The sequence below is a fragment of the Lycium barbarum genome, chromosome 8 (assembly GCF_019175385.1).
Source record: "Lycium barbarum isolate Lr01 chromosome 8, ASM1917538v2, whole genome shotgun sequence".
Lineage (NCBI taxonomy): Eukaryota > Viridiplantae > Streptophyta > Magnoliopsida > Solanales > Solanaceae > Lycium > Lycium barbarum.
In genome coordinates, this window is record NC_083344.1 from 13,953,890 (window position 1) to 14,025,978 (window position 72,089).

The window sequence follows — 72,089 nt, forward strand, 5'->3', positions numbered from 1 at the left end:
ACCAACCGTTATTTATGTTCGTACCATGTGAGAGGATTTTATTAAAGAGTAGTTACATTACTAGTCATATTAAATTTTTCTTTTTATTGACCTAACGTTGGATTAATTAATGTTGTATTTTTTAGAAAAGCCTTCCAGTAGGGTATTAATTTTGTTATGAACTATGATTTACTCATTTGGTAAGATTGTATAAGAATTGGAAAGTTTTGATAGTTTTCACAACTTGTGGGGTTTTTATGTCTATAAGAAAAAATATAACTTAAGAAATTCAAATTGCATGTCCAAACGTGATTTCATCTCATGGTTCCAAATCATCCCCAAAAAGCTCCCTAGATAAAGGAGAAAATAGAGTGTTAGGTAGGGAGTGATCCTATTTCTCTAGGTAAATAACTAAATATTCAATCAAGTGCAACATTTAGCTTATTGGAGAATGAGGCCAGTAAATAATATTGAATTAATTCTAGAAAATATGCAGATAAAAATATCTCATGAATTAACGTGCACCATATTTTGAACAGTAAGTCATCTGCTGCCGCAAAAAGTATTCCCTCTAAAACAAATGGGTAGCTTTTGGATTTTTTGCATATTCGGGCTTCAATCTTTTTTGTTTCCCTCATTGACTATTGATTCGAAGGAATTATTATTCAACCCAAAACGACTTCGAATCGACCTTCAAACTCTTAAAATCCATTCTCTTAATGTTGGGAACCAGATGAGGTGCTTCTAGCATGAAAAACTTGCACCCAACGATTTTTTTTTTTTTTGGCCTTAACTAAACTATTCTATAAGCTTAATATCAATATCAAAATTTAGACTGTATACGGGTAAAACCGAGGATAATGATATCCTCGATTCCCCGACATGGGAATTAAGTTCGGTTCGATTGACCTCGGGTTGTTGAGTTCGGTTGGGGTCGGACACTGAGGTACGATGAGAAGGCAGTTGATCACCATAATGGGAAGGCCGAAATATCCGCCACCAGCCGGATATTCCAGCACCGATCTCGCCTATCAGATAACAGAAGATTGTATGCCTTATTTAGATTTGTATTAGGTTTAGGACTCCTCTACTATATAAAGAGAAGACCCCCTTTAGTTTGAGCAGTTTTTCACATACGCACAAGTCCATAAGCAATATAACTGTTAGCAAAGTGTTCATTCATCTTTCTAAGTGTTTCACCACTGTTCATTGTTCATTACCCAGCCATTGTGGCTCGATCTCGGTTCCCAGCGCCCGAGGCCACCGTTACATCAACTTTATACTGAGCCAACATCCCGTCGTAACTCGAGATTCGACCCAGGGCTTCATTATATTTAGCCTGCAGATCAGCAATATCCAGGCTAAGGTTGTCACGCTCTGACTTGGCCAAACCAAGTTTTGGCCGAAGTTCGTTGGCCTGCTCCGCCATCACATGAAGCTGATCCTTGAGAGATTCCCGCTCGGCGGCAACACCATTCATTTTTTTCTTAAAGACCTCGATCTCGGGCTTGATCTCGTTAAGCTCTGACCGAAGTTGATCAATTTGGGTCACATAATCCTGGGCCTGAGAAGGATTAGCGTTAGCATCAGCTATTAACAACTTATTATGAACTTTAAAAGCCCTTACCTTCTCGGCTAACCGGTCATGCTCCTGTTTGACCGTGATGGCCTCATTCCGAGCCTCTGCCAGATCCGATTGAAGAGTGGAGGGGTCAGGAAAGCTCAAGATATAATCCAGGTTCCGCTCATAGAGCTTCCTGAGCGCATCCGCCATCTGAGTCTTCTTCTCAAGCTGCTCCTTCAGAAGGTCCACCCCCAACCTAAATCGGTGGAAGCTTTCGTGATGAAGCACGGAGGCCTAGGACAAAGAAGGAGCAGTTGTTAGAGTGATACAAGAAGATAAAGTTAAGTATTAAAACAAAAGGAAGAAAATATACCCGGTTTAAAGCCTGTTGAGCCTCGTTGAAGAGGTAGGATTCACTGACCTCCCTTATATTCTCCCGATCCTTTTCGGTCACTAGAGGGTACAAGTAACTAGCCACCCCGACCGGCCCAGATAACATGTTCATATTAGCCGGCACCATAAACGAAACCAGCCTTTTTCGATTCGGGTCTACGCTGGGGGCCTGAAAAGTTTTCTCCAATCGGGGGCCTGAATTAACCCCGCAACGATTGGCTACGGGAATGGATAAATGTTCGAAGCCCAAACAACCCACGGTCGGGGCATCATATTTCTCGGGTGGATGACCAGTTACCTCCCCTGGCGCAACAGATCCCTCGACCATTTTGCCTTTGGCCCTAGAGCTTTAGGATGGAACGACCATCTTTCGAGGCGGCAAGTCCTGTATGCAAATAATGGTCTCAGCCGAAGCCACAACTTGTATTGGAAGGACGGAACCTATACCATATAAAGGTGGAATGTAAGTTACATTCGAGCCCAAAGCAGAAGGCACCGCCCTCGATCTGGCTGCTGCGGTTATATCTCTCTCAGAACCTTGAGTGGATGGGGGCTTGGTGGCAGCACCTTTAAGCACCCCGACTCTCGACTCGACGGTTTCCAGACCCGCTGGTCTTGGGGCATCATCCTTCGAGCCTTCTGGCTCTTGATTTGAACTTTCCACCAAAGGCGGAATAATTTCTGTAGAGCTTCTCAGCTCTTGGCTGATGTTTTCCTTGGAAGGCCGGTGCCTGACCAACACTTGGCCCTCGTCATCAGAATGATTCTTATGCAGGTCAAGGGCATTGAAATCTAGAACCCGGGCCCGGGCATCTTCTTTAGAGGCCTTTTTGGTGGTAAGCCTCGATTTTGTTTCTGATCTTTGAAGGAGCACCGGAAGATTCGGAGGACCGCCTTTTCCTCTTCTCAACCTTATCTTTCTCGGCAGCCTCATCCCCGGTTCGCAGTTGGGTAGGGGGTTTAGGAGGATGTCTCTGGCCAGGAGCCTCGATGTCGGCTTCATCGTCTGAGGCCTCTTCGTCATCCTGCCCCGGTTCTTGGTGGCCTTTGAAAGGCCTGCCAAAGAAAGAAGGACAAAATAAGTATACAAATCGTAGCGTAATGCGGAAGAAAGTAGAACAACACCTCGATCAGGGATTCATCGTGATTCTTGACCTTCCATCTGGCTCTGGATAACACACGCCAATTACGCTCGGCGTAGGTAAGTTGAGAATAGATTTTCCCAATCCATTCCTCTATATTAGCAACCGTGTTGAGGGTTCGAGAAATGGCAACAAACACATAAACAAAGTTAAGAATTAGTATAACTAAAACATCAGGAATACCACCGGGCTGTTTGAAAACGGAGGCCACTTACGAGTTGGGTTCCATTTCTCGGGGAATGGCATCTTGTCAGCAGGAACCAGATCCTCGGTCCTGATCCGTAAAAACCTTCCTTGCCAGCCTCGGTCCCTATCCTTTTCAAGGCTAGAGAAGGGAGATTTTCTTGCTCGTTTGGTAAGCTTGATCATGCCACCTCGAAATACCCCGGGACTATACAACCGGAGGAGGTAGTTGACCGTGAAATGCTTGTTCACGTTTGTTGCAAAATAACGGAGAAGTACAACGATCCTCTAAAATGAGGGGTGGATCTGACCGAGGCAGATCTCGTATCTCGTGCAAAAATCCACAATCACCGGGTCGAGTGGACTAAAAGTAAAGGGGTATATATAAACACTCAGATACCCCTCCACATGGGTCGTTATGGCTTCAGAATGACCGAGAAAAACGACCTCCTTATCTTTCCAACCGCAGTCCTCTTTAACCCGCTCTAGTTTATTTGGAGGAATCGTGCATAGGTAGTGTCATGACCCAGCTAGAGGGCCATGACGGGTACCCGGAGCTAGCCCACCGAACACCACCTTTCAGACTTATCATCAAACTCAACCTGAACATATACCATTCTCAATACAAGCTTATCATGAAATGATCTTCGAATATCTCTAAAACAAATATAGGTACATAAGCCCACGAGACTACAAAATGACAAACTGAATATATACACCAAGAGATCGCATAACATCAACTACCCACACATATGTATCTACGAGCCTCTAACTGGAGTACTGAAATCATAAGGACGGGATAGGACCCCGCCGTGCCCCAAATATGTACACAAAAGAATGTACCAATAAGCGGCAACTCCGGAGTAGTGCTCCTGTATGTCTGCTGATAAAGCTCCTAAGCGTCTCTGCCGTCTCCCTGTTTACCTGCGGGCATGAACGCAGCGTCCATAAAAGAAAGGACGTCAGTACGAACAATGTACCGAGTATGTAAGGCATGTATAACAGCATAAGCAAGAAATAAGAGAACATAAAATGAAGGGATAACCTGTAACCGATTGCCTCTTAAGGCGGAGTCATGCATGCTAACGTTTAGTTTAAAACAACATCATGAACTTATGCATATACATAAACTGCTTATCATCATCAGCCCGCGTTCGGGCCTCCCGCGTCCAGGGTAACCATCTCATGCCGCCCACTAGTGGTGACTGCCCGCCCAACTAGGCACGGTGTTATCCATAAGCAGCCCACTTACGCCCAGCGTAGTGGTGTCTGCCCGGCCAACAAGGCACGGTGTAATCATACATATACATAACAAAAAGCATGCATGAGAGCTCAAGTAAAAGCTGTTGACACCCAATTTTGTCCCACTTTTCCTCTAAATAATTTCTTTACGCTTCCTAGTCATTAATAATCAATTTTTACTTATTAGTGTAATTATTTCCATTTCTAATACAACTACTATATTGGTAATACTATTATTATTACTCTTATTATTAACATTAGTACTATTATAATCATATGTTGCTATCATTCTTACGTATTATTAGTAATAATAATAATAGTCATTACGCTAATTACTAAAATTATAATTGGTATCATTAGTATTATTATTTAGGTAGTATGTTTATATGTATATTTTCTAGTTATAATGTTCACATTTTATTTAGCTATCTTATTTTCTTTTTTTCTTTTCTTTTTTTCCATTTTATGTTGTGTTTTCGTATTGTGTTCATTGTATGCTCTCTAGTTTTCATTTTGTACGGCACCGTTCGAAGTACTTCCGCCGTCACATATTGTAGGGCTGCGCACAATTTGGATATATCCGAGAATTCGAATCCATTGTTGTAAGGAGATGGTCAGAACTCAGATACTCAGATTAACTTAAATTTTAAAAGTTCACATATGTTTGACATTTTCAATAGTTTTTTGTGATCATTGCTTTGCTGCCTCAAAAGTTTTTGTTGTTCTTTAATTTTTCATTGGTTACCAAAATGCTACCTAATTGATTCGACGTGGGTACCAATTACCAAAAACCGGATATTAGGAATCGCAAAATTAGATGAAAAGAATGTACCAACTTTTTATGTGTTTATAACATATTTAAAATTATTAAGATAAGGAAGTTAAAGAAAATGTTGTTGTAGGAAAAAGGCCACATTTCAGCCAATTCTATCCAACACCATTTTCAACCAACAACTAGCCTCTAGCCCAATTCCCTTAACTAAGCGGGCAATTCACAGAATTGCCCTTCTTTTGGGGCGGTCTTTAAATTTTGTCCCTCATATTTGAAATCTTTAAATTTTGCCCTTCGGCTAAAACCCATGTGTTTCAGGTTCGAACCCCCACTCAGTCAAAAAATTTTAAAAAATTCGCATGACAGAGTTTAAATTTCGCTATGCCCCCACAAGCATATACTTGTTAAGGAATTATCAAAGTTATGTCGGACTCGGCATACTTATGCCTTATGGGCAAACTTGGCATAAGTATGCCGGGTCAGGCATAACTTTGGTAATTCCTTCACAAGTTTATGCCAGGTCCGACATACTTATGGGCAAACTTTTAATGGACAAACTTTTAGTTAAGCCTTAACTAAAAGTCTTTTCCTAGTTATGCCTTATGGGGCATACTTTTAGTTATGCCATAACTAAAAGTATGCCCCATAAGGCATAACTTTTCCTTAAGACATAGACTTTGACTTATAAGACAAATTTTTAGTTATGCCTTAAGGAAAAGTTTCGCCTTATGGGGCATACTTTTAGTTGTGCCTTAACTAAAAGTCTGCCCCATAAAGCATAACTAGGAAAAGACTTTTAGTTAAGGCTTAACTAAAAGTTTACTCATAAGTATGCCGGACCCGGCATAAACTTGTTAAGGATTTGCCAAGTTATGCTGGACCCGGCATACTTATGCCCAGTCTGCCCATAAGGCATGAGTATGCCGGGTCCGGCATAACTTTGGTAATTCCTTAATAAGTGTATGCCGGGTCCGGCATACACGCGACCCAAATCTTGCCTTGTAATTTCTTTTTTAATTTATGCTTGAGCGAGGGTTCGAACCCAGAATCTCATGATTTCTGCGTGAACGCTCAGGGTTGCAACGCGAAGGGAAAAAATTAAAGACCAGTAATATGAGGGGCATAATTTAAAGATCACAAATATGAGAGACAAAATTTAAAGACCACCCCAAAAGAAGGGCAATCCGCGCAAAAAAATGTAACTAAGCCCAAATCTGTCTAAGCCCTTTTATCAAAATTAACCCCAGCAGCCCACATCAAATATTTAAACACAAAACTAGGGTTCTCATCTTATGATACTCCAAAAACAGCCGCCCTCTACCCTTTTCCTCTTTGGTGAAACTTCACCATCTCCATTTCTCACCAACAGTCTCTGCCTCCCCAATTCTAGTAAAGTCTTATCCCTATTTTTGATGCTTTTCTCCAACATTCATCTCTGGCACAAATTTGGTCAAACGAAAAAGCCAAAAAACTTTTAAAGAAATCTGCATTTTCAGAGATTTGACTCTCTTTTCAAACGGCTCTTTTGGAGTCAAAATCTCAGTCCGTGACCTCTTTGTGTGTTAAATTTCAAATCTAAAAACCCTAATGTTAGCCTATAAATATTTCTCTATCCCTTCAGCCAAAAGAAAAGAGTTTTAGAAACAAAAAAAAATCTCTCAACTCTTGTCTATCTACTTTAGTTATTTATAAGTTTTAATTCTCATTTTATTGGGGGAGTAGTAGTGGATCTAAGACCTCAAAGCCTCGTTCATGGCTCCCGTGGAAGGTAATAATCCGAAACCATTATTTTACTTCTTCTCTTGTTAATAACGTGTGTTTGTTTAGAAAATCATGTCATAAATCCGTTCATTTTTTTTATTTTTTTTACAACCTGAGTACAAAATCTGCTGCATTTGTTAGGCTATTTTTTACGCTATGTTTACTTACGAAATCTTAGGATTTAATTTCGTGTTCTTAATATGGTAGAAATTAGTATGTTCAAGTCCATCTCCTTTCACATTAAATATGGATGCATATTTTATTTTTATTTTTTTCTGTTTTGTTTGGAGATTTTTTTTTTAAAAAATATCATCTCTATAAATACGTATCAGTACCATACTTAATTTATAAATAATGTTGTTGGTTAATATGTGCACGTTAGCTAGATGATATCTGAGTCTTGTATTTTTTGTTTCTATGAATTTTGTTGAGATGTTGTATGATATTAGGAATTTATTTTAATATAGATATCTATTTGAGGTCCAGCTTTGTTTTTTTTTTTTTTTTACTTAAGGTTTATTGTTAAGAAGTATTATTTATTCCAATAAATGTCAAGTCTAGATCTACGTAAAATATGGCTAGCATGTATAAGTTTGTTATGTTCTGTAGCTTTGAATGTCAAGTTAAATGCTAAATGTGGCCTAATGGATATTTGAGATGCTTCTTTGTTGACCCTTGACTTTATTCAAACATAAAATATGATCCCATGCTTAAAGTTTACCGTAAAGCTTATTTTAAAATTTGTCATTGTAGACATTATGGTTTAGAGACCAGGTGTACTTGGTAGATGCAAATTTTATTAGAAATCAAGACTTTCAATTTTTTTTTTTTTTACATCTTAAAATCATATCCATGTGTGAAACCTTTAAGAGTGGTATGTGTTACATAAATGTTTAAATGGTCATAATGTTTGCTGTATCTCACGTTTATATTCACTGTTAATGTATGCGTGTAATAGTTGAGAATTAATATTAGTCCAGATTTGCCTTAGTTTACAAATTCCTTATGTTTGAGAATTTATTTATTTATCTAATTCTTTATTTTCCTTCTCGTCTTTGTTTACATGTACACATTTGGAGCAACATGGAGTCTTGATACAAGGCTCTTCATACCAACATAGAGTCATCATATCTCTACCTTCTTTAACCCCATGCGACAACAAGAAAACAAACGAATTTGCTTGGGGATGGCCATGGCGTCTGTCTTCGTTTTCATTGTATCATTTGCCCTATCTAAATCTTTATGTATAAATGTTGATGTGTGTGTTTTGGGGTTTATTTCAAGTTTGGGTTCATGGTTAGGAGTGAAGTTTTATTTAATCACATAGAGTGCTTCCTTTATTTTATAATACAAAAGGTACCTTTTTTTTGGCATAAAAGAGCGTATATATTTCATGACTTAAGAAACCCATTTAGTCCAATTAGAAGTTCTCACCAAAGTTTCCTTTGAACTAATATGCCATCTGGTCGCCTTTTAACTAAACAACATTTTTTTTTTTTAAAGTTTCGGTCCAACTCTTTCTTCAGTTTAGATCCATTATTTTACTTATAAAACTTTGTGTTGCTTGTAAGTTTTTTTTTTTTGAATTCAGCTAAATGTTTAGCTATTTCCCTAAAACTCATAACAATGTACCTTTTGTTTTAATTAATTAAGTTTGGCCGGTTAACCGTTTTAATACGGATCTTAAAGGATGCTTAACACCTTCCTTTTAGATTAATTGAACCCTTATCCAGAATCTTAGGTTTAGTAGATTTTAAACGGAGTTAATATTTAGTAATTGATAGGTGTCCTAATTCACCTCTAAATTAATTAGGTGGCGACTCCTTAAATGAGTTAATTAATTCAGGAATCACCAATATGTTGTACTCTAATTTAACCCGGTTAAAATGGGGTATAACAAAAGCTATAAATCTATCGGAGTGACGTAAGGTCAGTATCCTCCGATTATATTATGGAACAACCATCATCACTATGTCTCACCTTGAAAGAACTAGTGTCATGAGGTGAGATGGCCAACAATGAATAACATCAAGGAAATTATGAAGTAAGATCATTAATCTCAAAATAGCATCAGTTCATAAGCTTTGGAACCTCTAAAAGTAAAATCATCATCATCATTATCATGGAACACATCTTATCTCTTTCTCATAAGGAGCTCTTAAGAATCTTTAACTTTCATCTTTTGGGATGTAAGAAGGTCATGGAAATATAGAGAGGAAATCGTCCTATATAAGTCATGCTTTTGAAAGAAAGGGACTAGCCTTACATACCTTTTACATCTCCTTAACGACTAAACGTTCTCCTTCCAAGTTCGCAACTCTACATTCAAGAGAATTCGTACTTAATTAGATCATTTAAAACATGCTTAAGTCTAAACTAAAGCGACTAAGAGCTAACGAAAATTGGGCAGCATTTCCTTTGTTTCAACAACTTTCTCCATATACTAAACAACTCCCAAACATCAATAGCAACACCCATAATATCATAATCAATAAACTTCTTCAAGTTAAACATTGTTCAACCCTCAAAACTCCTTTTCGAAGTCATTCATAACCATAATTACAACACAACACCATATTCATTTACATATAATACTTCCTCAACACCCTTAGTATCATTCATAATGATATTATACTCATAGCATATTAAGAATCATGACTCAAGTTGACTTACTACTCGAAATATCACTATTTCCATATTTGAGCTCATATTCTATTTTCTTCTCTCATCCAAGTCATTCAACCACTCAAATACTTTGATAACATGGAATGGATGTAAACTCACCTTTCATCATATAGAAATGAACATTGGATGAAGATACTTCACTTGAGAAAACCCCAACTTCAATACCAAAGGAATTCTTGACTTCTACAAACCATAGTGAGCCTCTTTGCACTTGATTCTTGGTGTTTAATCTTTGATTTCCTTTGGATTTGTGTTAATATGATAGGGGGAATATTCTAGAGCCTTCAAGAGTTTGGGAGAAGTGAGGAATTGAAAATTTGGAACAAGGGTCGTGCATATATGGAAAGAGAAAAAAATGACCTAACCCGATTATGCGGCCAATTATACGGGCCGTATAAATTATATGGTCCTTATAATTGGACCGTATAATCCTACCAGGGGTCACTCTCCTCTGGAAGTATTCTACGGACCATTATACGGCCCGCACAAATGGTCGTACAATATGAATTTTCCCGAAACTTGCTCTAGCCGCTTCATTCAACCTCCAATCCTTACAAAACATTCTTGGCACTTATTTAACACTTCATTAACCATTTAAGAAGTCCTATAGCTTCTCCTCAAGACATTACTAAACAATTGTTACCTCGATAATCGCTAAACCTTCACAAACACAACTTATGCTTCACTTCCTTCACAAATTTAATTTCTTCGATTCGTAATCCTTCAAAATCTTGTAATATACACCTTTCAGCTACCAAATACCCTCCTTAAGGCCATATGGACTTCATGTTCACCTTAAGCTTGTGTTAGCCTATTCACAACACAACAACACGAAATGTCCAAGGTGTAACATGTAGTATGATATTTCAGCGTCCTGATCCCCTTGCTAGGAAGGTTTCTCGACCTTGAAATCCCTGGTCGTTACGTAGTCGGATGGGACAAAATCCGACAACGTCAGCTTCGCTTTTGAAGCCGAGGAAGTCTCGCCAGTTTTGGTTTTAGAAAACTTGGTCATTATGCTGAGAATAGCAAGGTATGAAGGTTGGTATGAAGGTTTGAAGGTCTGTTAAAGATTTGATGCTGCAGGTATGAATGCATGAAGGTATGCGTATTCAAATGCACGATGGTAAAGTTTTGAGGGTGAAAAATCTGAAAGTAAAAAAATGAAAGGGGAAATTTAGCTTTTATAAAGAGAAGCCGAAACAGTTGACATTCCGTAACCGACCTCTCACCCAACCGGGTCATGACGCGTGGCTGGTGTCAGAGCGACGTGACGGATGGGACTCTAATCTTATCCATTCATATGAAGCGTATAAGGGAGGGAACCAGACCTAACTCTTCGAGCTATCTATGCACACGTGTACGGATGATGTCATAATCAAAGCCGCCCTCGATTCCCGGTTAAGCTATTAGAACTCTTTTGTGGGCCTAAGGCCCCATAGTTGAGATTTCAACATAGCTAAGGAGGAGCACTAACGTTCATACAACCGAGATCGGGTGTGGTCGACTAGGCCCAACATTGATCATAATAAATAATGGTCCAAACAGACGAAGATTATCGGGACGGAACGAGTTGCAACTGAACGTGAGGGACGTTCTGATTTTTTCACACATTACTTCAAAATTTACAAGTCAAAATAACCATGGATCAGACAATTGCAAAGGCGTAAACGTGGGAAAATGTTCAAACGGAAGATAGAAGTCGTATGCATGCAATGAAGCCCGAAACAAGACCGGTCAACAGAATTCTATTAATTTGCTTTATATAACGAGTTCCCGATTTTCTCGGATACATCAGTCCAACAGAAGAAAAAAGTCCTAACCTATGACCCTAAACTAAGAACAAAAGGGGATCCCAAGCCGGCATAGTGGGCCAAAGGTTGAGAACTTCAGCTTATACCTTAAGGCGCTAAAACAGTACGAAACGTCGACTAAACAATCTCGGGACTGTCCTTGGGAGCATCCGAACTAGGGATATTTGGGTTCGGCATGTCATTTTCATCAAGAACTACAGTCGAGGGTGGTCCACCACGAGGTAGCTCTCGCCGAGTCTCCATGATATGGCGCATTCTGACCCGAGAACCAATCCCTGAAGGGGTGGCCGACATGCTTGTAGTGACTCGTCGACTGGGCGTTCTCACTGACACAGACGACGTCTTTCTTTCCTGAACGGCATCCTCGACGCCCTCTTCGACAATGGTTTTTCCTTTTGAAGATCTTTTTGTCGGGAGTCTTGAAAATCGAAGAATCAGGGTTAGAATTCGATACGGAAAAATATAAAGTCCTACAAACAAACTGAAAATTACCGTGGTTTTTGCCCTTCCACACTTCGAGTGCCATTCTCCTCCAAGAACGGCCTGAGTTTTAAAAGTACGACTACCCATTCAAAGAGAGTAATGACAAGCTTAGGGCCGATAAGATTCGGGATAGGGTTCCATATCTCCGGGAAATCTACGGATAAAGGGCGGTGAAGTTGGGCCGTGCGTATCATCACGAACCAATGCAGCCATCCCCAGTCATAATCATCTTCCGGGTCTATGAGGCCTCGAGTTTCTCGAGGAAGCAGATGAACTATCCCCCCTCGGATTACCCGGGGTACGTATAAGTGTAACAAATGATCGAGGGTTAAAGGAACCCCAGCTAGGTTGGCCAATATTTCGAAGCAGTACACAACCCTCCAAATTTGTAGGGCGATTTTGCCAATACAAACGCGATATCGGTGACAGAGATCCTCGATCACTTGAGGAAAGGGAAGAGAAAACCCGATGGCGAAAGGATAGGTATAGATCATTGAATAGCCAGCCATGTGATGATTGATCCTCATCCCTCTTTCAACAGGGCGGACATTGACATCCGCACCAAGGTTGCAATCCCCTCTAATCACGGGGATGGTAGTCTCGTCGATGAAGGATTCAAATTTGTCCACAGGGTCGAGGTAGAAAGATACTTTGCAGTCATTCTCGTATTTGAAGCCGACTGGAAGGATATCCGTAGTAAGGAATTCTAGTTCCTTTACAGAACCGGTGGTCCCCGTCGCGGACAAGGACGGTGAATGTAGTGGAGACGCAGAATGATCCTCACATTGAGTTAACAGTGGTAGAGAAGCCATGGCAAAGATTAACACGTGATGTCGAGCGGAGGAAGATAATGTTTTAAGGAAAAGGATTCAGAACTGAAAAGATACGAAAATTGGCAGAAGCAAGCAAAAGATTTTCAAGAGAAAATAAGGTTTAGAGTTTAGAGTTAAAGTGCATGGAAAGAAGGAGACTTATGGGCTTTATATAAGAGGAGGATGCAAAAGTTTTTGAGGGATTCAAGGATTCTGACGATGGCTGGATTCCCAAGAATGATTAGGCGGCTGAAATAATGATGGAATGGATTCCCAAAAATGATTAGGCGGCTGAAATAATGATGAAGTTGACATTGGGCAGAATGCAAGGATTTGATGGGAACGAATTTTCCTGGGCAGATAAGCATAGCCTACTCGGTTCTATCCGGATCCATTTCCCGCAGTCAATATTTCCCCTCGGAAAGTGGGGGGACTATCTGTATACTGGTAAAATCGAGGACAATGATATCCTCTGTTTCCCGACATGGGAATTCAGTTCGGTTCGGTTGGCCCTGGGTTGTTGAATTCGGTTGGGGTCAGACACCGAGGTACGATGAGAAGGCAGTTGATAACCATAATGGGAAGGCCGAAATATCCGCCACCAGCCGGATATTCCGGCACCGATCTCGCCTATCAGATAATAGAAGATTGTATGCCTTATTTAGATTTGTATTAGGGTTAGGACTCCTCTACTATATAAAGAGGAGGCCACTCTTTAGTTTGAGCAGTTTTTCACATACGCACAAGTCCATAAGCAATATAACTGTTAGCAAAGTGTTCATTCATCTTTCTAAGTGTTTCACCACTGTTCATTGTTAATTACCCAGCCATTGTGGCTCGATCTCGGTTCCCAGCACCCGAGGCCGATCGTTACCCACTGTGGTCAGATCTTTTACATTTGTGTTTATTTCATTGTTTATCACTTAATACTCAATCGTGTTAAATCAAACCGGATATCCTTAGCACCGCGTACAAATTTAATTGTTCCATTTTTAGGGTAAACATAGACATTATTAATTTTGAGTTGAAGTGTCGACTCTAAAGTATATATCTAATTTTGTGTATACGTATTTTTCACATCTATATCGAGTTCAAGTGGGAAGCCGCTGATTTTGTTGAACCAGCGGAATGTTATGTATTTGCCATTATAAAAGCCTATGATATTTTTTCTTTAGTTTTTGTTGTTAGCATTTATATACAACTTGTTCGCTAAGTACACAACAGAAACTATTGTGAGCTTTTGTAAATATACTGCAGAATATATGACTATTTGCATCGAAGGACTCAGTGACACCTCACATAAAAGATGATGGCCTTTAGATTTAAGTTCTCTTCCCGTCTTAATTTATGTGACGTTTTTTTTTTTAGTCAGTTTTAAATAAATTAGTACCTTTTTATATTTAATAATAATTTAATTTTAAAATATTCATGATATTTTTTTTAAATTCTGTGACCAATCAAACACGCGTCACATGGCTTGAGACGGAGGAAATATCTAGTGAGCGATATTGTTTGCCTGCCCTTTACTAGTGGGCCTTTAGCAATAAACCAGTACCTAAATGACAGAAAGTTGTTGTTTGGAAAATTTTGTTCTCGAAATTACATCTTATCCTAAGTTCAATACATGGTCCAATAAGGGAAAAATTTATTGGTCGAAGTGTGTGCACCAAGTAATTTGAAATGAAACATCCATTGTGTATACAAATTTTTATTACTCCCTTCTGTTCATAATAAGTAGTACACTTAATCTTTTTATTTTGGTTCAAAATAAATGTTTACTTACAGAATCAAAATTAAGAAGGAATTGATTATTTTCTTACAATTTACAGTTATTTAGACAAGGAAGTTTTTATATAATCAAAAAACTATATTAATTAAGTATTACTAGTATTTAATTAAGGCTAGTTTAATCAAAATACCTATTTTTTTTAGAAAGTTAGTATTTTCTTAAAGAGTGTGTTAAAGGCTAAGTAAACACTTATTTTGAACCAGAAGGACTACTACTTAATCATGGTTAAATAATACTTCTAATTAATGACAGATATGAGATTTTTAAGTCATAGATGCTAAACTATCTTAGCTTTAATCTGGAATGGTTCCTTCCTGAAATTAGCTCCTCAAATCTCACAATATATTTGCATGTTATGACTAGTTTCCTATATAAAATATGATGCTTGGGTGAAAAAATTATGGGTTCTTCCTGAGTAGCCAGTAGCCTTCATGTTGTTCCGCTTGTATATATCTTCACTGACTCACTGTATCTTGTGCTCCATCCTAATTTGATAATTTTTTTTAGTCAGCATAAAAAAGAATGATATTTTTAATAATAATTTAATTTTAAATTTCTCATTTTATTCTTAAATAGTGTAGATGAGTAAAATGCAAGTCAGTTCTGTGAAAAAAATAGTCATACGAATATATATGACTTGTTTTAGACTTAAAATTTCTAAAGTTTTTCTTTTATTTTTAAATTTCGTGCTCATCCAAACACATAAATTCAGACGGAGAGACTACTCCCTCCGTTTTATAATAAGTGGAATTCTTACTTTTCATTTTGCTTCAAAATAAGTGGTGTTTCACATAATCAAGAAATCATTAATTTTTTCCTTTCATTTTTACCCTTATTTGAATAAATTGAATTTTACATAATCAAGAAACCGCTGAAGAGCTATATCTTTTTCAAATAATTTAATTAATGATAAGTTAGTAAAAATACTTTTACTTTTTAGATGTGAGTAATTTTCTTAAAGAGTGTGTTCAAATTAAAAATATCAGAAACGGAAATAGTAACTTTTGTCGTTAAATTACTTTGTTTGTGATAAGCATTTCCCATCTAACGACCTTTTCTAAGTGCTCTTCCCAATATCCATGCAGTTTGTGGATAAGTGTTTAATGTTCTCAATATTGGTGCCACTTGAAGACCCTTTTTGAATCAAGAAATCAAACATGTTGTTGTAGTATTATACCCAAAAGCTTTATCATCCTTACAGCTACTTAATTCTCCTTTGCATTCTTCACGACTTCACCTAATCGTACTTTAAGCCTAATTATGTGAATTGAGTTACTTTTGGTGTTGACAAAGCTTCTCTTCCCTACTTGTCTTTGCTTTTCCTTGCATTATTTATCCTTTTCTAGCACTGACAGGTAATGACTCCACCAGCCCCAAAAGGAAAAAAAGTTACAGAGAAAATGTTTATATTCATACTGCACCTACCTCAAATTTCTCATTTATTTTTGTGGATAAATATCTACATCTCTACATTTTCTATGACCTCTCCAAGTGACATAATAAAAATTACTTATTTGGTTCAACTTCTTAATTTCCAAATTAATTCTTTCCGTTTGGCAAATCAGATTCCACTATATATGGACTAGTATTTTGACCTTATTATGTACGATACGTATATGTTTTAATTATCTTTTGTATATGCATACACAATTTGAGTAAAAAATATTGTGTGCAAACTTATAGTAGTATCTTTTAGCGTCAGCTAAAGTGGAGGTCCCCACACAAATTCTTCAAGTAATAAAAGTTTGATTTTTTGAATCCTTTGCTTTTAAAACATTCCCACTTGCGAGAATTTTCAAAAATCTCAAGCATCCACGTAGCGTTGGTCTCTTTTATTAAATGTTATCCTTTTCTCTCGTTTTGCTTCTTGTGGAACTTTTTTGTATAGCTGAGTATCCTACTCAAGAGAATACATTTTTACTCATATTTAATAATGATCATTGTCAGTGTAGTGTAGCTGTTAGACCAACTACGTTGTATGTGGCGGAGTATTAGCTAGTGAAGAACTCTAGTTCATATTCAGAAGACAAAAGTGGCAAGAATGAGGATGTTGCTATAGATGTGTGGTCATACTAGGAGAGATAAGATTAAAAATGACGATATTCGGGACAAGGTGGAAATGACTATGGTAGAAGACAAGACACGGTAAGCGAGACTGAAATGGTTGGGGCATGTGAAGAGGAGAGGCATCGATGCCCTTGTGCGGAGGTGTGAGTGGTTGGCTATGAATGGCTTCAGGATAGGTAGAGGTAGGCCGAAGAAATATTGGGGACGAGGTGATTAGGTAGGACATGACGCAGTTCCAGCTTACCGAGGATGTAACCGTAGACAAGAGATTGCAGAGGACACGGGGATTAGGGTACGATGTTGGTAGGTAATCAAGAGCTATGTCTCTTTCCCTTTCATATTAGTAGGTAGTAGAGAGTTATCTCGCTTTTCCTTCCATATTAGTAGTTATTGTATTACTTTTGTAGTTTTTTGTCCTTTGATTTCCGTTATGTTGTTTGTTGTAGTTACTGTTTCTTTTTCAGAATGCTTTTCCATGTCTACTATATATAATATTTTATTTTGACTTCTTCACTTCTGTTATTTTTTTTCTTTCAAATTTGAACAATCACGAATTTGAATTTCAGTGACTTTGTTAAGCACTATATGTTGAATTAATTTTTTTAAGATATAATTTGACATGAAAGGAAGACAAGGCACTTAAAAGTGGTGATATAAATATTTTCTTCACAAGATAATTCCTTGTTAATTAAGTAATTTAAACATTCCTCCCTAACCTTTTGGGCCTTGAATTAAATTTTTTTAAGATATAATTTGACATGAAAGGAAGACAAGCCACTTAAAAGTGGTGATATAAATCTTTTCTTCACAAGATAATTCCTTGTTAATTAAGTAATTTAAACATTGCTCCCTAATCTTTTGGGCCGCCTTACTCTCTCTCTCTCTCTCTCTCTTTTTTTAATAATTTAAATTTCTCAAAATCTATTTCATAGTTTATAGGACCCCACTCACCAATCATCATTCACCAACACAAATTGTATCTGATGAAATCGCCTTTTGCAGCCAAATCTACAGTAGGTCCATTTTTAAACATACAAAATCAAGTTGTGAGTGATGACTCACCACCTATTTTTAGAAATTCTAACAGTGACGGTTTAGGTGCTGCTTGGTCAGTTGGTTGTACTTCGAGTATGATAAGCAGCCAAATACGTTTTTAAATTATTCGAAATGGTACATATATGTCCTTTGTTAATAATTTAGCTATATATGCCTTTACCGTAGTTGATCCAAATATCCCTTAATTTAATTGAAGCATATCTTCTCAATTTTGTTTACTCTAAGAGTATATTTGACCCTTTTCTTTTGCTTATTAAGCAACTAATTAGGTCAATTGAGGCTCCAGTTAAGTTAAATTAAGAACATATTTATACCAACTGTTGAATGGTAAAGGCATATATAAGCTAAACTGTTAACAAGAGATATCTGCTGAATTTTAAATACTCAGAAGGCACATTCAAAGCTTTTCCATATTTTCTACTAGTAAGAATATCAGATAATTCTATCCAATAAAACTTAAGACAAACAAGGAAAAAATATTTAACATTTTTTTCTCACTAAATGGCAGTATTCTCTTATAGTTTTACCTCAATTTCATTGAATGATACACCATACACCCTAATGCCACGCGATTTTGGAACTAATGTCACCGTTGCAGCAAAGGTGGTGGTACCAACTAGTATTCCCCAAATCATATACAAAACTGGCCATGTCAGTTCCATCACTATCACTCTCTAGTCTCTTCCCTTTGACCTCCGTTAATAGTAAATTAGCTCAATATTAACCCGGCCACTAATCGTAATTTAAATACAGGATTATTATTTTTCTTTATATGTTTCTAAAGGTTGTGCCTGTAAAGTTCATTTTATACAGGATGTAAATTGATACATTTTGTTTCAATAATTAGGAGCACCTTCTTTACCTTCTGCATCTTTGCATGACATAGATTGTGTCTTCATCTCGTTCTCTTGTTCTGAATAGAGAATTTAATACTCTGTTTTTATTTTGTTATTTTTAAATCTGTTCCATGTAAATCAACTCAAAAATTATAAATTGAATCAAGTAATTTATGTTTCATTTAAGTTATGTACAATGGTAGTATTTAAAACTCTTTATATCACTAGTACTCCACTAATCGGTTCTAACAGATTATTATTTTAATTTTCAATTTATTGTAGCAGGTATGTTCTGAGGAGTTACATATATATTATGGTTGATCAACTTAACCTGATGCTTACGCTGCACAAAATTTCTAATATATTATTTATTTATAGAGGAGTTCAATATACACTTTTCATAGTTGCATTTAATATTCTCTTCTCTCCAGTCTCCCCCATCCCCTGTAGTGGTGTAAGTTTTATTAAATTCAAATTCGTACAATAATTTTAGATTATATTAAATTCAAGATATATTAGTCCAACTAAATTGTGGGTTAATGTAACTGGATTAATTGTTTAAGTCCAATAAATATGGATTTAATTAAAAAAGTCCAAATGCATTGGGCAAGCCCATTTAATTGGGCTATAAATGACGAGCCCATTTTGTTAAGCCCAAGATGATGTCTTTTTCAAGAGGCCCAGCTTGGTGCCACGTGTCAAATGACGTGGTACGCCAAGTCAAACGAAGGAGCCAATAGGATCATGCCACGTGTCAAAATGATGCAACATGCCTAGTCAAATCAAAGGCCAATGAAGATGCGTCACGTGTACAAGTGACATGTTCCGACCAATCAAATATCACCATGTCAAATGAAATCTAATTGGCCGAAAGGAGTTCGTCCTTATCACAACTCCTCCATCCTACAACTATAAATAGGGGCCTCATAATTCAGAAAAGGGACCAGAGATTAAAACAAGAAGCCAGAGGGAGCACGTGGATAAAACACTACAAATTTTCTACAAGCTACAAGCATTTCTCTACAAGTTTCAAATATCCGAAGATCAGGGACGAAGGCGAATCAAATATCAAGGCGTTCAAGATCAAATTCACTTGTTCGTGGCAGCCATCACAGTGTTCGTTACGAATCAATTCAAATCAAAGTCAAATCTAGCATAAATTCAAGATCAAGCTCAAAAGCCCTTTAATTCAAGTACAAGTCAACATCAAATCCATCAAATTCAAGATCAAGCTCAAAAGCCCTTGAATTTATTGTTGAAAAGACGAATCAGAGGAATCATAGAGATTGTAACACTCATATTCTGAAATCAAATACAACGATTGTTGCGATATTTTCCTGTCTTGATTATTATTTTCTCGACGCGAATTTTATTGTTTACAAATTCTGGCACGCCCAGTGGGACGATCTCTACCTCTCATCTCAACTTTTCGATCATCAAAGTTTTATAACATCGAAATGGCCTCAAAGAAGATCAGCTCCAAATCAATTTCCTCTAAGGTTGCTGACTCCAAGTTCTCTGCTGATGTGGAAAGCATCCTCGACATTACCTTCGGTAGCATAGGACCACTTACGAGGAACAAAGCAAGCATCCTGGGACAACAAGCACTCCAAGTGTCGTCCGCATCAACTCCTGTTTGTGGATCTTCATCCCTAAAAGGAGTACGATCCTCTACCAATGCATCGGAGAAAGAAAGCGACATTTTTGAAAAGATTAAGAAGACTCTAGCTCTACTTGATCTCTCTGGATCCAAGAACTCCGCCATGAAGGAAGATGATGATACTTCAAGTGACGGAGCCTCTCCACTCACACCACATAAAGTAGGCCAGTCAAAGATCAACTTATGCGATAATCCATGCTATTCTCCAACATCCCCAACAATCAGCAAGCAATGTTAACTAACGCTTCATCAATGGAGGAGACACTAGCAAACTTGGCAAAGGTGATTGATGGCTTGGCCAAGCATGTACAAAATCAAGACATTCGGATTGAGAAGTTGATGGACAAGATGGATGGATTGATGGAAGGAGAATCTAGCCACGCACCTGGGAAGGGTCCAGAAGTACAGGAGACTGAACCTCGTGCAAAACAAGTACCGCCTACCAAGGAAATTTCAGTTTCTTCTGAAGGGATGATTTCGCTCGACCGTCTAAAGGAGTTCATCTAAGGGACTATCAAGGACAAGTACGAAGTTTCTACCAAATCTTCTTTTACTTACGGAAAGCCATACACTACAAGAATTGATAGCTTCAAGATGCCCGCCGGTTATCAACCTCCCAAATTTCAACAATTTGAAGGCAAGGGAAATCCATAGCAACATGTTGCACATTTTTTTGAAACATGTAACAACTCTGGGACTTATGGAGACTATCTTGTCAAGCAGTTCGTCCGATCCCTCAAGGGGAATGCCTTTGACTGGTATACTGATCTTGAGCCTAATTCTATCGATAGTTGGGAGCAACTAGAGCAGGAGTTCCTCAATCACTTTTATAGCACAAGGCGTACCGTGAGCATGGTCGAACTTACAAGCACTCGCTAGAGAAAGGGCGAACCAGTTATCGATTTCATCAATCGATGGAGAAATGCAAGTCTAAACTGCAAAGATAGGCTCAGCGAAGCTTCTGCGATAGAGATGTGTATCCAAGGAACGCATTGGGGGCTTCACTACATCTTGCAAGGAATTAAGCCAAGGTATTTTGAATAACTAGCTACTCGTGCTCATGACATGGAGTTGAGCATGTCTTCTATTGGGAATGAAGTAATGTCTGTCTACGACCCTCGCAAAGGAAAGGATAAGCAGGAACCCAAGAAATGGAGCAAGTCCGTTCCCAAAAGTGAAAACAAAGAATCCATGAACGTCAATGTCTCGCTTGTAAAGTTTACTACGAAGGTGAGAAAGAAGCAGAGTATGAAAGCAACTTTCTTCCAAGACAACAAAAGCCGAAAGTCGACTTTGAAGGAGATGCAAGAAAGAGGATACCCCTTCCTGGATTCTGATGTCCCTGAAATTTTTGATAAACTACTTGAGCTGAAACTCATTGAGTTACCAGAGATGAAGCTGGAAGAACAAACGACCCAAACTATTGCAAGTACCATCAACTTGTGGGTCACCCTTTTGAGAAGTGCTTTGTCTTCAAGGACAAAGTTCTGCAGTTGGCTAATGAGAACAAGATTCTGCTTGACGATGAGAAAGAGAGTTCAAATCAAGTCTCTATCACCTTTGGTTCTCTCGATACGGTCCAGATACGTGATGTGGCGTGATTTTACGCCACAATCGATGCTTTTCGGCTATAAGTTTTACTTGTTTTTAAGCAAGTCTATGTTATTTTACGTGGTTTTTATTATGTTTCAGGTAATACGAGGTCCCTAGAGCCTAAGTGTGGAAAACAAGCGAAAAAGAGGAAAAAAGTTTATCACTGGAAACTAATGGAGATTCTGGAAATTTTGGTGGAAAATTACTCTGCGCGTTCGCGCAGGTAATCCACGCGTTCGCGCCCACGCGCGGGAGTGACTCTACGCGTTCGCGCTAGTAGGTCACGCGTTCGCGCTGAAGAACGAGAAGGGGTGCTGACGTCATCCACGCGTTCGCGCTAGTAGGTGGCGCGTTCGCGTTGAAGGTTTTTCGGCCCAGTCCGAACAGAACTTGGATTTTGATGATTTTTGCTATTCCAGTTCTTTTAAAAAGCCAACTGGGAGCATTGTAAAATTATCTTTGGCATAAAACACAAGTTTGGAGGCTAGGGTTCCTACGTAAATATTCTTTCTTTGATTTAATCCTTGTTTATGGGAATTTCTTGGTGACTATTAAGATTGATACTCTTGTTGTGCTTATTTATTTATCGACAATCTTTATATTCAAGTAAGTTCTTGTTATTTTAATTATTCTTGTTCTTCAACGTTTCTCAAGGGAGTAGCTAACCCTAGGACTCACCCATTTATTTTGTTTGAAACTCGGAAGAGGAAAAACGAAAAACGGGATTGGGATAGAATAATTAACATGAATTTGGGGCGTTAACCCTCATCTAATGGAAATTGACCTAGGAATAGGCGATACTACTTGTAGCCATATTCGGGTGTTCTTAATGCTCCTAATTGCTTAAGGGATCCTCAATTTGGTAGTCTAGTTAATCTTCGGGAGAAGTTAATTTAGAGTCATTATCCGAGGCTAAATAACATAAACTTGCTATTATTTATAATTTGTGAAATATATTGGATCGTTACTTGAGAAGTAGTTTCCTTTATTCCATTCTTGTTGTCATTGATCAATTTACTTGCTTTCTAGATTAGAATTTATATTTCCGTGTTTTATCAAAACCCTATCAAAAAAATCACCATTGATGCGTTCGGTCTAGCTATTGTTAGTGATAATTCCTAATCTGCTTAAATCGCCTACATATTGTTCTCTGTGGGATTCGACCCCAACCTTGTTGGGTTACTATATTTGACAACGTCCGCGTTATGCCATTAATAGGTGTAATTTGAGCGTATCAAATTTTGGCGCCGTTGCCGGGGAGCAATTGGCGTATTTTGGCTAATCTAGGAAATAAGCTAACTTGCTTTGAACCAAACCTGTGAATATTTGTATAGTTGTTTTCTGTGTTTTATTTTATTTTTTTAAAAAAATGGCATCTTTCCATGAAAACTTGTTTAGTAGTGATTTTTATTGTGAGCATGGCCAAATTGGTGAGTTCAAGCTCATTATAGAGTGCCTGCTAGGCGAGGGTAACAAAAATAAAAAATCCTTGGAAGAATACTTGGAAACTAGTCTCCAACTTGGTTTGATGACAGACGAAGAAAATCCTCCATGGGCGAATCATTATGAACACCCCAATGCTCAAGATGAAATGGTAAATCATGAAGATGAGTTTATTGGGAATGCCAAAGAAAAAAATAAATTGGAGTCGACCATTGTTCTGAAAAATATGGTTGGTGTTGACTCCAATCTGGGGGAAAAAGAGGATGTCAAAATTCAAGAAGTTCAAGAGCCTTATATTTTGCAATTTGAAAATTCAAGAAGGCACCATGACATTCCTCACTTGAAAGCCAAGAAGTGTAAGATGAAAAATATTATGCTTGGTTTGTTCATCTACTTACCACCCCCCGCTGCTCGTGGTCACAAACTTGAATCCAAGTTGGGTGCCCAATTCATAAGCTCCAAATGGCGAGAAAAGCGGTAAAGTTGGTAATCGCCGTGCCGCGATGTTAAATCAAGCGCTTGGTAGGAGGCAACCCATCATTTATACATTTTTAGAATAGTTATTTTATTATTTTTGCTTATATTAAAAAAAAGAGCTGGAAAAAGGGAGTTTCATATACCTCTGCGCGAACGCGTGTCATTTGACGCGAACGCGCTGAACAAAAGAAAAAGAAAAAAATTTTGGTCAGCGCGAACGCGTTATACTACCATAACCCCCATTTCCCTCTCTTTTCTCTCACTTTTCTCTCAAACCCAACTTTAAATCTTAAAAAATTCTTCAACTTGCAACCACAAGGTATGTGATTCTCTCATTCTCTTGTTCATAGGGTTGTTTTTATCATCTTTTCATGTTAAAAATTGTGAAAGAAAATTTTGACTCTCACTAGTTGAAGCATAAAAATTTGATGAAATTGTTGAATTTCCGGTCATGTAAATTGTTGTTAGTTTTTGAGTGATGTGAGTTGAGAGTTGGGTGTTGATGTGTGAAAAATATAGGGCAAAATACATGCTTAAAATCATTAAATCGAAGCCCCAAAAATCATGCCCATAACCTGTTTGTGAAAATGCCTGGTGAAAATCTGAACCGACTCAGAGCGATCGCGCTGATACCCTGCGCGAACGCGCAGAAATAAAGCAGTGAAACAGCGTGAACGCGCTACATTATTGCGTGAACGCGCTACATTATTGCGCGAACGCGCTGAAGGAAACTAGGTAGTTCAGAAACAGAATGCTCGCACAGAGCTGCTCGAAACTTCTGTGACCGATTCCTTTGGCCTAATTGCCTCATTATACATTGTTTTAGGTATTCATATGTGTGCTCGACATGTGTGTTCATTTTTGTAGGTACTTACGCTTAAAAAATGGCTAAAACATCCAATGTTGCCCAAGTGCCCTTGATTGAATACTACGATACTACCACCTTTCAGTCAGCAAAATGTTCGAAGCTCTATGATAGACTGCTGGGAAAGAGCTTCATCGAAGAGAGGGGCATTGTAACAGAAAATTTGGAAGAAAAGATGCCCGAGTTCTATGAAAGGCTGATAACAAGCAGATGGATACGCTTTGCGGATGAACCAATCAAGGCAAATTATACCCTTGTGCGGGAATTCTACGCAAATGCTGCAGAGGCAGACATTACAGATCGGGCGATTGTCAAAGTCAGAGGCGTAGATGTCCTGTGCAATGCTTCTCAAATCAATGCCTACTACAATCTGCAGGATGGTGATAATAGTGAGATGGCGCAGAGGTACGAACAAATGCGGCAACAATGGTTTGTGACCCACCTTCACGGTGAGGAGCAACCAAAGTGGTTGGCGACAATGCAAAGAAAGATTGACTCCACAGAGTTCACTGCTGAGGCCAAAAGTTGGCTAGATATTGTGACATCCAGGGTGCTGCCTTCCAAACATGATTCAGAGGTGCCCCTTGATAGGGCTAAACTAATTTATGCTGTGATGGAAGGGTTGCCTGTTGACGTGGGGAGGCTAATTATGCGAGAAATACGGGAGGTGGTGCTTGAAAGGACTAAGAGTCTATTATTCCCGTCATTGATCACTTATTTGTGCTCCACTGATGGGGTGCCCACGAGGCCAGGTGACAAAGAAAAGGGGCCCGGTGGACCGATTCATCCATTGAAGAAAAGAGGGCCCGATAATGCGCAGAAGAAAAGGAAGATTGGCGTAGCAGCCCCTTCATTTGGGCAGTTCACCTCTACTGCATCGGTCTCGACTGATGGGGCGCCTGCTCCTACTCCAGTTATACCAATCTTGCCACCACTGCAAGAGGCCGCCAGGACTTTTCAGTATATCTCCACCCAGGTCCATGGGGTGGACACTCGGATTCAACAGCTAGTGGCTAGTCTGCCTTTGGGCCCATCTGGAGAGGGCACATCTACAGCTCCTTCTGGATCTGGTGGTCCATCATTAGCAGGTGTAGTGGAGGAGCTAAAGCATATAAAGGAAAAATAGGGTAAGATGGAGAGGAGGCAGAAAAAGGCAAGAGAGCACGCCAAAAAGCAAAACAAGTTTTTGAACAAGATGATGAGTATTCTGAAGAGTGTATGCAGATCACAAAATGAGGAGGATCAAAATGAGGAATATTTTGTCCTGCCAGAGCCCAGTAGCTCCAGCTCCGAGGGTGAGCAGAGATGACTATAGCACTCAGTGCTAGCAGGTATGCCTAAGATTTTTTGTATGCTTATGTGATGCAGTGAGTACACTGCAAAAGTTTTAGTTGGGGGTGGCATTCTGGTATTGTTGTATTGTACATATGTGTTTAGGACCCCCCTTGGCTTTTCTTTGCCAGAGTTCTTTTCCTGAGGGGTTTTATATTTTTTGTTGAAACTGACATGTTTAGGATGTTACTTAGGTTGAATAGAATAGTTGTGACTTATTTGGTGTTACTCTGTAACTGATGGCATGTTGTTGTGGTTGTTGAAAATTTTGGACCCCTCGAAAATTTGAAAAAATGCATATTTAGAACAGTTATTGGTTGACATGATTGATTCTTTATATGACATTGTAATTGTTGGGGTATTGTGTGTGATAAATGACTACTTAGGAGGTCACAAGTGTACAAATAATTATCCTTATGCCAATGTGTGTGTGAGTTGTTAGCTTAATTTTTGTTTAAGCATGTATAATCTAGAACTTGCCAGGTTGGTCTTGTTTGATATCCGAAAGTAGTTTGGTTGTGAAATGATCTTAGGCTTTCTTTGTGTAAATAGTCACTGTGCCTAAATAAGCCTTACCAAAAGCTGAAAATATCACTAGTTTCCCTTTTTGACCTTTTTCTTGGCTAGCCGAATGAAACCTCACCCGTTGTGAAATTTATCCATCTTCGCACCCGTTCCCTCCTTGATGCTACTAGATAGACGAGGCAAAGCGCCTAAGTTGGAGGTGAATTAAATATGAAGTAGATGTTGAGAACAAATGTTGGGAATGGTGGAGTTTGCTATTAGAGAGTCGATGTGGTAGTTGCATATATATAAAAAAAAAAAAAAAATGGAAAATTGAAACATAAAAAGAATTGCTAGTTGGATAGGAATAAAACCACATCGAGGTCGAAAACGCGAAAGAATAAAAAGGGGTTGGAACGAAAAGAGGCGGATCAAGGTAAAGAGATGTTGTAGTGTCAAGGAGGAGGAGTCACTAATACCCCAAAAGTATCCTACCCGTCCCTAAGCCTACATTACAAGCTGAAACAAGTCCTAATGTGATCACAACCGAACGAGCCTAGGATGAGAACATAGAAAATAAGGGCAAGCCTATGGTATTTGCATGTGTAGATATGAATTCTTTGTGAGTGTGAGTGTTTTTCTCTTCTCTTTCATCTTCGTCCCATTCTTGTTGTATATATGTGTGTTGGGACATTCTTTGGTCTATGTGAGGGTATAAGGATGAGGATTGAGCAAAATAAAGTGACCGCCGAAAGTAGCGTTTGTGTGCATCATAATATGCTCGATAACGTAATGTCATGTATTGAAGCTTCATTGTTAGTCATAACTTTCTTGAGTTGTGTATATCGCTTTGAAATAGAAAATTGGGGTGGTCGTTGGAAGAAAAACATGCATGCCGGTAGTTTAGAGTCAAAACCAATGTAGACATTGTTATTCTATGATATTTAGGTGTTAGATTGAGTCGTTGTTTTGTATGGCTTGCTTGAGGACAAGCAAATACTTTAAGTTGGGGGTGTTGATGTGGCGTGATTTTACGCCACAATCGATGCTTTCGGCTATAAGTTTTACTTGTTTTTAAGCAAGTCTATGTTATTTTACGTGGGTTTTACTATGTTTCAGGTAATAAGAGGTCCCTAGAGCCTAAGTGTGGAAAACAAGCGAAAAAAAGGAAAAAAGTTGATCACTGGAAACTAATGGAGATTCTGGAAATTTTGGTGGAAAATTACTCTGCGCGTTCGCGCAGGTAATCCACGCGTTCGCGCCCACGCGCGGGAGTGACTCTACGCGTTCGCGCTAGTAGGTCACGCGTTCGCGCTGAAGAACGAGAAGGGGTGCTGACGTCATCCACGCGTTCGCGCTAGTAGGTGGCGCGTTCGCGTTGAAGGTTTTTCGGCCCAGTCCGAACAGAACTTGGATTTTGACGATTTTTGCTATTCCAGTTCTTTTAAAAAGCCAACTGGGAGCATTGTAAAATTATCTTTGGCATAAAACACAAGTTTGGAGGCTAGGGTTCCTACGTAAATATTCTTTCTTTGATTTAATCCTTGTTTATGGGAATTTCTTGGTGACAATTAAGATTGATACTCTTGTTGTGCTTATTTATTCATCGACATTCTTTATATTCAAGTAAGTTCTTGTTATTTTAATTATTCTTGTTCTTCAACGTTTTTCAAGGGAGTAGCTAACCCTAGGACTCACCCATTTATTTTGTTTGAAACTCGGAAGAGGAAAAACGAAAAACGGGATTGGGATAGAATAATTAACATGAATTTGGGGCGTTAACCCTCATCTAATGAAAATTGACCTAGGAATAGGCGATACCACTTGTAGCCATATTCGGGTGTTCTTAATGCTCCTAATTGCTTGAGGGATCCTCAATTGGGTAGTCTAGTTAATCTTCGGGAGAAGTTAATTTAGAGTCATTATTCGAGGCTAAATAACATAAACTTGCTATTATTTATAATTCGTGAAATATATTGGATCGTTACTTGAGAAGTAGTTTCCTTTATTCCATTCTTGTTGCCATTGATCAATTTACTTGCTTTTTATATTAGAATTTATATTTCTGTGTTTTATCAAAACCCTATCAAAAAAACCACCATTGATGCGTTCGGTCTAGCTATTGTTAGTGATAATTCCTAATCTGCTTAAATCGCCTACATATTGTTCTCTGTGGGATTCGACCCCAACCTTGTTGGGTTACTATATTTGACAACGTCCGCCTTATGCCATTAATAGGTGTAATTTGAGCGTATCAATACGCAGCTTTGAAGACCATGAAAAAAGGCCATTGGAGGAAGATAAAACCCAAGTTGATGAAGCCGATGATGAAGGTTGGATTCTGGTGACTAGGCGGAGACACCGTAAAACAAGTCCACAAAAACAATCATCTAAACAACCAACTAAAAAGAGGGTGGTTTGAAGACCAAGGAAGCAACAATCAGTTGAGCGTCCGAAGAAAGCAAAAGTGGAGGTGAACTACCACCAGGAACCACGACATCCCGTGACGTTGGAGGAATTCCTCCCAAGTTGGTTCCGCAATAAGACTGCTTGAGACAACATTGAGGCATCATGCTTCAATACCGATAAAGAAGAATCAAAGGATGAAAGCCTATCAACACTGTCTCTATCGTCTTTTGAAAAGCCTGTTGAATCTTCTTTCCAAGAGGTACACGCATATAATACAAGAATCACATTCACGGATGGCGATCTTCTACTTGGTGAAACACTACACAATCGTCCTTTGTACATGGTGGGTTATGCCCTCGAGAAGAGGATAAACAGAATGTTGATAGATGATGGATCTGGAGTTAACATTCTTCCTATTCCCACAATGAAGGAACTTGGCATCACAACTGAAGAACTTTTTGAAGGCCACTTGATGATACAAGGATTCAATCAAGGAGGGCAACGAGCCATATGTGCTATCAAATTAGTTATCACCATCGAAGCTTTGCGATCAAGTGCATGGATGCATGTCATCGACGCAAAGACTTCGTACAATATGTTGCTTGGCAGACCATGGATACACGAGAACAAAGTTGTCCCATCCTCCTACTATCAATATTTGAAATATCTCGAAGGCAGCGTCGAAAAGAAGATAGTTGCTGATGATAATCCATTTACTGAAGCAGAGTCGTACTTTGTCGATGTGAAGCTCTACTTGAAGAACTACATTGTGAGAGAAGTAAAAGTCGACGACATCGCAATGACCAAGAGTGATAAGGTCGCAACTAAAAGAGTTGATGAGACTATTGGAAAAGCTGAAGTTGATGCTAAGGTGCCATACCCAGTCTGAATAAAGGGAATATCGTGTCTTTGAAGAAGAAGAAGAAGAAGAAGAAGAAGAAGAAGAAGAAGAAGAAGAAGAAGAAGAAGAAGAAGAAGAAGAAGAAGAAGAAGAAACTCCCGTGCTCTGCTATGTTCCAAAGTTGAAGAAAGAGGAAGGTCAACCATCTGAAGCTCAAGGAAATGTGCTAGGGGGCTAACTTTTCCTATCAGACGAATTGGCGCGATAAATTTGTCCTCAAAGCTACTTGACTTCGTGGCTTAGAATCCTCCGCAAAATATGGCACTCCCTACAAAACGTACAAATGAAGGCTTTGATCCAAATGCTTACAAGTTATTTGTCAAGGTTGGGGCGCTGGGATCAACCCCAACAAGCCGTCAAAGTTAGGGAAACTTCCATGATAAAATCACGTGAAGGTTTGAGATACAAACAACCTCCGCCAGTTCGCATATCCATAAGAAGGGCAAGTACCAACTACATCGCTGTGGAAGATGAGTTTGTTGCTTCCAACAAAAGGCCTTCAGTGTTTGATCGTCTTGGAAAGTCGGCCGCAAAAGCTTCTGTGTTTGAGAGATTGGGGCCGTTGAAGATAAAAAAGAAGAACAACTTCCACAGAATTTATCAAAGCGTGAAAATGCTCACTTTGCCTAGACCTCAGAAGGATATACAAAGTTTGATTCCTTCTAGAATAAGGCGACAAACAAACCTTGTGGTTTCATGTGGAGAGGTACTAAAAGCAAAGTCTCACAATGTGGTGTATACCAAGGAGCGTGACGAAGATGAGGAAAGTGTAGGCTCTTCATATCATATTACCACATAAAGTGATTAGGATGCCTCATTTCAAATGGAGGTTCCCGAGAAATTGGAGGATATGTCCTCGTGTTACCACATATCTTTCAATGATGGTGATCCTCAAGAGGATGAAGATGCTAGAGATGCTCCTCCAGAACTTGAAGAAGAGGTGAAAACCATAGTATACTCCTAGAAAGAAGTTAATCTTGGTACTGATGAGGACCTAAGACCCACTTACCTAAGTGCTTTTCTGACAGTTGATGAAGAAGACACTTACATGGAGATCCTTAATGAATATAGAGATGTTTTTGCTTGGAGTTATAAAGAGATGCCTGGATTGGATCCCAAAGTAGCAGTGCATCATCTGGCAGTCAAGAATGGTGCTTGTCCTGTTAAGCAGGCCCAGAGGCACTTCAGGCCAGACTTGGTTCCTTAGATTGAGAATGAAGTTAAAAAACTCATTGAAGCTAGTTTCATTGGTGAAGTTAAATATCCTACGTAGATTTTGAGTATCGTTCCCGTGAAAAATAAAACTGGCCAAATTCGAGTTTGTGTTGGCTTCAGGGATCTTAACAACGCATGCCCTAAAGATGATTTCCTGCTTCCCATCCGATGATTTATGCTACCACTGGTTATAAAGCAATGTCTTTCATGGACGGTTCATCCGGCTATAACCAAATTCTCATGGCGCTAAAAGATGAAGAGTTTACTGCATTTCGTACACCCAAGGGTATTTATTGTTACAAAGTGATGCCTTTCGGATTAAATAATGCTGGTGCCACATATCAAAGGGCTATGCAGAATATCTTTGATGATTTGCTCCATAAAAATGTTGAATGTTATGTGGATGACTTGGTGGTAAAATAAAAAAAGAAGAGTGACCACTTGCAAGACCTAATGATGGTGTTCGAGCGATTTCAGAGATATCACCTTCGAATGAATCCATTGAAATGTGCCTTTGGAGTTACTTCTGGAAAATTCCTTGGTTTCATTGTTCGACATCGAGGAATCGAAATTGACCAAGCCAAAGTTGATGCAATTTTGAAAATGCATGAGCCTCGAAATATTCATGAGTTAAAAAGTCTGCAAGGGAAGCTAGCATACATTAGAGATTCATTTCGAATTTAGCTGGAAGGTGCCAACCATTCAGTCGTCTCATGAAGAAGGGTGACCGTTTCAAGTGGGACGAAGCATGTACTAATTCCTTCGAGAATATCAAGTCATATTTAATAAAGCCTCCAGTTCTAGTAGTCCCTGTACCTGGAAAACCATTGATACTATACATTTCAGCATATGAAAGGTCGGTTGGAGCGTTTTTGGCCCAAGAAAATTGTAAAGGGAAAGAAAATTCTCTTTACAACTTGAGCAGAATGATGACACTAAATGAGTTGAATTACACGCCAATTGAAAAGTTGTGTTTGGCGCTAGTCTTCTCGATTCAAAAATTGAAGCACTACTTTCAAGCTCATAGTGTTAACCTTATTTCCAGAGCAAATCCCATCAAGTTTGTAATGTCAAAACCAGTCCTCAGTGTTCGGCTAGCAAGGTGGTACCTCTAGTTTCAACAATTTGAGATTACATACATCCCTCAAAAGGTTGTAAAAGGATAGGCATTGGCGGACTTCTTAGCGGATCACCCGATACCTGATGCTTGGAAGCTAACTGATGAACTTCCCGCCAAAGATGCAATGGTCGTTGAAATTCAACCTCCGTGGAAAATGCACTTTAATGGTGCTGCACATCATGATGAAGTGGTTCTGGTGTGGTGTTTGTTACTCCATAGGGAGAAGTTCTATCATACTCCTTTATTTTGATACAACATTGCTCCAACAATGTCGCCGAATGTCAAGCACTAATACTTGGACTTGAAATGGCTGGCGACATAAAGCAGTTGCAGTTACAAGTCTTTGGTGACTCTCAGTTGGTGATCAATCAACTCTTGGGAACCTACGAAATCAAGAAGCCCGAATTACTCCCCCATCATAGTTGGCCATTTGACGCTTGGGGGTTAGACGTCATTTGTCCGTTGCCGAAATCCTCTGGTGGACACTTATACATCTTGGCTGCAATCGACTACTTCTCAAAATGGGCCGAAGCTGTCTCTCTTAAAGAAGCGAATAAGGAGAATGTTGCGAACTTCATCCGAGTAAATATCATCTACTACTTCGGCATTCCTCGTTACATAATAACGGACAATGGCAAACCATTTGATAACAAATTGATGAATAAGATTTGTGATCTCTTCGGTTTCAAGCAGCGTAAATCTTCTATGTATCATGCTGCTGCCAACGGTCTAGCTGAAGCATTCACTAAGACTCTATGTAACTTGTTGAAGAATGTAGTCTCCAAGTCCAAACGAGATTGGCATGAACGAATGGAAGAAGCTTTGTGGGCATATAGGACGACTTACCGCACACCAATGCAAGCAACCCCATACTGGCTTGCTTATAGAGTTGAAGTTGTTTTACCACTTGAGCGCCAAATACCTTCTTTACGACTTGCTATTCAAGAAGGGCTCACCGAAGAGGAAAGTGCTCGATTGCATCTTGTAGAGTTAGAAGCACTTGATAAGAAAAGGCTGGAGGCTCAACAAAAACTTGAATGTTATCAAGCCCGTCTATCTCGTGCCTTCAACAAAAAGGTGCGTTTGAGGTCTTTCCAAGTTGGAGATCAAGTCCTTGTAGTAAGAAAACCCATCATCGTTTCCCATAAGTCTGGGGGCGAATTCACCTCAAAATAGGATGGACTATAGGTCGTACAAGAAACATATTCAAGTGGTGCTTATAAGCTTGTTGATGCGGATGGCATGAGGATCGGTCCTATCAGCGCAAAGTTCATGAAGAAGTACTATCGTTTTAGCAAGATGATGCTCCTTAACATACGAGCATAAACTGCATGTCACTCCTGGCCCGCAAGAGTATAAACTGTGTACGGCCCTAAAAAAAATGTCTGTTAGGTTGAAAACCTCGCAAGAGGCGGCCTAGGCAATAGTTAAGAAATAAAAAAAATGTCCGCTAGGTTGAAAACCTCGCGAGAGGCGGCCTGGGCAAAAGTTAGGACACAAAAAAAAGTCCGCTAGGTTGAAAACTTCACGAGAGGCAGCCTAGGCAAAAGTTAGGGAAAAAAATTCATTTTTCTGAACTACGGAATGGCTTGATCCTCTTCACGGAGGTACATAGGCCGCTTAGAGTTTCATTCTAAGCTCAGTCTCATGAGTTTAAAAAAAAAGAAAAAAAAACATGACACTATATGTTGTTTGAGTGAAGTATGACGGAATAAAATCCACCTGGCTAGACATAAGCAAAGCATATACATAAACATCATTTCATTGAAATAAGGACCTTCACTAAATGTTGATGGTTCAATGGGGGAAAATCTCCATAGAAATGAGTTTCTCAAACGAGATTAATTAGCAAGTGGTCAATTCAGCAAGTTGAAGTCTACAAATCTGTCGATTTTCAAGTTGAAGTCCTCAAGTCAGCCAACTCCTCAAATTGAAGTCCAAAGCCACTGCATCTACAAGTTGAAGTCTTAAAATATAAGAAGACTTCAAGTTGAAGTTTCAAGTCCACCACGTCTGCAAGTTGAAGTCTTAAAATCGAGCAAGTCTTCAAGTTGAAGGTTCAAATCCACCAATTCTGCAAGTTGAAGTCTTAAAATCGAGCAAGACTTCAAGTTGAAGTTTCAAGTCCACCACGTCTGCAAGTTGAAGTCTTAAAATCGAGCAAGTCTTCAAGTTGAAGTTTCAAATCCACCAAGTCTGCAAGTTAAAGTCCTAAAATCGAGAAAGTCTTCAAGTTGAAGTTTCAAATCCACCACGTCTGCAAGTTGAAGTCTTAAAATCCAGCAAGTCTTCAAGTTGAAGTTTCAAATCTACCATGTCTACAAGTTGAAGTCTTAAAAGCAAATCTTTAAGTTGAAGTTTGAAATCCACTATTTTTTACAGGTTGAACTCTTAAAATGCGGGAAGTCTTAAAGTTGAAGTTTCAAATCTGCCATGTCTACAAGTTGAAGTCTCCAAATCCGTCGAGTCTTCAAGTTGGAGTTTCAAGTCCAACACGGGGCAAGCTGAAGGTATTCAAAGTTCGCCAAGTATAGTCTTCAATCTGAGGCCTTCTGAATTTCCAGTCTTAAGGTGGATAATTTCTATTCCTTTCCACCTTAAGATGTCTGTTTTGCGGATCCGTCAATAAAAGGAGCCAAACTTGTCAGTCTCAAGGTGTCAGAGGCAATGCTAATCTATCGCACCCTAAGCTGATTAGTTTGTGAATTTGTCTTTGATATTCCATCGATATGCACATTTAGCGTTGTGGATTTATCCTTTCATATTCCGTCGATATGGACATTTGGCGTCGTGGATTTATCCTTTGATATTCCGTTGACATGGTCATGTGGCGTCATGGATTAGTTCTTTGATATTCCGTCGATATGGACATTTGGCGTCATGGATTTATCCTTTGATTTTTCGTCTATAAGGGCATTCTGTCGATAAGGACATTTCGTCAAAGTGGGCATTCCGTCGATAAGAACACTCCATCGATATGGACTTTCTGCCAATATGAAAATTCCATCAATAAGGACACTTCGTCAAAGTGGGCATTCCGTCGATAAGGACATTACGTTGATAAAGGCATACCGTCGATAAGGACGCTCCGTCAAAGTGGGCATTTCGTTTCGTCGATAAGGACACTACCGATAAGGACATTCTGTCGATAAGGACGCTCCGTTGATATGGGCACTCCGTTGATATGGGCATTCTGTCGATAAGGACGCTCCGTTGATATGGGCACTCCGTTGATATGGGCACTCCGTTGATATGGGCATTCTGTCGATAAGGACGCTCCGTTGATATGGGCACTCCGTTGATATGGGCATTCCATCAATAAGGACATTCCATTATTGTGGTAAAAAACAGATCCTCTGCTGCAAAAGAAAAAGGGAACATTACGCAAAAAAATGGGGAGGAAATTACCTTCGCTTCCGCAATTCTTGATCGTCAAAACTCGAAGTCAAATTGACTTGAGGACGTGTTGAGTGATGCCACATTAACATGAAGAGGGATTTATATAGTTAATGAAAAGATAGGACTAAAATATATTTAGTCGATGTGGGATCAGATTCGGTTGCTGGACTCTCCATGTCCAAGTAACAGTTCCCTAGAGATTTGATTCCTTGTCGGCTTTGAAAGTCCAAGAATTCATCACTTAAAAGAGTATGCATAACACGTGAAACAAGTTAACGACCTTCAGATGCAAAAGTGGTCACATGCAGACTTTAAATACCATAAGCAAAAGCTATAAGTCATCTTAGTTTTTGACAAGGTGAGATGTCTAAGTTGTAAATTGCCTCAATTTACACACACAAAAAAAAGTGAATTGCCATTATTAATACTTCAAGTCAAGTCTTTAAAAGTTTACACTTCAACAAGACATGAAGTGGCGGCATTTGTAGTGGTGTAAATTTAATTAAATTCAAATTCGTACAATATTATATTAAATTCAAGATATATTAGTCCAAATAAATTGTGGACTAATGTAATTGGATTAATTGTTTAAGTCCAAGAAATATAGATTTAATTAAAAAGGTCCAAATGCATTGGGCAAGCCCATTTAATTGGGCTATAAATGACGAGCCCATTTTGTTAAGCCCAAGATGATGTCTTTTTCAAGAGGCCCAGCTTGGTGGCACGTGTCAAATGACGTGATACGCCAAGTCAAATGAAGGAGACAATAGGATCATGCCACGTGTCAAAATAATGCAACATGCTTAGTCAAATCAAAGGCCAATGAAGATGCGTCACGTGTACAAGTGACATGTTCCGACCAATCAAATATCGCCATGTCAACTGAAATCTAATTGGCCGAAAGGAGTTCGTCCTTATCACAACTCCTCCATCCTACAACTGTAAATAGGGGCCTCATAATTCAGAAAAAAGACCAGAGATTAAAACAAGAAGCCAGAGGGAGCTCGTGGATCAAACACTACAAATTTTCTACAAGCTGCAAGCATTTCTCTACAAGTTTCAAATGTTCGAAGATCAAGAACGAAGGCGAATCAAATATCAAGGCATTCAAGATCAAATTCACTTGTTCGTGGCGTCCATCACAGTGTTCGTGATGAATCAATTCAAATCAAAGTCAAATCCAGAATAAATTCAAGATTAAGCTCAAAAGCCCTTGAATTCAAGTACAAGTCAACATCAAATTCATCAAATACAAGATCAAGCTCAAAAGCCCTTGAATTTATTGTTGAAAAGACGAATCAGAGGAATCAGAGAGGTTGTAACACTCATATTCTGAAATCAAATACAACGACTGTTGCGATATTTTCCTGTCTTGATTATTATTTTCTCGACGCGAATTTTATTGTCTACACCCCCAACCCAAAACCACCAAAAACTAAGGCACTGATTTTCTATCTATTGATTTAACTCATTGTTGATATTCACTTTAAAGTTCGATTAATTCGGATTTAAGAATTAATCATATTTGTGTGTCCTTCACAGTTCACTCTTACTTCATTCCCTTTTCCACTCTCTTAATTATCCAAGACCCAAGGAATTGGGGTTGGAGTAAGAATTGATGTCAAAACATTTGTATTTAAGAAATTAAAACATCTAACCCATTAAAAGACCCACCCATATATACCTGTTTTCCGAATTAACCTGCCCCAAACACTAACTCGACCCGTACAAAAAGTCTAACTAAAGAAAGAGACTCTACTTTCATCAAACTCCATGAAAGCAAAATCTCCATACATATTTAAAACACGGTCTTTCTTACTCTCTCTAATTCAAAAAGAGTGTACACTTAGCCTTTATTTTTTGGTTAAAAAAGAGTATCCACTTACCAAATCAAGAAAGAATTAACCTTACTTTTCCATATTTGTCCTTATTAAGTGTTAAGTGACAAAATCTCAATACCTATTTAATTAGGGTTAATTAGGGGTAGTTTAGTCAAATTAAATATTTTTGTCTAGGAGTTTATATTTTTCTGAAGAGCGTGCAAATGACTAAGTGGACACTCTCTTTGAACCGGATGAAGTGTTTCTTTCATGTTATAGAGCCTGTTTGGATGGGCTTAAAAAAAGCAGTTTATAAGCTGGAAACAGCTTATAAACCAAAAAAAAAAAAAATTGGGGTAGTCCAACTTATTTTTTTGTGGCTTATAAGCTGAATTTTTTTGGTTTATAAGCTGTTTTCAGCTTATAAACTGTTTTAGATAAGCTAAGCCAAATGGGCCCAATTATTTGTTTGGGCTTATTTTAAGCACAAAATGGCTTTAAGCTGGCCAGCCAAACACTCAAAAAAACTGAAAACAGCTTATAAGCAACTTATAAGCCAATCCAAACGGGCTCATAATCTGGCTTTGACAAATTTGTCCTTAAACTCATCTCCCATAGTCTATAATTACTCTTTCCAACTTGCTCCCGTTCAACACCTCTCTCCTACTCATCAATATGTTAGGGTTTGCGCTGAATTTCCTACCCTATTTGGATTCTACATCATAATTTTGTTTTATTTCAAAAAAGTTTTTTTGGTAGAAAAGAACTCTTTTATATCTATCGTTTTCTTGGAGGAGAAGTTTTGGACTTCTATAAATAGAAGATCTTTTCTTCTCATTCATAACACAATAGCATTCACAATGTAGCCATTAGAAGAGTCTTGTTTAGCAGGAGATTATTCTCTCAATAGTTTATGCTTTTTATATTAGTTTTTCTTAATATGTAGGTCACTTGACCAAACCATATTATATATTATGCTTCGTTAGTAGAGTTTTCTTTGTCGCCTGATTTATCATCGTTTGACATTTGCAATTATAAGCTTCCGCATGACGCGATGATTATTTCGATCCCAATAAGTGGTATCTGAGCCGATGGTTCAACGGGTTGAAGATGGGTTCAAGGGGGCTAGTTCAAATCAACCGATTTCGCGATAATGAAGATTTTTGTCCGGAGTACTACATGTGGAGATGAATTTTAACCATATTTTCAACATTCCTACCGCTACATCTTTAAAAATAAAGATAAAATATTTTAAAACCATTTTTAACCCAATAATTTTAACCTTATTTTTAACCATGACAAGCAGCAGTGATGAAGATTATGTGAAGAAGGAAGATGGAGATTATTTTGACAGAAAATTCACGCCAAGTGGAGATTTGTTAGTGTTTTCCCTGAATTTCCTACCCTATTTGGATGCTAGATCATAATTGTGTTTTATTTCAAAAATGTTTTCTTGGTGGAAAACGTTTTTCTTGTTAGAAAAGAACTCTTTTATATCTATCCTTTTGTTGAAGGATAAGTTTTGGACTTCTATAAATATAATATCTTTTCTTCTCATTCATAACACAATAGCATCCACAATGTAGTCATTAGAAGAGTGTTATTTAGAGGGAGATTATTCTCTCAATAGTTTATGTTTTTTATACTAGTTTTGCTTAATATGTAGGTCACTTGACGAAACCATATTAAATATTATGCTTCGTTAGTAGAGTTTTCTTTGTTGTCTGATTTATCATCGTTCAAAATTTGTAATTATTAGCTTCCGCATGGCGCCCTAATTATTTCAATCCCAATACAATGCAAAGATCAATGTTTGTGACAAAATAGTTATCCCCTGCAAATTCACTGCTCTCAAATTCTTAAACCAATGTGCTCGGTGCATAAAGAATAAATATCTCAATTACTTTATTTATTCAACTGTTCCAGTGAATAAAAGAAATAAAACAAGAATCAAATAACTCACTAACTTGCGAGTTGCAATATTAAAAAAAAAAAGCAAAACCAGTCAAATAAATTTTCTCCTCCGTCTGAAAGGGAGCTTCTTCTAAATTCAGATAAGTATGTGTACAAGTAAGATGTGAGAGTCGCTAATTATGCGAATATTTTCGAATAACAATCTAGAAAATGCGGACTTTAGATATATACGAAGAGGTATGCGACTAGCACTTTGCAGCCACACGTTTCTAGCTGTTGCATACAGGTATGATGGAATTAGTGAATAGACAGACTCCACAAACATCATTATAACTATAAAAATGGACATGTTAGAAAAATGAACTTTGTGTTGAGAAAAGAAAAAGTATTTTTTTTTGATACATGAATTGTCTTAGTTGATGCATAGAAAATTAATTACGGTACATGTATTATTTTGTTTTATTCATGAATTAGGAAAGATGAAAATTATTCATGAACTAGGAAGATGAAAAGAATTTTTAGAATTAAATTAACTGCATGTATTAGTCTAGGTGCATGCTAGAAAATTTCTATAAATACCTAGGTACTATAGTCAATATAATATGAGAAGAAAAAATGTAATTCAAAACGTAAGTTAAGTTGGTGGAAGAAAATATTCCCCACTTTTTATCAAAAAAAGAATGATTGATTATATAAGTCAAGTTGAGTGGAACAAAAAAAAATCGCCGCGTCACTTATCTTCAAGAGACAATTTGAGTGCGACTCCTTCCCCGATTTTCCAACAAGATAGACCTAGAAAATGATGTTTGTTCTTCATGCCATGTCAATTTTCAAGTCCATGGAGCTTTTGCTTCCATGGAGTTTCATGGAGGTGGGGTCTCTTTCTTTAGTTAAATTTTTTGTTCGTGGGGTTAATGTTTGAGGCGGGTTAGTTCGAAAAACGGGTACAGGTCTTTTCAATGGCTTAGATGTTTTTATTTCGGCCAATAAGAAGTTGTCACGTGAAATTTAAATAAACATTTTTTTAATTCAGTGTTTACCGTTAGTCAAAGGATATAACTGAGCCGAAAAGGTGGACAGAGGGGATTGTTTTGCAAAATAGGTGGATGAAGGATATACTTAGACCTTTTTCGATAGTTCAGATGCATTTTTGGCCCTTTTCCCGTTAAGAAAATTTAAAAACCGTATAGTATTACTTTATACCTTTGTTCTCCAATTACAACAACAACAACATACCCATTGGGATCCAGGAAGGATAGAGAGTACACAGACCTTATCTCTACCTTATTTCTCCAATTAATAAAGTACTCCCTCGATCCATCCATAATAAGTGGTGTTTTTAGCTTATGCACAACCCTTAAAAAATTGCTTACTTCTAAAAAATTATGAGTGTTTTTACTAACTTACGCCTAATTAATTCCTGAAAAAAGAAAAGCTATTTAATGATTTTTGATTATAAATAAGGGTAAGTTTGGAAGAATAAGATCAATTTCTTCTTGAAATCCTAAAACACCACTTATTTTGAAACTGTAATGACCCGTTTGGTCGTTATAGTTCTTTCGGCGTTTTTGCCCATTCCCGAGCATTGATTAGCTCGCTTTTGACTCAAGGAAACCGTTGATATGCTTCCCGGGGTGCCTAGATCGAATTCAGGCAACTTTGGTGAAAATATAGGCTTAAAGTGAAAAATGGCTGACCCAAAGTTGACCTTTGGGCAAACGAACCTTTTTCGGAATTCCGTCGATTCCGAGAGATCCGGATGGTTGTTTAGAACTTGTGTGTGTGTTTGGTTCGGTTCCCAATGCACTTGGGTGCATTTCGGGACTTGGGATGGAAATTTGGGATTAAGGCACAGGGGGTTGGCTCGGTTAATGAGACCTCCGTTGAAAATTCCGAGGCCACAGGCCCGTTCGTAGCACGTTTTTACGTGGGACTATGCGTCTAGTATGTGAGCAGATGGCCTCGGGAATTAGTCAGAAAATCAGATCGAAAGGAAATCTTGGATTAAGTTTCTGGTGTCTGGTGCCCGCTTTAGCGGCACCAGCACCGCGGCAGCGACACCGTTGGAGCGGTAGCCCTACCGCTGGAGCGGTATATGACTTTTAGTCATTACCGCTGAAGCGGCCAGGTGGTCGCTGGGGCGGCGCCGCTGGGGCAGTCCAGGTACCGCTTCAGCGGGTTACGAGCAATTAATAATATTAATGAATTGTTAAAAAGCCCTAGACCCTCATTTTACCCCATTTCAGTATTTGACTTTGAAGAAACTGCTCTTAAGGATATTTGGAGGAAAATCTTGGAGGTAATTCCTACTCACTTCTTCATTCTTTCTTTAAACCATAATCATGTTAAGATTCCCTCTTCTCCCTTAATGAACCCAAGGTGGTAAGAGTTGAAAGAGGGTTTGGAAGAATATTGTTCCTAGGATTATTAATGTATAAATCGGTGATGTTTTATTAGATATTGACTAATCTAGGCTCATTAATCATAGATCTTCCACTTTTAACGTTGAATTTCAGATTTGGAGATTTAGGGTTTATACCTAATTTGGGGGTTTTGCATGAAATCAGAATCTAGGTTAATTATTGAGCTAAATCAGCAATTAAGGGTGGGATTATGATTGCCTAGTAATTGATTTGGTATTTTGCCCGCGAATTTCCCGTTTTGCCCTTGTGGGCCCATTTTCCCAATTTCTAAGGTTAAAATGGACTTAGTTAATATCGTAGCAGTATTAATATCATTCTTCATGATTTCTAATATAGAGTTCGATTATGTTTAGATTATTTTGGTTCTGAGCTTCAGAGGAAGGGCAAGGCAAAAGAGTGACTTGTTGGTGTTGCAGTTCGGCAGTCCAGGTAGGTTATGGTTTACCTTTAATGAGACTTCGTATAGTGAATCACATATTTATATTTTAAGGTCAGAGACAGCATGTGACCCTTTGGGTATGAAGTTGGGATGGATATTGCCTTAGGTTGGTCCTTGATGTGTGTTGGGAATAGCTACCTCGTTATGCGTGCTTGATCGTTCAATTGTATTGGCTTGATGCCATGTGCAGTTGGTAACTATCGACTTCTGTCTTGTCGTCTTGATTTGGATAGAATTGACATACCCGTGGTTGGTATTTGTACTTGGTTATATTGTTAGCGTACCCATTGTTGGTACTTGACTTATTGATATATATTGGCATACCCACTGTTGGTATTGTGATGTGATACTTGTTGGTGTACCCCGTTGTGGTACTTGTGATATTGAACTTGATCGATTTACATATGCATTGCACGCATTCTCTCATATTCATGCATGGTCGATACCCGGTGATGATCTGGTATCGTTGATTGAGCGAAACTGATATTTGATAAACTCTTTTACTTGAGTGATTGTAAAAAGGCCGATGTCCGAAGATCCATTCCGGAATCATTGATTATATGAACTGATATTTTGATGAACTATTTTACTTGAGTGATTGTGAGAAGGCCGATGTCCGAGGTTCAATTCCGGAATCGTTGATTGAGCGAAACTGATATTTGACAGACTCTTTTACTTGAGTGACTGTGAGATGGCCGATGTACGATGAGTTATTCCAACATCGTTGTTGCATAGCCGATTCCGATGTTAACCCGGAATCGTTGTTAGTGCATGGACTCTGCGGGGTCCCCAGGATGGTGCCGGTGAGACTCCTCATGTGAGCAATTAGCCAGGGTCTCGTCTGTCTGTTGGGCAAAGATCCTAGACGGGTGGCACTTAGACTTCGCGAGTCACTCTGGGTTGTGCTACCGAGACGTCGATATTTTACGTCCGGAGTACATGTGTACACTGATGCGCCGGGATTTTGGCACATCTAATGCTTTTTAACTCTAAGTTTTACTTGTTTTCGAGCATGTTGGTGTTAGTTTGATGTGTTTTGTGTGTTGTGCAGGTATTTTGAAGTTAGAATGCTCGGAAAGCGAAAAAACGAGGAAAATAAGCAATCTGTTCTGATAAGCATAAGGACAGACCATCAACATGCTCGACGGTCCATCGAATTGCCTTGTCAATAAGTTCCTGCGAAGTAACAAATCATCAAGTCATCATCAGATCGTCGACTTGCACCGTCGACATGATCGACGGTTCGTCGAAGTGCTTCGATGGTGGAGTTCCTGCAGAGTGAAAAAAGCATACTCAGATCGTCGATACCGTCGAAGTGCAAAGATGACCCGTCGAAGTGCAAGCCAAGCTGGAACATGACTCGGATTGATTATTCCGAGTTTGACTTGTATAAATACCTATTTAGCTTTTATTTTTCAAACATCTGAAATTTTAGACTTGTAGTAATTACTTTTGAGTTGTTATTGCTTTTGAAGATTTCCAGACAATTCCATTCATTACTTTCAAGTTTTATTCGTAAGTTCAATACAAAAATTCAATTATGCAATCTTCAATATTTTATTGTTTTCTTGTTGCCATGAGTAGCTAAACACCTTTTTACTAAGGTTGTGAACCCAAGGATGGGTGTGTTGTGATTGGGGATCGTGAAAGATATACGCATAATGGACTGTTAAGGTTTATTTGTTCTTCGTTTTCATAATATAGTTAGTGGTTGCAAACATTAGCTAACGCCATAAACTTTAGTTTATTTGGGAAAATAGCTAGGGTTAGGTAAGAACAAATAACAAGAACTCAGGGCTTTAATCCTTGTTTAATAAATTCACTTAGGAATAAGAGGAATTTACTTGGCATAATTAACCGTTCTTCATGCATACTTTCTTATCTTTGGAAAAAGCATAGAAAGAAATAATCTTTTCTTATTGGGAAATAGTTCAGATTCATATAGAGGTTAAGTGCATCCATATAAACAGTCCACTAGAAGTATATCAAGATCGATACCCATGATCATACACTTTATCTGACGGGGACACAACCTTGGTTTTTTTTATCCATATATTTACAACTTTAAATTTCCAGTCACTGTAAATTAGTCCACAAACCAAAACAACTATAAAACCCTTTTCTGGAATACACCAGGACCGCAAGATTAATATAATACTTGTTTAATAAACTTTTCACACCATATTCTCTGTGGGATTCGACCCCAACCTCGTTGGGTTACTATATTTGACAACGTCCGCGTTATACCATTAATAGGTGTAATTTGAGCGTATCATACACCTCATTTGCATGGCATGGCATCGCATTCATACCATTATTGCACTGTATTGCATTATGACTTGATTGAGATATTGTGATGATTGGATTGTGATGACTCTGTTATGATGATGGATCGTGATGATTCTATTGTGGTGATTGGATTGGATCGGATACATTCGGACTGACAGATTTGGGTTTAGATGCTTTACGTAGGCGATGATGGATATCTAGTTGTCATTATAGTGTCTTGTACTTGCTAGATTCCTTGTCTATCTGCTTTATCTTCTGAATTGTGTTAACTATACTTAGTCGGCCGATGATGCCTACCAGTACTGTTGTTTGTACTGACCTGCACTTGCTGCATTCTTTTATGAATGCAGAGTACCAGGTCGGATCTACTTCTCTGACCCGTGGCTGAGTGACTCTTCAGCTTCCACTCGAGTTTTCAGGGTGAGCATGGCGTCCGCTGACCTTGAAGACTTTCCTATTGCATGTCTTACTTTTATTCCAGAGACATAGATATCATGTATTAGTACTTTCATATTGTATTATTCTCCGTAGATGCTCTTGTATTATTCAGACTAGATCCTAGGGGTATTACTGTCTTCCGCACTCTTTACTACTATCTATCTATATATATAGTGAGACTTACGTACTTATTGATTTCTGCTACTTAACTTCTTCAATTTATGTATTAGTTCATTGTTGGGATAAGGGTTCGCTTACCGAGGTGGGAAGGTAAGTGTCTGCACAACCTAAGCAAAATGGATCGTGACAGAAACAAAATGAAAAGCCTAAAATACCACTTATTATGAAATGGAGGGAGTATTAACAAGTGAAAAGTTTAAGGAGATATAAATGCTAGTTCAAAAAAATTACGTGTATAATTAAACTTATTAATTATCTTTCTTAAGAATTATGCAAAAACCTTTATAGGACATATGATATAGACAGGGGGTATTAATAAAAAGTTGATGACACTACTAAGTAGACGTTTAGGCAATATTTGAATTGAAGTAAAGAAAAAATGAAAAAAGAAAGCTAAGGGTCCGTTTGGCCATAAATATCAAAACTTTTTCACTTTTTTTGAAATTTTTGGAGTTGGAGTTGGAGTTGTGTTTGGCCATAGTTTTTAAAATTGTAGTTTTTGGTGAAATGTAATGTAAAAAAGTGAAAAAAGTTGAAAATTTTTGAAAAACAAGTTTTTCTTGTTTTTAGTATTCCGGAATACAACTCCAGAAAAAAATGAATAATTTTTATGGCCAAAAGCTAAAAGTAAAAAAAAGTGAAAAATATTTCCGGAAAAAAGTAAATAATTTTTATGGCCAAACGCCCACTAAATAAAAGAAAGTTGGTAGAAATCTTCCAACTTAATAACACACCATCCAACCTACTCAATCATTTGATTTGATAAAAAGATGGTATACAAAATCAATAACTAAAAACGAAAAGAAAATACAATGCATTCCACGTCTACAGTTAATCAATCAGTTGACTAATTCCAGGATCAAAACAAAACAAAAGTGTCTAAAGATACAAATAACAGATCATTGCATATCCTTTTCTCTGCTAATAGACAGTTGTTGTCCATATTATTCTTTCGCCGTCATCAAAAGACAGATATGATAAGAATCTATTTTAACGTCTTGCCATAATTTTAAGTTGGATGAAACTTATTTTTTTCTATCAACTTTTCTTTAAAATCTTTTTTTTTTCTTCTACTTTTAACTAATTGACATCCTATATATATAACGGAAAATGGAGGAAGATGAAAATATTTGAAAAAAATCCTTCTTTAAAAGAACTTTTCCGCATTGGAAAAGGAACAAAAACATTTGTTGATGCATACAAAATTCTCGTCGCTGCTCATTCGACTTCGGCTTGAACTTTGTTCAAATGATTGATTGCTAAATTGTTTGGACTAACAAATAGTTTAATTTTTCCCGTTATCTTTTTCGTGAACAACCACTAAAGGCGTTTTTTTGTAAACAACCACAAAAAGGTTACAACTTTTGAGTTGCACCTTCGTTTGACTGAATCTCTTGGCTATACTTGGTCATTTCCTCATATTTTTCTTACGAAATTTCTGAATTCTTTCCTTTATCTACTGCAATACTTTAAAACAAAAAGTAGGTGTGAATTGTAATTTTCTATCGCCATTTGAATTCGATGTCATCGGTCCTTGAAGTACCGCACCACTAGTAAGGGTAACTTTGTTCTATCCTGAAAGGAAATAATCCTAAACCTTGATATTGTGACGGGATTAAGTTTCTTAAGGATACACTGTGAAATCAGCCGCCTCGATTTGTTTTTCCCTTTTTTTCCTTTTCTATTTCAGTTTTATAGTCTTGGAATTATTTTTGGATAAGACGTACACATGGTGTTCATCGACCAGATAAGACATACGACAAAGTCTCAAGGGATGTTCTATGGAGCTGCTTGGAGGCTGGAGGTGTACTTGTGGCGTACACTAGGGCGATCAAGGACACGTACGATGGAGCCAAGCCCTGGGTAAGGACATTAGGAGGAGACGCGGAGCACTTTCCAGTTATGATGGGGTTGAACCGGGGGTCAGCTCTTAGCCTATTTCTTTTTGCCTTGGCGATGGATGTACTGACACGACATATTCAAGATGAGGTGTTATGGTGTATGTTATTTGCGGATGACGTAATTTTGATTGACGAGACCTGCGGGGGAGTTAAAGTTAAGCTGGAGGTTGGAGACATACCATGGAGTTTAAAGGGTTCAGGTTAAGCAGGACCAAGACAGAATAGTTGGATTGCAAGTTTAGTGATGTAACACGTGAGGTTGACATAGAAGTGAAGCTTGATGCACAGATTATCCAAAAGAGAGGAAGTTTCAAGTATCTTGGGTCTATTATCCAAGGAAATACGGAGATTGAAGAGGATGTCACACTTCGTATTGGTGCAGGGAGGATTAAATGGAGGCTCGCATCCGGAATCCTGTGTGACAAGAAGGTGCCACCATAACTTAAAGACAAGTTTTACAAAGTGGTGGTTAGACCAACTATGTTCTTAAGGTGGAGTGTTGGTCACAACTTACAAAGTGATGGTTAGACCAAAATTGCGTACTTACTATCAACTATAGCTTTTGGATCGATAATAAGCGTTTGATCCTAACACGGATACTCCCTCCATTTCATTTTAGTCTTCGTTTAAGTGGACATGAAGTTTAAGAATGTAAAAATGAATATTGAATATTACTCCCTCCATCCTAAAAAGATTACCTTAGTTTGACTTAGCACGGAGTTTAAGAAATAAATGAAGTCTTTGGAAATGTATGGTCCAAAACAAGTCTTAGATATTTATGTGGCCATAAATCATCTAATAAAGTTAAATTGTTTCTAAAAATAAAAATGTGTCAATCTTTTTGGACAAACTAACAAGGAAAGTAAGACAATTTTTTTGGGACGGAGGTAGTAATTTTAAACTAAAGATGTGTATAATATATCAAAATTATGTAAATCTTGTGATCTTGAACATGTCATGTAATTTTTATTAGAGGTTGTCATTAATGATAAAATGAAAATGTTAGAATTAAAATTTATTAAATACAAAAAGACGATAACCTTCTCTAAATAAACTAATATATCAAAATTATGTGAATCTTGTGATGTTGAACATGTCATGTAATTTTTATTAGAGGTTGTCATTAATGATAAAATGAAAATGTTAGAATTAAAATTTATTAAATACAAAAAGACGATAACCTTCTCTAAATAAACTAACCAAAAAAATTAAGAAACATAAACTGAAGCTAAGGATTAATATTTTAGGAGGTGGATTTATTTATAAGTTGCATGACTAGCCCCATAATTCAAATCATAGTGATAGTGATGAGTAAAGGTGTCAACCGGTTCCGTGTAACCGGTTTTAACCGGTAACCGGACCGGTTAAACCGGAACCGGAACCGGTATAACCGGTTAACCGGTTCCGGTTAACCGGATATTAGTTAACCGGTCCGGTTCCAAATTTTTCTTAACCGGAACCGGTTTAACCGGAACCGGACCGGTTAAACCGGTTAAAATTAAAAAAAAAAAAAAAAAAAAAAAAAGGAAAGAGCCGTTGGACTTGGGCCTCGGTAATGGATCGTTGGCAACGGTCCATTTGCAAAAATGGCCGTTGCCAAACGGTCATTTTCTTAATTTTTGACCCCCAAATTTTTTTTTTTTTAACACTTTAACCCCTCCCCCACCCCTATATAAACCCTTCTTCATTTTCATTTCAATTCACTCTTCTTCATCTTTCTCTCAAATCTCAATCTCTCAATTATAGTTACTTTGCAATAATTAGCCACAAAGTCTTATTATAGTTTGAACTTTCAATTATTAATTTTGCAATTATAATATTGTTGGTGGAGTTGGTGATTTTGCAACAATCCGAAGTAGCTTTGGTGGATTTGCAATTCTAGCCGCCTTCGCTTTGTTGGAAATTATTCCGGCAATTTGGTACATTCGTTCCAACTCTATCTTTAATTTTTGCAATTTAATTCTAGCAATTTATTTTTCGAAATTTAATTTACGCAATTTAATTCTAGCAATTTATTTTTTGAAATTTAATTTACGCAATTTAATTATAGCAATTTAATTTGTTGTAATTTATTTGATTGTGATTTAAATTATTTCTATTTAATAATGTCAAAGAGATTAAGACGTGGTGCCGGTAGTAGTAGTCGTACTGTTAGGGGTGCGCTTAATGAGGAAACATTTGTGGAAGAAACACCTAATTTAGGTATTGATGTTGGTGGAAATAATCCACTTTTAGGTCATGAGGCAATGCAACAACATTTTACCGACACTTTTAATGAAGACTTAGATGATGATGATGATGAAACACAACCCCCCGAAAATCCTATAGGAGATACAGGTCCTGTACAATCACATACACAAGACAAACCGCCTAGAACTCGTAGGCCAACAGCTAAAGTTTGGAAATTTATGACTAAGGATAGGGAAAATCAATCAGTTACATGTACCCTATGTGGACAAGTATTTAGTTTTAAGCAAGGAACTGGTAAGGATGGTGGAACGGGTACACTAAATGCTCATATGAGAACCAAACATATGGATGTTTGGGGAGAGCAAACGGGTTCAAATGTGGGGGGGATTCAAATGACGATAGACCCACGAACCGGTAGAAATTTTAAGTATGACAAGAAAAAAGAACGCGTAGAAGTAGCTAAAATGGTAGCTTATGATTGTTTACCATTTTCCTTTCCCTCGGGTTTAGGGTTTGTTACTTACATTCAACGTTGTTATAACCCGTTATTTGAGGGTATTCCTAGAAGTACTTGTAGAGCCGATGTTATAGATTTGTTTAAAAAATATAGATTTTATTTGCGCCATGTATTTAATTCTTTAAATTGTAATGTTTGTCTTACCGCTGATTTGGGTCTTAGTATTAACCATTTAGATTTCTTTGCTATTACATGTCATTGGGTTGATGACAATTGAGTTATGCAAAAAAGAATTATAGCTTTTTTATACGACGAAGGAAAAGGTCGTCACGATGGAAAATTTTTAGCCGATTCAATGTCTACTATAATGAGATTTTTTAACATTTATAGAAAAACACTTTGTATTGCTTTAAGTTAGGAATATACCTAAAATATACTAAGAATATACTTAAGTTATATAGTATACTTAAACATATATAAGTATATATAGTATATATAGAAAAAATAGTATATATAGTATATAAGTATATAAAAAATAGTATATATATATAGTATATTCTTAGTATATTTTAAGTATATATAGTATATAAGTATATATAGTATATATAGTATATAAGTAAGTATATATAGTATATAGTATATAAGTAAGTATATAGTACATATATACAAGTATATATAGTATATACACTATATATATTAAGTTATACACATATATAAGTAAGTAAGTATACTATATATACTTACTATATATACTTACTTATATATAGTATATAAGTAAGTATATATAGTATATATAGTATATAAGTAAGTATATATAGTATATTAAGTATATATTGTATATATAGTAGATATGTATATATAGTATATATATTAAGTTATACCTATATATATATTAAGCTATCCTATATATAGTATATAGTACATATATATAGTATAAGTATATGTAAGTTATACATATATATGTGTACGAAAAGCACTATTCTGTATTGCTGACTTGCTGTTAGGCTGTTAGTCAGTAAATATTTAAACTTTAATTATAAAATTGTATAACATATGTAAATATACCTACAATATACAAATAAATACTATAATATATATATATATATAATACAAAAAACAAAAAAAAAAATATTTTAACGAATCCAAACCGGACCGGTTCCGGTTTGGACCTTAAAGTTAACCGGAACCGGTTAAACCGGAACTGGTTAGGCGGTTCCGGTTTTGGAACCGGAACCGGCCGGTTTCCTAACCGGTTCCCGGTCCGATTCCGGTTGGAACCGGTTGACAGGCATAGTGATGAGTAGAGGTGTTCATGGTCCGGTTTGACTCGGTTTTTGGCTAAAACCAAACCAAAACAATCAAGGCGGTTTTTTTTAATATTCAGACCAAACCAAACCATTATAGTATAAATTCTATCGGTTTCGGTTTTATCGGTTTTGTCGGTTTTATCGGTTTGGTTTGGTTTTTCCGGGTTGTAATAATATATTTTATAATGCAAAAAAATTGACAAACTTATTTACAAACTTGCACTTTTGAGTAGTTGTAGTTTCCATCTGAAAAAAAGTATCCAAAAATCTAAATAAATAGAGAAATTCAAAATCATTAGATAAAAACTAAATCAACAGAAAAAATTTAAATCAGTGGAGAAAATCTAAAATAACAGAGAAATAAAATAAAAAACACATACAAGATGAAAGACTAGAGAAGCAATTCATTCAAGTAAAACTTCAAAGACACAAAAATAATTACACAAACAAAGAGTAGGGAACATACAAAAAGTAACCAAAAAATAAAAGGGAAGAAAAAGTTACAGACTTACAGGGATTAAAGCTTCTTGTACTATCGCGGTGCACACAGAATAATTGTGGTTTATGATGTAACCGACCAAGAGAGCTTCAACAATGTCAAGCAATGGTTGAGTGAAATAGACCGATATGCAAGTGATAATGTGAACAAACTTCTTGTTGGAAATAAGTGTGATCTCACAGCACAGAAGGTAGTTTCCACAGAGACAGCTCAGGCTTTTGCTGATGAAATTGGCATACCTTTCATGGAAACAAGTGCAAAAAGTGTCACTAATGTAGAACAGGCTTTCATGGCTATGGCTGCTTCAATCAAGAACAGAATGGCAAGCCAACCGGCAAGAGCGGTTGCTGTTCATCTTGAAAGGACGAAGCTCTGTTGCCTTGATGATGATTCTGATGTGGAGTTGTGGTGAAGCTGGCACGCAACAACACAAAGTACCACTTAACAAGCCTAGCCACAACAGACAAGAATGGACATCATGAAAAAGAGAAAAAAGGAACAAAAGATAGTGCATGGTGCACTCACAAAACACAACTTCTTTTTAGAATATTTAGCATGTGTTTGTATTAAAAAAAAAAAAGATTACCAAAAAGTAGAATAAGAAAATTCAGCAGAGAAACCTCTTAACAGACAAATGTAATCATGGAGAGTTTATTTATGTTAACTATTCAGTAAGAGATTTTTATTTTACTTTAACTGTATTGGCTTGGGGAACATGGGCTAGACTTTTCTCTTGGAATGGTCCTAAATTATGAAGAAGTTAAAAAATAGATAAAGTTTAATTAACATATATAAATATTAACACATATAAATATATATAATATTTTAAATATGTACATATTTATCGGTTCGGTTCAGTTTAGTTCAGTTTTTTTTATGAGTAACACCAAACCAAACCAAATGTTATCGGTTTTTAAAAATTTAAAACCAAACCAAACCAAACCGAGCCGGTTTTCGATTTATTAAATCGGTTTGACTTGATTTATCGGTTCGGATCGGTTTTTTGGTCTCGTTTGAACACCCCTAGTGATGAGTGAAGAGAGAGTGCACTTTGAGGAGTGAATGAGACCCGTGTCAGGCAGGGCACAGACATATGCAGTGGTAGGCCAGTCGTATGAGTCTCTTTACTCTTGACTTTTCCATTGATGTGAAATTAAATAACTAGCCTATATTTATTGCAAGTACCAACTAACTAACATTCCATTATAATAGTAAATAAATAAAGCACCGTTACTTTTTTTTTTTAGCCTTCATCCGCTAACCTCAAACTTTCTAATACTGAGTTACTACTACTAGACTTAGAAATATTACAAGTACCATCTTGTTCCTATCAACTGTACTGTTTTTCAGTTCTCTGAATTGTTTTTTTTTTTAATCTTAGATCATGAGCTCTCAAGACAAGGATAAGTCCATGGCTGAGGTGTATGATCAATATGTGAGAAGTAATGCTTGTGAAAGAGTTGCTATTCAAATTCCTCAGGTGAAACACCAAAGTTTTGATGCTTTCTGTTCTTTGTCTTCATTTCTTTTCTTGTTTTTTCTTTCTTTCTTTCTTGTTCTTGTTTTGGGTGGAAATTCAGCCTACATGGTCCAAATGGGATTCCATTGAATTCCCATATCAGGAAAATTAATAGGGTAAGAACATGTTTTTTTTTTCTTTTTTTTTTTGGATTTATATGAATTGTTGAATCAAGGTGCCTTTGTTGAAGTGAAAATGAGAAGGGAATTTGTGTTGTTCTTGTTTCTCATGGGTGCTTGTGTCTTTACTGAGATAGTGACTACTAAGAGCTGCAAAAGTGTTGGGTGATATTTTTCGAGTTTGATTTGCACTAGTTAGTGGACTTGTAACTAGTAAAGTTGTTGCCATGTGACTAAGAGGTCACGAGTTCGAGCCGTAGAAATAACCTCATGCAGAAATGCAAGGTAAGACTGCGTACAAAAGACTCTTGTGGTCCGACCCTTCCCTGGACCCCACGCATAGCGGGAGCTTAGTGCACAGGGCTGCCCTTGGATCTGTAACTCAGTATTTCACTGGGGAAGTAAAGCTTTGTTTGTTTACTTGTCTCTACTCCTTCCCCCACCAGCCCCCTCTGTATCTGATTTACCTTTTTTAACTCTTTTGGTAAGGAGGAAAATGTTTTCCTCCATACCAAGCACACCCTTAGTCCATTATTCTTAATTTTATCACTAACTCGACTGTAGAAACTTTTGGCTGAATTTTTTTCCTTAGATTAAGTGTTAGCTGTATAGCGGAGCCATGTTTTCTACGTAAAAGGGTAGGTGGGCGGAGAGTGGTAGAGCTCTTTTAGTTACACCAGTCATTCAAATATTAGATGGATTTAGCTTATATCCATCGACACTGTAATGAAATGTTTACATAACCAGTGCAATTTAAGCTTTTATGGATGGTTATTTGTTTTATTTTTCAGGCTACTTGTAATTAATTACCTCTTAAGTGACCTGATACAGTAAAAAATGTTTTACATTGTCAATCTATAGAGGCTGTTGTTATTCTGTTCTTGTGTCATAAATAAAAAACCAACTATTGAGATCCTTAATGTTAATTTATCAACGAAACATTGCTACATAGTACTCTTTCAATCTCTTGCACCTATGTTGCTCAAACTCTCCAAAAATGATGTTGCGCCCGTGTTGGATCCTTAAAAAATGCACTACTTTTGGATGATCAGACGTGCATGTCGACATTTTTGAAGAGCCGAGCAACATAGTCTTGGACTGATGTTAGGAAGCTTCCGTAAACTGGAGCAAAATGTGGGAAAAGCTCCTCTCCCAAAGCCTTGATAGAAGCTAAACCTCTCACTTTTCTATTGGAATGCATTTCGTGCCTTTGAGTTCTGGAGTTTTTCTTTCTGTCTCATGTTAAGATAATGCTAGGGAGATTAAATCTCTGGTCGCATCCAAGCCGTAGCATCTTTTTTCTGTCGAGTTGCTTTATGGACTTCTCTTGTACACTGTAAATCCGCTCGTTTACCGAGGCAAATTTAGTATATAACTAGTAGTGTGCATACACCTACTCCCTCGGAGTCAGATTATAGATTTGTATGAGAAAATTAAGTTTTTTTTTAAATTTTTTTTATGAAATATGTAAAGATAATATGGTGCACCCAATCTTTTTATTTTTGAATCTGCCTCTGGTTCTTGTGAGACATCTTGCTCCTCGGTTCTTTAGACAAACAATGCCACTCCAAATGAAATGCTACTTCAGACTAATATAAGTTTGTTCAGGCATATTCCAGCTGTTTCTTTCCCATATGTGATCAATTGACGCATGTTCATCCGCAGAAATTAATCTCTGTTAACTCCCAATAATATAGATTCTTGCATTATTCAAAATCTTTTAAACAAATAGATGTCTTTGCATTTGAAGACTTCTTTCTATTATATTTTCGTCCAGCTTGCACATATTCTTTAAGGCTGTTTGACTTGTTATGACTTTTTAATTGTCACCTTGAGATGTTGACGAAGGTCTTGATGAGCAGTGCTTCAGGTTTCATAGAATCAGCGACAACTTGTTTTCTTATTCACCAAACTCCAAAAAAAAAAAAAAAAAAAAAAAAAAAAATGAAATTAGCTATGAACTTCGTCGCTAGTCCATCGCTAAATTGCTCGCAGCTAACAAAATTTTCTGTTAGTCCGTCGCTAAATTCCTCTTTTTTTTTTTTTTTTTTTTAGTAGTGAGGCCAGTTTACTGAAAGAAATATCCGGTTCTTCCTTTTCAGGGTCAAAGTTCCTCGGGGATTACTGAGGAAACTACACATGAAAAACAATGGAGGAGACCAAATCTATTTGTGGAGATACCTTCCAAATCATCGGATGCCTCTAATCAAGAGTCTGTGCATGTTAAAATGCTTTCAACACCAACGCCTACACCAAAAAGGGTGAATTTCATTTTGACGCCTAGTCCTTCTAATTCGAGAGCAAACACGTTTCCTAGTCCCTCCTCATGCAGAGGCAGATCATCCATCAAGAATCTTTTGCCTAGACTGAGCTTCAAATTGCGTAATACAAATCCAGATACAGAAAGGGCAACATTAACAGATTCCGATACTTCGGCAATGGTGCCACAAGAGAAGGTGTCCATATCAAGGTCATGGTCATTCACTAAATTGTTTACACCACGCGTGAAAAGGACATCATCTTTACCCGTTACACCAATTGATCATTCAAATCCAGAGTCTGCTAGTGGAAGTATCAGCAGAGCTTTGACATTTGGTGTAAGTGCTCTGTTACAAAGTTGTTTTTTTTCATACATTTTGAGTTATTAGTAACTTTTATGATCTAATGCTGGAAGTTGGTCGTAGAATGAATACGAGTAAAGACTGCTGCAAAAACACCAAGTATTTAGTTTCATTTGATGACCTGTATTGAAATATTATAGTTTTTTTTTTTTTTTTTTTTTTAAAATATACCTTATGGAGCTTCTTATAACAAATCTCTACCCAAGACCAGACACATTGAATTTCATAACCTTAGCAAGAATCACTGAATGTTTCATAACTTGCATATATGGTGACTTTCTAGGAGACGCTCTTGTTGTTTCCTTAGTTTATTAAAAAGTTTAAGGGATCCATCGAGATGCTGTTTCATCCTAAATATTGTCAATATGAGGTATATGCGGAGACTAGGGAAGAGTTTTTACATGTTGAAGGCCTAAAGTTATTGTTTTGCACTCAACAATTTTGTGTAATCATTTGAAATTTGATCTGTTTTTGTTGCAGACAAAAGAAACACAACTACGCATTTCTCGATCACTTTCTCTACCGGTCATTAACAAAGAACGAAGCACTAGGAGAGTTGAATCATTCTTTCGAGTCATTCCTTCAACCCCTCAAGGAAAGGATGGGAACTCCGCATTTCCAACTACACCTCCAGCCAAAGTATCTGGTAAATAATTGTTTATATGATCTAAGTTCTTAGTTAATTTATAAGCAAATCATATGCTCTAGAAGGTCACTGTACTTGCACACTTTCCGATAGAAAGATGTGAAGAGCCTGTTGGAGAAAATGATAACAATGGTCCCTTATGTTTGTTAGTAGGTTCAAAATAGTCCCTTAAGTTCATTTGAGCAGTTTTGGTCCTTTAAGTTTGACAAAAGTGAACACTTTTAGTCTCTGTCTAATATTTACCAAACTCTGATTGTTATATTTAATTGAAACTATGAAAATGGAAATATTCAATGGGAAAATCACATTTGGAAGTACAATCTTCGCAGTTTATATTATCTTTGGTTTATTTCTAGAGTTTGGTGCAACTTTTTGAGTTGCAATTTCTGTTATTTTGGTCTATTTTTGTGTCTGAAGCAGTTTTTTTTTATGTTGCAGCTATGGGATTTTGACGGAAATATTTGGTATTTTTGGTTAAATCTTCTTTTTCACAGTTCCGATTAAATTTAATAATCTAAGTTTGGTAAATATCTGATAGAAATCAAAAGTGCTCACTTTTGGCAAACTTGAAGGACCAAAATTGCTCAAGTAATACTTAAGTGACTACTTTGAACCTAACACCAAAAATAAGGGACCATCTTTGTCATTTTCTCGGGCTTCTTCCGGTGTCATTGTTTGAAAAGAATCCTTTAGGAAGTTACATATGGTGCATCTTTGAGCACAACGTGTACTACTGTAGATGCATGCTTCCATCGCTATCTAATCTATGTGTTATTTCTCAGAAGATGATGAGGCAAATGGTGAAGATATACCTGAAGAGGAAGCTGTTTGTCGAATTTGCCTGGTTGAATTGTGTGAAGGTGGGGAGACACTCAAGATGGAATGCAGCTGCAAAGGTGAACTTGCTTTGGCTCACCAAGAATGTGCTTATAAATGGTTCAGTGTAAAAGGTAACAGAACATGTGACATTTGCAAGCAAGAAGTTCGAAACCTGCCTGTCACACTTCGGCGCATTCAAAGTGCGAATGTCGGATCCAATAGTTTGCAGCACTTTGAAATAAATGGATACAGGTGAGTGTTACTTGTTCTTTTCTTCATGAGCTAAGATGACTGAGTATCCTGCTTAACAAGTATCCCTCCATCTCCAAATTAGCGAGCAGTGTTGTTCCCTTTTCAAATGGTTGTTCTGTGATTCTGTCTATCTCACAATTCTTTTCTCCTATATTTGGAATGTTTTGTGATATCGTGTCTCTTCTAGAAAATGAATCCAGCTTTAGTATGTTGTTCTCGTAGTTCTTGGTCTATTATTAGGTGCTCCACCTTATTTCTCATTGAGGCCGAGTGCTGAGATTACGCTTTGACTTTCCGATAGTAGATTCATGATTTTAAACAAAGTACTTATGAGGATGATCGAAATAACCAAGAAACTATTTCGACGGAAAGTACCACACTCTATTTTAATGATGATTTACAATAAGCTACATCTACTAATGTCTCACAACATGAAGCAACATGGAAATATTGAACTAAAAGATTACGCTTTATTAATACTGCTGTTGTTCAACTCCAACAAGGAAGAGTAGTTTGGTTACATTTTCTAGTTCCTCTCTACTTCCCAACTTTGTCTTTTGAAAGGAAGTAGTTAAATCTGAAAATATGGAACATTAAGGTGTTAGTATTCAAGAGCTAAGACAATTTAATCAAAGATACTTGTTTAGTACTCAACTGATTCAGCTTCTCAAATTTTGCACAGGGTATCACAGGAACTACCTATTCTTGTCATCGTCAGCATGCTAGCCTACTTTTGCTTTCTTGAGCAACTTCTGGTAATTTCGGAACGTCTACATAAAAGAAACGGCCCGTCATTGATTTCGTATTGATTTACTACTGTCCCGTCTGCAGGTCGGAACAATGGGTACAGGTGCAATAGCTATATCAGTTCCCTTTTCTTGTGTACTAGGTTTGCTTTCGTCTTTGGCATCTTCGACCATGGGTATGTTATCTTCTGCTCAGTTTGAAAATTTTAAAAACTTTGATCAACCGAATGTTGTATATATATAGCTTCAAAGAAAGTATTAAGTACTAATCAGTACCCCCTTAGCTCCTTGTTGATACTACACTTTAATAAAATCTTGCCTTATAAGAAAATATAGTCGAAAAAGGAATTATGTAAGATTTGAAGATGTTTTAATTTGTTTTCTAAGACTTGGATATAGTTTAAAAACTAATCTGAGACGTCAATCCAAAGTCCCAAAATATGATCTTCACTTGGCTATTTTATGACAAATGCTTGTAAAAATTCTCATGCTCATGTGTGTTTCCTTTTATATTCTAACAAAAATCTTTTGTCTTTTTTCCTTTTTGGTAGTGAATAGAAGGTTTGTTTGGGTTTATGCATCCATTCAGTTCGTCCTCGTGGTATTCTTTGCTCATATGTTCTACTCCCTGGTAAGATAATTCTAAGTCCTAAATGTGAAGATCTGAATGAATTAGGGACATTATGCTGGATCTATTGGGTTAAAACAATCCAAAGATACTTTTAACATGATGTGATATTGTCCGCTTTGGGCCAAACCTACACGGTTTTCTCCAGAAGGCCTCACATCATTAAGAGTATCGAACAACTTACAAGTACTACTTTTTCTTTTCTACTTTCCATATGGGAACTTATAAGTACTACTTTTTCTTTTCTACTTTCCATACATATGGGAACTTATAAGTACTACTTTTTCTTTCCCACTTTCCATATGGGACTTTGTTCACACACACCTAACAAGATCTAAACTTAACTTGACATGTTCAACCTTTAAGTTCTTATCATTGAATTCATTGCACTTTTGAAATCACAGGTTCAGAATTTAATACTTATAGAAACTTTAGTAATTTTCCACATATATATTTATGTTTCATGTTAGATATACTAGGTTCAATTGAACCCATTGAATAAGGTTGTATCCGCCTTGGGTTGGACCTCTATAATGTTACTATACATTTCAGGTTCATGTACAAGCTCTTCTTTCAGTTCTTCTCTCAACATTTGCTGGCTTGGGGGTTGCAATGTGTGGATGTTCCATACTTGTCGAGTTCTTCAGATGGAAAAGGCGGCGACAAGTCTTGTTAGTCCAACAGCAACAGAATTCCCAGCCGAATCAAACAGAAACATCATCCCACATAAGTCATCAAGATTATCAACCGGATATAGAAAATCCGGAGACATTTAGTGGGAGCTAGATAGTCAATAAGGCATTAAGAAACACACTTGTTGTGGGGGAATGGCTTGTTGTGTATATCTTCACGTATGCTACTCATCCTCCACAGAGAAGAAGAAAAGTTTATTGTACTACGAAAGCTTGGAAAGAAATTCTTTTCCATAAAAAAGAAAAAGAAAAGATGTAAAAAGCAGAAATGTTTTAGTACACAGTTGGTGTGGGGAATGGCTTGTTATGTATATCTAAATATTACTTATTCTAAGCATGAAAGATAGGCCTACACACTCAATGGCATACCACTTTCATCCAGAGTGTAAAGGAAGAAAGTGACACCTTGTTTTGTGGGGGGTTAATGGAAACATTATGGGATTGAAGATTGGGTCATTTGTTTCTTTGGCCTTCCATTTTGCTAGTGCAATGTTGACTTTAACTCTGCACAGGACATGTTCCCAACTTGGGTTGACAAAGTTATTGGCTATTGCAACGAGGCTGCAGCCTGTGACTTTTGTAAGAATTTGTACAAGTGGTGTTCACCTATTACTATCACAAATCAGTTTGCATATGAATTTAGATGTAGAGCTATAGAGATCCTAGGTTTTAGTTGTCTAACTCGATGTTTTTCTTTACTTTCTATTTTCGTCTATTGTATGTCTGCATATTTTTGTGTACAATATGTGAGTTTGTCCAGGGCCGGATGCAGCATGCTAGCATTAGATTCATTTGAACCCAACAATTTTAGTATGGTGTATAATTTATGTGCAAAAATTTATTAAAATTGCAATAAATTAGAAATTAGTGTAAAATGACACCCGTTGCAGAAGGATCTCCGCCTCTAGTTGCAACAAGGTTTCCTTTCATATGCAGGATAGGAAATATGTGTTAATATTGCCGCACGCTAAAACCACGTGACCAGCACCCGATAGTCTACTCACATCGAGCGAACTATCTCATATGATTAATCCAACCATATGCATTAAATCACACCCAAAATCATGCAGTGAAACATAATATCTAAATCAACTGTCATTTCATATGTAAATTAAAGGCGAAATATATTGAGGGCTCCTTTAAGTCGTCCACAATGCCCATATAGACACCTCTACTTGGCACAAGTATGTCTCGTGGACACCCAAATCTAAAAGACCTTATGCATGAGCTGCAATCACGGATGACGTGTTCAATGGACAAATTAGCGAATGACACATAATTTTTAAACATAACAGTAAATTTTTTAAAATGTAATTTTCTTTACATTTCTTTCAAAAGAATTGTAACTTTTTTTTTTTTTAAGCAAAAAAACAATCTCCTCCACGTCTCCTCTTCTTCCAAATCTTTAAGGAATTGTAACATATCTTAAATCTGTTGCTGCTTTAGAGCAGAGAAATTTGTATTGGGCTTTAAAGACTTTCAAGTTTTGGACTTTAAAGATGAGCTCTGAATTAAGAAATGGTGGGAAATGAAATTTGAAATGTTATTTTACAAGTGAACTTTGTCCTTCACCGGTGAGGGAATTAAAGCAACTTTTGTGTGATTATGAGCCCGTTTGGATTGGCTTACAGCTTAAAGCTGTTTGCAGCTTATAAGCTGAAAAAAATAAGTTGGGGTAGTCCAACTTATTTTTTTTGGCTTATAAGCTGTTTTCAGCTTATAAGCTGCTTTAGATAAACTAAGTCAAATGGGTCCAATTATTTTTTTGAGCTTATTTTAAGCATAAAATGACTTTAAGCTGGCCAGTCAAACACTCAAAAAAGCTGAAAACAACTTATAAGCCAACTTATAAGCCAATCCAAACGGGCTCTATATATAGAAGCACATCTTCTAGTTCATAAAGAATTGACAACAGAGTCTCCCCTCGCACCAACATCGTCGCTCGGATTTGGATTTAAATTTATGATCGATCGATTGATAAATTTTTTAGACCAATTTTTTTTTTTCATTTTCGTTATTTAATTTCCTATTCATGTTTGCTGATATTAATTGACACATAATTTTAATTAGCGGCATTATTTTTCTTTTCCCAACGGTTATTTTCGAATTGAAAACCCACGACCAAGAAAAACACCTTCTTTCCGAACAGGTATATTTTCACTCACTGAATCACAAAATTACTCTCTGAAAATTCATCTTCTTCTCATTTTTAAAAAGAAAAGTAAGTGTCATGTGATTTACTGTTGTTTGTTGAGTTTGCTAAAGTTTTGAATGTAGATTGCCAATATTGCATAATAGAGTTTCGTTCTATCCTAGGAGAAATTAATCTAAACCTTCAACAATTGTGAGGGGATTAAATTTCTTAAGGAAACACAGTTTTTTGTGGGCTCGAAAATAAACTCTTTCTAACGTTTTCTGTTTCACATGGATAACAACTTGTTTTTCTATTTTTATTTTTTGGGGTTATCTAGTTTATATGGGTCAAATGTAGGTATGTCGGCAAATTAGATAATTTAAATTTGGTTAATTTTTTTTAGATCTTATGATTATTTTTTGAAGTTGAAACTTTCAAGATCCTTTAATGATGAATGGAAATTTGAAAGAATGAGAAGAAATGTATGAAAGATGGCGAAAATGTGGGTTTCATACTATTTTTTGTTTTTTAAAAAAAAAAGGGAAAGAAGAATAAAAAAACATCATTTAAAGGTTTCATGCGCCCAAATTTGGGTGAAAGATAAATATTGTGCCATGTCTGTGTGATGGGTCTACGGGACACGCCTATGTCAAGTCGAGATGTCGATTTGGATTGACAAAGTTAGAAGTGTCTATTTGATCGTCGCAGACAATGTCGAGGTGGATTAAACTTGTGGTGAGCCGTGTGTCAAGCGACCTGAATGGTGCAAGATCCAAGAGAAAGGATATCGTACTTTGACAAGTGCCTATGATGTGCTTTTTGCGTTGACCTCGTCTGGACCATGTAAAATTTTAACACTCAGAGATGTCTTGATGGTTTTGTTCTAGCAGATTCATTCCTCCTCTTTTATCTTTATTTGTGTAAGAGAAGGATCAGAGAGTTAAACTTAACTCGAATACCTGTTAATATATATTATTGTATTTCAAATGTTAAGTTTACACGTTATAAATATACATAATTGTATAACAAAAGTCAGTGGCATATTTTTACAAAAATTGTGTCACGTTTGAACATGAAATCTTTTACTTATATTGTGTATCTAAATTACAGCTACACAATCTTAATAATATGAATATTAGAGCCATTGCTTCCAATAAAAGAAAATTGATGTAGTTATACGACAAGTTGGTTCTATCAATCAAATATGCTTTTTGACCGGGATTTTTTATTAGGAAAAATAACCTAATAATACTATTAAGACCCTATATTACAAAACATAGAGATATTTTTTCTTATTTATTAAAAATAGCAACAAAATTAAAATATATATCAGATTTGGCTTAATGGGGATACCCATGATTTTGGGCTTATTTTTAGGAAGAGAATCTGATTTTTAAACTCTCTCTCTCCCCCTCTCCAGCTATCGATAGACACCATTTTCGGACCCAAAAATCATCTTCTCTCCCAGTGCGTTTGGGTTTCAGCTTCATCGACAAATAATTTTTCATCATTTTTAATGTTTCTTGCCTGATAGCAACTCTCTTTAACCAACATTGTTGGTGTTTTTATTCCTTATTTTTGTCTAAAAGAATGAGTAAAAAGCTTCAACGGAGACTTTCACTATGTTGTACCAATATCGAATGAACTGTACTATCCGCCATTTGTAGACTACAAAAGCTTTGATCTGAATTTTTTTTGATGTTGAATGTTTATGAATTCTGAAATATTAATTACGTATAATTGATTTTTTTTATTAGATTATGTATCCATGTAGAATTAGCAGCCTCTTCAATCAAATTGGAGTATTCAAGAAAAGTACAGAGAAAAGAACAGGGAAGAACACCTGCTGATTTTTCGTAATTCTACTGTATATGAAATTTGACATTTTGATGGTGTGTAACTAAAGATTTGTAAGTGTATCGATGTTGAATCATCTGTTTGGTCTATCACACTTGATCCCTAGAAAAACTACATAAACAACAGAGAAGTGTGCATTGATTTTGAATCTGAAATCTGCTCGTTTAAGAATCCTTGTGGATTGATCATGAGAATCAACCACTTATTGAAATTGATTATTAAGAAGAAATTGGGGAGAGAATATCGTAGGAAGATATTTGGGGAAGAGGAAACTTTACTGCGTGATTCAAGAGTTATAAATTTACTGTGTATTTATTTTTTTGACTGCATTTGTATAGATTTTGTAACTATTCTAATGTTATGATCTATAAACTGAAATGTATCGGCATATTCTGTAAATATACCTTATTACTATTGTTACACCTTGAAAATTTCGGGAAGTTTGCCTTATGAGTGAATAAACACAAGCCTAAAGTGGACCCGAAGCCCTCATAAGGTTAGGAAGGATATTTGGTAATGTTAAGTGTATACCTTAAGGTTTCAGAGTGATATGAAGTGTTGGAAGTAAGTTTGTGGAGAAATCGGAGTTGGAGTCATGTTTGGGAATATTATGTAGCATTTGAGTTATGCATTACCTTGAGGGGAGGCTATAGGACCCCTTAGATGGTTAATGAAGTTTTATACAAGTGCCAAGAAGGTTCCATAGGGATTGGAGGTCAAACGAATCGAAAAGAACACAATTTCGCGAAATTAGAGAATGCTGGGGCAGTATGTTGGGCCGTATACTGGCCGCAAACTCTCCATTTTGGGAGAGCTCACTGTCCAACATCATCCCTAAGCTGAGGATGAAGTATGTGGCCGCATACTCATCGCAAAGTGGAGTTTGTCACCTTTTAAAATCCCAAACGACCCCAACTTCATTTCCAACTTTCCACACTTATTTCCTTACATTTCTAGAGACTTCTTGAGAGCTCTTGAAGGTTCCCCAACTTTCCATATCATCTAAAGAGAGAGTCAACATTAAAACCTCAAAGTAAATCCATGGAGAATGATGGTTCTTGCTTCCTTTCAAAGTTGTGGTGAAATTGGTCTGTAAAAACAGTTGAGTAAGGTGAAATTCTATTACTATAAGATATGTTCTCCATCCTATTCTTATGGTTGAGTTGATGTAAAGTTTTAGTACCCCTTAGAAAGGAAAAGAATTAAAGTGGAGAAGCCATGAGTTTTGTAATGAAAAGATGACTATGAGGTGCACTCGAAAAGGGGATTTTGGTTAAATTTGGGATTAAATTGAATATAATTTCTTGATTATGATATTATGGATGTTGTTATTGTTGGTTGGAAGTTGATGAAATAGGATGGAAGTTGATGAAATAGGGGAAGTGCTGCCCAAATTCCGTTAGCCTTTTAGTTGCTTTAGTTTGAACTTAAGCATGTTTTCATGACTTAACCTTGTTATGAATCCTCTTGAATGTAGATTTTTGCGGGTTTTGGAGGGATATATTAGTAGTTAAGAAGACGTGAATGTATGTAAGGCTAACCTTTTTCTTTCTAAAGGCATGATTCTATAGTTGTCAACCCACACATGATATCCATAATATTTCTATTCCTAGAAACACTAGAAGCCCGTAATCTTCATGATTCTTATGACATAGTTGATTATGATCATTATGATGATAATGATGATGATTGTGATGATGACTTCAATTCTAGAAATGCCAAAGCTTGAAGTTCTTAATGTTCTCATGATACTATTGAGATTGTCACATAATCATCGATTGTATTTATTGTTATTGATCCCATCATATAATAGTTGTTCTTCCAAGGTGGGGTATAGCAATGATGATGATTCCATAGTAGAAATCGGAGGTTTACCGACCTTACGTTACTCCGATAGAGTAGAAACATTTTATTTGGGCTCTCATGCATGCTTATTATATATGTACTTATTTTCTCACACCGCGCCGTGCTATAGCCGATCGGGCAGACATATAGATATACACATCATTGCAATGAGCAGTTTATGATATCGTCCCGGACGCTCGATATATGGATCGGGCTGCACATTCCACAACAATATATATGGATATTGTTTGAAAAGATAAATTAAGCATGCATGATATCCTTCTTGAGAGGCATTCAGACATACAGGTTATCTTTTTGTCTCATGTTCCTGATATCTTTGTTATGTTGTTGTTTATGATTTACATACTCAGTACATTGTTCGTACTGACGTCATTTTCTTGTGGACGCTGTGTTCATGCCCGCAGGTAGGCAGGGAGACGGATCAAATCCTTAGGAGCTTCATCAGTGGAGTCTCAGGAGCGCTCAATTTGCTTCAGAGCTGCAGTCTATTAGTATTACTCTTTTGTGTACAGGTAGGCAGGGAGACGGATCAGATCCTTAGGAGCTTCATCAGCGGAGTCTCAGGAGCGCTCCATTTTCTTCGGAGCTGTAGTCTATTGGTATTACTCTTTTGTGTACATGATTAGGCATGGCGGGGTCCTGTCCCGTCTTTATGAATTCTAGCATTCTGTATAGAGGCTCGTAGACATATGTGTGTGTACAGTTGGATGTTTCATAACCTCATCGGTTCACATCTTGTATATCATCTTTTTAGCCTTGTGGGCTTGTGTGTGTATATATATATATATATATATATATATATATATATATATATATATATATATATAGGGCGAAGTTGATGACTAACATGTAGATGAGTTTATTTGAGGATTTATGCTCGTACAGGCTATGCTAATTGTGAGTTGGATATGTAGTCCACTGATATAAGATTAAAGAAGCATGCTAGGTGGTGCTCGGTAGGCTAGATCCGAGTGCTCGTCATGGCCCTCGAGCTGGGTCGTGACAAAAGTGGTATCAGAGCAGTTCGTCCTAGGGTGTGTCTACGAGCCGTGTCCAGTAGTCTTGTTTATGAGTGTGAAGCGCGCCACACTTATAAACAGCAGGCTGCGGGGCATTTAGGAATGGTTGACCTTTCTTCCTCATCGTAGATCGTGCGATAGAGATATGATATAAGAGTTCTCTTTTTCTTAACCGTGCGTTATGTTTTCAACGATGTCTGTGAAGAGAAAAGCTACAGCGGCCCAGAAGGGAAAGACAGTGGCTGGAAGGAGGACTGAGCGAGAACCACCGGAAAATGTAGAGGAGGGTGAGTCCCAGAATGAGGTTCTATCTTGGACCTCTCACACTCCACCCATTTCAGAGGAGCATGAAGGGTCCTCAGCTCCAACTACCCCCAGTTCCTCCACCAGATGCCTCAGGTCGTGAGATGAGGGAGGCCATTCATTTGCTGACTCAGTTAGTCGCCGCTCAGGCTTAGCGGCAGGGTGCAGGTCATGGTGACAGAGCTGTCAGTACTAGAGCCCGTGATTTTATTAGTCTGAATCCTCCGAAATTCTTTGGGTCAAAGTCGGATGAGGACCCGCAGAGTTTCATAGATGAGATGCTGAGGACACTGCGGATAATACATGCTTCTGATATTGAGTCGGTAGAGTTGGCTTCTTACATGTTGCGAGATGTGGTTGTTCATTTGTACAACACCTGGATATCTTCTAGAGGGGTAAATGCACCTCCCCCAGTATGGCAAGAGTTCTTAGATGCCTTCCTCCGACATTATTTGCCGCCAGAGGATCGACGGGCCAGAGTTGACAGGCTTTTAAATCTTAGAAAGGGGAATATGAGCGCTCCAGAGTATAGCCTCCGCTTTAATTCTTTGGCTAGGTATATTCCAGCCATGGTAGCCGATATGGAGGATCGCGTGCACCGATTTGTGAGTGGTTTGGGGCCATATTTGATTAAGGAGTGCTTGACGGCCTCACTTCAGGAAGGGATGAATATTTCTCGTATTCAAGCCCATGCCTAGAATCTGAAAGAACAATAGTAGCAGTAGCAAAAGGGTGAGCGTGATTATGATAGAGGTTATAGTAAGAAGGCCAGATCTTCTGGTGCTGTTAGTGAGTTCAGAGGGGGTCAGGAGCAGCAGTATTCCAGGCATTCATGCCAATCAGCGGCTAGTGCACCTCCTCGATTTGTGGGCAAGAGATTTGATCGCCCTATTTAATCTTGGCCGGGTCAGAGCTCCTGGGTTTCAAATTCTCAGTATAGAGGTGATTCTAGTCAGATGAGACTACCCCTACCACGGTGCAATCAATGTCGTAGGCTGCACTTGGGACAGTGCCGCCTAGGTTCAGGAACTTGGTATGCCTGTGGTCAGACTGGGCATATGCTACGTGATTGTCCCTCGAGGGTTGGCAGAGGTAGGGTCCAGCCCACAGGATCAGCGGCTGGCTCTTCATCGTCCGTACGCCCTTTGGGGCAAGGTTCGCAGGCAACAGCAAGACGTGATAGAGGCAAATGGGGAGCAACTAGTTCTAGCGGCCCTCATAACCGTATCTATGCGCTAGCTGGGCGACAGGATCTTGAGTCTTCCCTGATGTTGTCACCGATATATTATCAGTATCCTCTCATGATGTATATGCATTGATTGATCTGGGTTCTACTTTGTCATATATTACTCTTTATATTGCCGATCGTATTAAGGTGAAACCTGAGCCGATCAAACCTTTTGAGGTGTCTACACCTATTGGTGACCCAGTGATAACTAGAAGGATATATAGAAATTGTGTGGTGGCAGTTTGTGACCGTCATACGATGGCTGATTTGATTGAGTTGAAGATGGTAGATTTTGATGTCATTATGGGCATGGATTGGATGGCTTCCTGCTACGCCAATGTTGATTGCAGAACAAAGACGGATCATTTCAAGAATCTGAAAGAACCAGTTTTAGAATAGAAAGGTAAAACCACATCCCCGAGAGGTAGGTGTTACACCTCAGAATTTCAGGTTGTTATGCGGTGAATAAACTAACGCAAATTAAGGTGTATATGATACCCTACAAGTAAGAAGGGATGCTTAATGATTCTAATTAAGATTCTAAAGACATTTGAGGCGAGCGAAGAGAGCTCATTGGAGAAAGTTAAGGTAGAAAATGCCTTACCCCGTGTGCAACTGTACCAATAGGTATTCCAAGTAATTTACGGGGTTAGAAGTTGAACGGATAGAATCGGCGAAATCTGAACTGAATCAGGAAAAGTCTGCAGGCACCAATCACGGTCGATGGGCCGTCGATATGTCGACGGACCGTCGATGTGTACCGTCCCTACGTTTCTGCGATCAGGTATTTGCAGCGCAAGTCGACACGTCGACGGGTCGTCAACCTGCTCGTCGAACCGCCTCTCTGGAATTTTCTGGTGTCAGCTATAAATAGACGAGCCATGCTCTTATTTTTCAGATTTCACTTCTCTCCAAGTCCTGAAAACTCTAGAATACTCTCCATATCATATTATCAACAAACCCAAGAGGAATTAAAGAGTAAGCACCAAGAAATTAGTAGAATCAAGTGCAAGGATGTTCACTAGGGCTTGTGGAAACCAAGAATCTCTTTGGTGTTGAAGTAGGGTTTTCTCTCAAGTGGAGTATTTTCATCCAAAGCCCATTCCTATGTGATCAAAGGTGAGTTTTACATTTAATTCATGTTACTAAGAATATTGAGTAGTTGAAAGGCTTGGATTATAGAAGAAAGTAGAGTATGAAGTTCAAATATGGGAATAGCGGAATTCTTGAATGGTAACTTAAATTGAGTCATAGTTCTTGACATACCATGAGTGTAATTTTGTTGTGAATAATGCAAATAATGTTAAAGGAGTATTATATGAGAATATATAGGGTATTATGTCATAGTTTTGGTTATGGACGACATTGGAAGGGTGTAAGAATTGAATAATGTTGAATTTGATGAAGTATATTGATTGTAGCATCGTGGGTGTTATTATCGACGTTTGGGAGTTGTCTATTATATAGAGAAGGTTGTTGAAACAAAGGAAACGCTGCCCAATTTTCGTTAGCCCTTAGTTGTTTTAGTTGAGGCCTAAGTATGTTCCCGGCTATCTAATCTTCGTACGAATTCTCTTGAATATAGAATCGTCACCTTAGAGGCAGAACGCTAGTTGTTGAGAAGACGTGAAGGTATGTAAGGCTAGTCCCTTCTTTTCTAAGGCATGATTCTCATAACATGATTTCCTCTACCTTTTCATGATCTCCTTAGATTCCGAAAGTTACAAATCTATGATCATTAAGAACTTCCCATGAGATATGGATAAGAGATGTGTTACGATAATGTCAATAATAATGATGATTCTATGTCCCAAGATTCTAAAGCTTATGAAAAGATGCTATTATTAGATTAAAGATCTTGATGCATGAGTTCCTTGGTTGTTATTCATCATTGATAGTTTCACCTCATAATGCTATTTCCTTCGAGGTAACACATGAGGATTATGACTGTTCCATAAGATAATTGGAGTTTACCGACCTTACGTCACTCCGATAGAGTTATGACTTTCACTTGATCTCTTATGCATGCTTCATGTTAAGTATATGATGATTATTACACCGTGCCTATTTGGCCGGACATGACACCGCTAAGGCGGGCGGCTTATGATTACACCGTGCCTATTTGGCCGGACATGACACCACTAGTGGGCGGTGTGCGATAGTTACCCGGACTCGGGTTAACGATGATAGTATATTTGATGTGCATGACATGTGTTTTCTTTAAAAAGTTAAGCAGGCATAATATTCGCCTTAAGAGGCAATTGACGTACAGGTTATATCTTTGCCTCATGTTTCATTATTTCTTTATTATGTTAGTATAATTTATGCCTTACATACTCAGTACATCATTCGTACTGGCGTCTTTCTTCTTTTTGGACGTTGTGTTCATGCCCGCAGGTAGACAAGGAGACGGACTGGATTCCTAGGAGCCTGTTCAGCATATATATACAGGAGCACTCCACTACTCCGGAGTTGCATATTTTGGAGATATTTTTTTGTGTACATATTGAGGGCATGGCAGGGTCCTGTCCCGTCCTCATGTTCAGTACTCCAGTTAAAGGCTCGTAGATACATATGTGTGGGTAGTAGAAGCTATGCAGTCTTATCAGTGTATATTATGTATATCATTTTTGTAGCCTTATGGGCCTATGCATGTCTATATGTTTAACTTGGGAGATGTTGGTGATCATTTCATAGTAGGTTTACTTTGAGAATTATGTATGTTTGAGATGGGTATGATATCTAGAAGAATATATGGTGCTCAGTAGTCAGCTCCGGGTACCCGTCATGGCCCCCTACTCGGGTCGTGACAAATGTGGTATTAGAGCAGTTCCGTCCTAGGGTGTGTCTACGAGCCGTGTCCTGTAGAGTCTTGTTTATGGGTGTGAAGCGTGCCACATTTATAAACAAGAGGTTGCGGGGCATTTAAGAATGATTGACCTTCCTTCTTATCATAGAACGTGCGATAGAGCCATGATATAAGAATTCCCTTTTTCCCTAACCGTGCGTTATGTTTTCAGCAAAGTTGATGAGAGGAAAAGCTACAGCAGCCCAGAAGGGCAAGATTGTGGTTGAAGAGAGGATTGAGTGGGAGCCGCCTACGGATGTGGAGAAGATCGAGCCCCAGAATATGGCCCTATTTTGGTTCTCCCATACTTCGCCCTCTCTAGAGGAGCAAAGGGGAGTCTCAACCTTAGTTTCACCACCCCCAGTCCCTCCATCAGATACCTTAAGCTAGGAGATGAGGCAGGGCATCCTTTTGCTGACCCAGTTAGTAGCCGCTTAAGCTCAGTGGCAGGATACAGGCCATGGTAACAGGAGTTCGAGGAAGAGAGTCGGGTCTTCAGGGTTTGACCATGAGTTTAGGGGCGCTCCGCGGTAGCAATTCTCTAAGCACTCAGCTCGTTCAACAGCTAGTGCGCCACCACAGTCTTTAGGATCCAGGATTGATAGATCTGCTTGCGTGGGGCCAGTTCAGAGTTTTAGAGTTCCTAATTCCCAGAACAGGGGTGATTCAAGCCAGATGAGATTACCTGTACCGCGGTGTATTCGGTGTGGCAAGTTACATTCTGGACCATGCCGCTTGGGTTTGAATGTTTGTTATGCTTGTGCTCGGCCAGGCCATTTCAGGCGCGACTGTCCATCGCTACGTGGTAAAGATAAGGTTCGGCCTAAGGGGTTAGCAGTTGGTTCTTCATCACCGGTACGCCTTCCGAGGCAAAGATCGCAGGTATTAGCACGTTGTGATAGAGACCGAGGAGGAAATCCCAGTCCGAGTGGATCCCAGCATCATACCTATGCACTAGCTGGGCGACAGGATCTTGAGTCTCCCCCTGATATTGTCCTAGGTATATTTTCAGTACTCTCTTATGGTGTATACGTATCGATTGATTCGGGTTCTACGCTGTCATATATCACTCCTTATGTTGCGGGTTGTATTGGCTTGAAACCCGAGCCAAATTAAACGATTTGAGATGTCTATGCCTGTTAGTGACCCAGTGATAGCCAGAATTATGATTTATGAGTAAGTAAATTTTCACGATAAGAGAGTTGATTAACATAATATGTACAATGAAATTGTGTTTCTATAGATGACCTTTTAAGGCATGGGATGTGTTTTCTGGGCTGTGTGTAGGTTTGGGATTGTTATGTTTGTAAAGAAAACTCTGCCGAAATTCTTCTAGGAATCTAAAGGAAATTAGGGGAACTATAGGCAGGATTGTTGCGAAGAGAAAGAAAAGTCCTAGCAATGAGTGATTAAGGAAGGCGTTAGTAGTAAAATGCAGA

The 72,089-nt window shown here is 37.7% G+C and overlaps 3 protein-coding genes and 1 long non-coding RNA gene across 7 annotated transcripts; all 4 read left to right on the top strand.

The window, feature by feature from the left end:
- The first annotated feature begins 32,403 nt into the window (after positions 1–32,403).
- LOC132607704 (uncharacterized) lies at positions 32,404–33,273 on the top strand. The gene has a single exon (XM_060321786.1). It carries the CDS (start codon positions 32,404–32,406, stop codon positions 33,271–33,273), a length of 870 nt encoding a protein of 289 aa, XP_060177769.1.
- A 6,573-nt stretch (positions 33,274–39,846) lies between these two features.
- LOC132605009 (uncharacterized) lies at positions 39,847–45,010 on the top strand. Its single transcript, XR_009568964.1, has 3 exons — positions 39,847–40,101; positions 42,007–42,082; positions 44,732–45,010. It is a non-coding gene; the product is annotated as an uncharacterized LOC132605009 (long non-coding RNA).
- A 1,718-nt stretch (positions 45,011–46,728) lies between these two features.
- LOC132607705 (GTP-binding protein YPTM2-like) lies at positions 46,729–51,765 on the top strand. Its single transcript, XM_060321787.1, has 2 exons — positions 46,729–46,862; positions 51,405–51,765. The coding sequence occupies exons 1-2, from the start codon at positions 46,729–46,731 to the stop codon at positions 51,763–51,765; spliced, it is 495 nt and encodes a 164-aa protein (XP_060177770.1).
- A 787-nt stretch (positions 51,766–52,552) lies between these two features.
- On the top strand, positions 52,553–60,154 carry LOC132605963 (uncharacterized). 4 transcript variants are annotated; one of them, XM_060319250.1, is made up of 9 exons: positions 52,572–52,635; positions 52,735–52,833; positions 55,094–55,588; positions 56,093–56,258; positions 57,041–57,329; positions 58,012–58,084; positions 58,161–58,251; positions 58,627–58,706; positions 59,256–60,033. In XM_060319250.1, exons 2-9 carry the CDS (start codon positions 52,738–52,740, stop codon positions 59,487–59,489), a joined length of 1,524 nt encoding a protein of 507 aa, XP_060175233.1. In that variant the 5' UTR covers positions 52,572–52,635; positions 52,735–52,737; the 3' UTR covers positions 59,490–60,033. The 4 variants fall into 4 exon arrangements, with proteins under 4 accessions (XP_060175235.1, XP_060175234.1, XP_060175233.1 ...); XM_060319251.1 differs by having other exon boundaries at positions 52,554–52,833; positions 57,044–57,329; positions 59,256–60,154; XM_060319253.1 differs by lacking the exons at positions 52,572–52,635; positions 52,735–52,833 and adding an exon at positions 53,411–53,629.
- Positions 60,155–72,089: the final 11,935 nt, after the last annotated feature.

Coding starts and splice junctions, on each gene's coding strand:
- LOC132607705 (XM_060321787.1), top strand. CDS start 46,729: ATGGTGTTCATCGACCAGATAAGACATACGACAAAGTCTCAAGGGATG. Junction 46,863..51,404: donor ACGATGGAGCCAAGCCCTGG/GTAAGGACATTA, acceptor CGGTGCACACAG/AATAATTGTGGTTTATGATG.
- LOC132605963 (XM_060319250.1), top strand. CDS start 52,738: ATGAGCTCTCAAGACAAGGATAAGTCCATGGCTGAGGTGTATGATCAA. Junction 56,259..57,040: donor ACCTCCAGCCAAAGTATCTG/GTAAATAATTGT, acceptor GTTATTTCTCAG/AAGATGATGAGGCAAATGGT. Junction 58,252..58,626: donor TTTGGCATCTTCGACCATGG/GTATGTTATCTT, acceptor CCTTTTTGGTAG/TGAATAGAAGGTTTGTTTGG.
- LOC132607704 (XM_060321786.1), top strand. CDS start 32,404: ATGGCTGGCGACATAAAGCAGTTGCAGTTACAAGTCTTTGGTGACTCT.